This window comes from Parasteatoda tepidariorum, chromosome 5, assembly GCF_043381705.1.
Source record: "Parasteatoda tepidariorum isolate YZ-2023 chromosome 5, CAS_Ptep_4.0, whole genome shotgun sequence".
Taxonomy (NCBI): domain Eukaryota; kingdom Metazoa; phylum Arthropoda; class Arachnida; order Araneae; family Theridiidae; genus Parasteatoda; species Parasteatoda tepidariorum.
In genome coordinates, this window is record NC_092208.1 from 37,981,164 (window position 1) to 38,053,252 (window position 72,089).

The 72,089-nt window shown below is 29.8% G+C and overlaps 2 protein-coding genes across 3 annotated transcripts; both read right to left on the bottom strand.

Moving 5' to 3' along the window:
- Positions 1–2,716: 2,716 nt before the first annotated feature.
- On the bottom strand, positions 2,717–18,477 carry LOC107445432 (Septin 1). 2 transcript variants are annotated; one of them, XM_043043447.2, is made up of 9 exons: positions 18,319–18,477; positions 18,041–18,146; positions 16,678–16,764; positions 14,855–14,978; positions 7,715–7,967; positions 7,523–7,624; positions 5,858–6,003; positions 5,051–5,149; positions 2,717–3,254 (listed from the first exon to the last, which is right to left on the bottom strand). In XM_043043447.2, exons 1-9 carry the CDS (start codon positions 18,337–18,339, stop codon positions 3,086–3,088), a joined length of 1,107 nt encoding a protein of 368 aa, XP_042899381.1. In that variant the 5' UTR covers positions 18,340–18,477; the 3' UTR covers positions 2,717–3,085. The 2 variants fall into 2 exon arrangements, with proteins under 2 accessions (XP_042899381.1, XP_042899380.1); XM_043043446.2 differs by lacking the exons at positions 14,855–14,978; positions 16,678–16,764 and adding exons at positions 10,561–10,684; positions 11,816–11,902 and having other exon boundaries at positions 18,319–18,476.
- A 15,741-nt stretch (positions 18,478–34,218) lies between these two features.
- LOC107439702 (histone H1C-like) lies at positions 34,219–45,083 on the bottom strand. Its single transcript, XM_043043451.2, has 11 exons — positions 44,918–45,083; positions 42,065–42,145; positions 40,530–40,610; positions 39,214–39,312; positions 38,670–38,768; positions 38,153–38,251; positions 37,000–37,098; positions 36,202–36,282; positions 36,003–36,104; positions 35,739–35,837; positions 34,219–34,319 (listed from the first exon to the last, which is right to left on the bottom strand). Exons 1-11 carry the CDS (start codon positions 44,976–44,978, stop codon positions 34,219–34,221), a joined length of 1,002 nt encoding a protein of 333 aa, XP_042899385.2. The 5' UTR covers positions 44,979–45,083.
- Positions 45,084–72,089: the final 27,006 nt, after the last annotated feature.

Here is a 72,089-nt window from a genome sequence, read left to right on the forward strand (position 1 = left end):
TAATAGAATGTAGCTTCAATTGAAACTAAAATCATTTATCAAAACCAAAGCAAAACTAAGAAAATCTTTGATTGTCTCACTCGTAAATCAGCATTGCTTATTCTCACACATTGTAGATTTTATTATCTATTATTATATTTCTTATTAGACTCATGCACAAAAATAAACTGACTTATTACTAAGTCTCACTAGTGTGTAAACAATGTATATTTCAATACAATGCAACATAGTTTTTATTGATCAATATTATATTTGTTAACATACTCGTGAACAAAAGTATATAAAAGTATGCATACAACCTAACCTTGAATGGTTCAATAATGTATCCAGCAATGTTTATTCTTTTCTAATGTAGTTCATGCTACAACAGTTAAAATGTTTGATACTAAGCTCATGAACAATATCTTTGAACAAAGCTTGTTTTTATTTTGTTAATCAATATTCTGTCATACACTTTTTGTAGTGAACATCATACTTTAACCAGGCACTTAATTATTCCAGTTATCTATATATATAATTGCAATAAAAACTAACTTAAACAGTCAATGCTATTGATTAATGTGATCAAGTGGTATATTGCCATCAATCATTAAAAAATTAATGTTATGATGATATTTCTTCAGTTTATACTCAATAGTTTGTCTTACAAAAAAGTTACTCCGAGTATCATACATAAATTATTATCAATAAAAGCTTAATTCATTAGACCCCACCCACCTCCTAAAAAAAGGGAAGAACTGTGCACCTCATTGTACTTCCTACATACATACAGAAACATTGCGGGTACAATAAATAAAATTTCGAAAATTACAGATTTTTTTCAATGACTCATAACTCTAGCTAAGATATAAAAATAACAAACATTTTTATAATTTTGAACACACATTTTAATTATAGAGTAAAACAAATCTGTTATTTAAAAATTAATGCTTAAAGAAAAATAAATGCAATCTGAAAACAAACTAGAAACATTGTTTTACAATTTACACAGTTAAAATGCATACTTTTCAGAAAAATGTTAAATTTTTCCCAAGTGAGAACATACACAAAATATCTTTGAAATTAAATAGCCAAAAAACAATTTTAGAGACTGCAGCATATAATTTTAATTGATAGGTGATGTTGTTAAAAGACAAATTGTAACATCAGCAATATAAAAAAATATTATGGCTTATCCTAAGTAGTTTGATTATAAAATAGACAAAAACACTTTGAAAATTTTAAAGTTACGCAATCTCTTACAGGCACTTTCCATAGCAATCTACTGCAGACAAAGGAAGACATAATAAATAAAATGTTTATAGAAGTTCAAGATATTATGAAATAAGATCTTAATCTTCTGATTAAGAACTACAATATTAAATAACTAAATTTGATAATAATTTTAATAAAATGGTAAAAAAGAAAAACATAAAAGGCAACAATAGGACTTTTTATTTAGCACGTTTAGAATAACTATATAAAAATAACTAAAACTATGAATTTTTTAATATTAAATTCATTTTTAAAATTATTGTATAAAAATAACAAAAAAAACATTATTTTTTTTATTACTTCAAAAGAAATGATTTTTATATATTTATCTCAATCATCATAATGATGCTCTTTCATAAATAAAAACATGAACATAATATATCGCTATTAACATTTCATTTCAATTCAATAGCTGAATTATTTTCGGCTTTTCACAACTGAAAGGAAGTAGTTGAAATTTATTGCATTTTGTGAGAAAAAAACTTTAGTTGTTGTTTTGCATTTAAAAATTTCAATGAAGTTTTAAAACTACACAACACACAGAGAAATAAATAAACATATCAGGTTGAAAAATGAGGAAAAAAATATCTAGGAGTATAAAAATATACAAATAAAAAGAAATGCACAGATGGGGAGAAAATTAAGAGCACAACAATTCAGACAAAGTTTTCAATCTGGTTTCTGGCACTGCATATACTTTTTTTTTTAAAAAATGTCAATATTTTAAGAGAAATGTTTCTAATGAAAGAAAATGAAAATAAAAGTTGGATAATATTTCAGCTTAACTGATTTAAGGAAAATAGATTCCTTAACACATTTAAATCCAAGAATCCAATGTTAAATTTTTTTTTCTATTGTAAAAAGAAACTATTTTTTAACAGAAGCAATTATAACAATAAAATTTAATACAAAAAGTTACAAAAGAGTAATATGATAGAGAATTGACTCTCCATTAACTAGGATAAAACTATCCAACACAGCAAAAGAAAAGAAAAGGCAAATGCTGAAATGTGAAATCTTATTTGTGTAAAAGTTGATGCAAAATTAGTCCAATATAAGAGTTAAAAATGTAAAGAAAAATCCCATGATATCATTTTACACACAACTGTTTAAGTAAACAACTCTATTTTTTTCTTTATTTTTCTACAAAAATAGTAATTGTAAATCTAAAAACATTAAAATATCTGTTCACTCACTTTCTATTCTTTTGATATAATTATAAAGGACTTATTGTACAATAATTTAAAATTTCACTGATATTTTTTTAAAAACTGTTCATCAAAATTAGCATAAATTCCATTATCTGGAATTGGGTCTTTCCCGACCATTTTGGTTGAGGTTGATCGAGAATCAACTACATATTTAAATCTATGAAGAACAATTTTTTTTCTTTACAATCTAATCATGTAATATAATCTATATAAAAAACTTATTTATTACTAACACAAGAAAATGGCAAGGTAAACATATCCACAAAACAAAAACTTGTTTATGCGAAAAATAAAAATGAAGGACAAAAGTTTTTAAATCTCTTTTAAAGAGCATTTTAAAGGAAAGTAAATATAAACATTATAGCGAGGGAAAAAAAATTACATTAAAATTGAAACTGCTTCTTTTTCACAGTTTAACGAGATTTTGTTAAGTTTTTTTAAATTTTTCACAAAAAGAAATTTTTTTTGATTACAAACACAAAAAAATGGCAAGATAAACAAATCAATAAAAAAGTTGACTAGCCACAGAATTTACAAAAGCTAAAATGATAAACAAGAAGAACTCAGAATTGTGGCAATTCATTTACAAAGAAATGCAAAGCTGATAATGAAGGAACTTGTTATTTATGGGAAAGCTGAGGGGATTGATTTGTTGGAGATGGTGTGGAGTTTCGTTGCTCCTCTTCTTTGATCTTCTGCTGCATCTGTTGGAGCATTTCTTGCATCCGTTTTAATTCAGCTTCTTTTTCTTGCAAGATTCTATCTTTATCAGATATCTCTTGAGAAACACTGCACATGAAAATAAGACTTAGTTTTAAATGAGTATAAAAATAAAATTGATAAGTATATGCACAGAATTAAAATCATCTATCTATTGAAAACTAATTTTATTTAACTACATTTTCTAACCTGTCTTTGTTTAAAATAATGATTTAGGACAAAGTAATCTCTACAATACAGATAAACTGGTAAACACCCAACTGCTGAAGTTGGTTCCCAAACTTTTCGAAATCACGGTAGTCTCACATAATTTAAACTACTTAAATTCAGAAAAAAAAAAAAAATTCTGTGACGTTTTAGGTATTTCAAGAGAATTTTTTATTAAAATTGCTAAGAGTCTTCAAATCAATTACTTCATTTGTCGAAGTGCTTTGTTTGTATTACAATTAATTGGTTAGAAATAAAAGTTGTGAGAAAGCAGCACACAATATAATATAGGGCTATTGCATTAATAAATGTTAAAATATTTGTTAAATTATTACTAATATTGTTAAATTTATTTAAAGGGATTCTTCATTAATAAAGCAATAAGAAGTATTATAAATACGTGGGAAAAATAGATTGCAATAACAGACTATTAAAATATTCTCACATTGCGCCATATCATTTCGTAACCAATATAGTACGGATCAGGGCTAAAGAGAATAGAAGGGCTGGTTCACTCCTTTGAAGTATCTCTTGCCGCGCCGATCCTCCGACGTCACTCTAGTGACGTCACTTTGGCGCAAAGCTCGCACTTTTACTTCAAGAACGGAGCGTTTGGCCTTACTAGCTCTAACTAATATTGGATCATTTCTTTTTGCGAGATATTCTAAGACATTTGTNTCGTGCCAGGGTGCATAGTCAAATATTCAACAAAAAATAAGCACCTTTTAAGCACTCAAAAGATAATTTTAAGAACTTTAAAAAAGTATTATAATTGGGCAGGGTGGGAAAGTTTTTGACAATTGTTAAAAATCATGAAGTTTTGAATCATATAAAACGAATGGCGTTTTCATATGCTATGGATTGACAATACGGTGAAATAGATTGGGGTTGAATGAATTGTGAAAACGTTGAATAGAAAAATGTGAACTGCGTCTTTTTGCATAATTCGCAGCTAAAATCAACATGGTAAAGGAAAAATCTCATTCAGAAAAAGGGAAAATTAAGCACTTTTTAAAAACACCCAATGAAAAAAGCACCTTTAAGGGCTTTTAAAAAACAAAAATAAGCACCTTTAAGCACTTTTTAAAAGCGCTAAGCACCCAGAGAAGTCTCACAGAATTTAAACTACTTAAATTCATAAATTTTTTTTTCTGCGACTTTTTAGGTATTTCAAGAAAATTTCTTATTAATATTGCTTAGTCTTCAAATCAATTACTTCATTTGTCAAAGTGCTTTGTTTGTATTACAATTAATTGGTTAGAAATAAAAATCGTCATTAATCACAGCTGTGAGAAAGCAGCACACAATATAATATAGGGCTATTGCATTAATAAATGTTAAAATATTTGTTAAATTATTACTAAGATTGTTATATTTATTTAAAGGGATTCTTCATTAACAAAGCAATAGAAGTATCATAAATGGCAATAACAGACCATTAAAATACTCTCACATTGCGCCATATCATTTCGCAACCAATATTGTACGGATAGTATTGTAACCAAACATGCTAAAATTAAAACCTGAGTTTCATAATTTCAGTACATCAGAATTTTAGCACATAATAGAAGAGAAGAACAAAAAAGTTTTTTTTTTTTAAAATGTAAAACCTTAGAATGAAATTATTTATTGAATCAAATTTAAAATTAAAAACTTACGCAGGTTTTTTAGCAGTTGTTTTTCCAGCTAGCCTTTCAGATCGGTAGTTTTCATAATGGAGATCTTGAGTGACTTCTTGTAAATCTTGCATATGAGTTCTAAAAAGGGGAAAAAAATATCCCAAACATAAAAAGGCAAATAGAACTAAAAATTTTAAAAGACAGCCACAGCACCATTCAATTGCCATCATAAAGCAAAACATTAAACACAATACTAAGATTAGAGATCAACCCAGATTTTTTGTAAAATGTCCTGTTGCCATGAAATTCAAAAAAATCCACTATTATTTTTGTGAATCTAAAATTAGCATAGAGTCCAGGTTCTTTCAGCCATAGTTCTGAATCATCAATTTGTGAAATCAATTTGTGAAATCAAAAATCAATTTGTGAATCATCAATCTTATTAATAATAAGTTCACTGAGAAGTTGCAGGGCTTTAGCTCTCTTGATAACATTAATTAATGTTGAAACCATTTCATCAATTTTTTAAAAACATTTTTTATTTAAAAAAAAAAAAATTACATGCTTCAAATCTACATTGTAAATAAATTACAGTCAATTCGTTATAATTAGAAGTATAACTCACATACACTATAATTCTATTTTTTATGCTGTTTAGATCATCAAATCTTAAACGTAATGTTAATTATTTTTTGCTACTCAATATTTAAGCTTTCAAACTTGATTTTATTAAAAAAACCAATACATCTTTTTAGTTCAAAAAAGTAAAATAAACCAGATATGTCAAGCAATCAAAATAATGATTGAGCCCTGATACAGAGCTTTTAGAAAATGTCATATACTCACACAAGCATTGTGCGTAACTTGATGAAATCACAGTGGTCAGGATTTTCAATTTCAACCACACCCCAAGGATAAAGGCGGCCACGAACTTTACGACCTTTAACTTCAATGGTAGATAAAGCTGCAGACACTGCAAATGGTACAGCTTCCTACAGAAAAAAAAAACTTCATTAGATAATCTGGCAGTTTTACAATATTTATTACAGTTTGTACACAAACACAACCAGTATTTATAAATAGTGCAATACTTTTTCATCTTAATTGAGTGGAATAAAGAAAAATAGATTTCTCAATATAAAGATAAATCGAAATAAATTTATAAGAAACTAACTGATAATTATGGTTAATTTCATACAACAATATATTACTTTCAATAAAATTTTATATGATCTCCTGTCTAAAAAATAAATGGATACAAAAATACACAAAGGGTAAATAAATATAATTCGTCATAATCTGGAAACAAATATTAAAATAAAAAAAAATTGCCGAAAAAACGTAAGAAAACACCTGCAAATTAAACCAAAATGTTGAGCTTTTTATACAATTACAAGAATCACAGATCATTTTTAGTACTAGATAATAACTAACTTATAACAGACAAACTTACAATCAAATAAATAAACCAATAATATTCTTTAAAACAGAAGCCACAACAGGAACTTGGATTTTAGGTATATTTTAGAGATCAGAATGGATTCTTTTTTATTGAAGAAATGTTTTATTTCTTTAAAATTTTGCTTCTCATAATTTGCCTATGCGTGAGACACCTGCTGTCAGAGCCATGAGGTCAAATGCCTGTTACTGGATTCTAAAAGAAGTGTAAAATGACAAAAGTAGGAAAAAATTTAGTAAAAATGGTGGGGTTTCTTATGAAAACTTTTGTTTCAGTACTGATTCAGCAATAATTTGTTTTTCAGAGGAAAAGTGGAATATATAAAAAAAAGGCACGATTTTTCATTTGAAATACATTTTGGATTTCCCTTTTTGAATCTAGTTTTTCATATTTTTTAGTAAAAGAAATCTTTAAAAAACCAAAGTGATTCTCTTAAAATCACACGCTTGTCAAAATTCAAACAAATTCATAAAAATAAATAAATCATTAAAAAAATCAGGAATATCAGAACAACTACGAACCCTGTAAACCTCACCGAAAATTCCAATTGCCAACGCCTACTTTTAATCTATGGAATTAGTTGGATTAGTTTTTAAACATTTTTAAAAGCGTAAAAGAGGGCATTTGTCAAAAGTTGGGTTATGTTGTAATACCATCCAATATTTATATGTAATATATAGATATATCTATTTACATACAAACATATAGATACATATAATCAAAAAAGCTAACTTGAGAAAGAATTTCAAGAACCCAGATTTATCTAAAACTATAGACATCATTAGGTATACAGTGGGTTTGGAGTCTCTAAAGAATTCCTAAATCTTAAAATGCTTTTTCTTCATACTAGCACCAATTGAAATTTAAAAATAAAATAGTACATATATTCTTATTGCACAATTGTTACTTCACATAAGTTCTTCAAATTATGTTTCTTGTAAGAATATGTCTATGCATTCTCCTAAACTAATAACCCCAGTTCCCGATGTTTCAAAAATTAACATAATTTTTTCTTTCCTATAATAAAAATACTTTCCGAAAAAAATGTTTACCTTCAGCTGCTTTACTTGTTCCTTATAATCTTCATCTTCATCAGAATCACAATCTGGAAGAGGATAAATGCGGATTCCATTTTCATCAATTTCTTGCATTATCTTTAAAAGAACAAATACATAAGCAAAAAATATGCAAATGCAATTTAAATATACACGAATTCTATCCCTGACTATAATGCTCTAACTTACTCTTTTTTTCAACTGCATAACTTCTTTCTTCGTCAAAGCATCAGCCTTTGCAATGACTGGCACTATGTTTACTTTCCCATGAAGCTGTTTCATGAATTCAATATCTAGGGGCTTCAGACCATGACCATAAGGAGAGATGAAGTAGAAGCAGCAATGAACACGGCTATCATTGATATTTCGTCTGTTTAAACCACTTTCATCTCGAAGAAACCGCTCAAATTGATCATCAATATACTGAATTATAGATTTAAAACTAGAAAAATGCAAGACAATATACATTAAAAAAATAATATTAATCACAAAAAAAATACGAAAATAAAATTCTAATATGCAAATAACTAATGAGTAAAATTTATATAATAAACAGTACACTTTTAAAACTGTGAAAATTTACATTCCTTTAACTCTTTTCAAATTTATTAAAAATATTATTTAAGTTAAAATAACTGAATTCATTAACATTCAAACATTTTTGATCAACTCTTTAAACTCTAATTATCTGCTTACTTGCTTCTAAATATTTGCCTTATACACCAATTGTTATTCAGAACATTTAGTTTAGCAAGCAGTCTTAAAAATTTAATATTTTTTAAAACTGAAACATTTTACAGTCTTTCTATGAGAATATCATTTCAAGCAAGGGCAGCCGATTTGGAATTGCTGACTTGGCATACATTCTTTTTTTGAATACCAAGTAAATACTTTAAGTTTTCAAGTTTATTTATTTTATTACTTATTCTGAATTATTCAGCTGAATTAAAAAAAAATAGTCATAGATTTAAAATTTTAGTACACCGATAGAATAAAATGTAGAACATCTTTGCTACACTAGCATTTAAAGCTCAAATTATTTCCTGAGGAAGTTAATTCTTATGCAGATAATTCAGGATCGGTTTAAACAGAGTTGGATGGCACAAGCTAGAATTAAACATTCATAAAATGAAAACAAAACTATGTACTCAAAATATGCAACGTATTTGTTGCATTAGGCTTATAGAATAAAATTATTTTCCCTGGAAGAATTGAACTAGAGATTAGTGACATGAGCCAGTGTTGACTGAACTTCATAAAACTGAAACAATATTTTAAAAATTATATAGTGTTATAAACTAAGTTTGATGGAAAAAAAATGGTGCATCAAGGATCAATGGAACTACAGGAAGTTAAACCCTCTGAGGGATGTAGTTGGTCCAGTTTTTGAAAGAAAAAAAAATTGGCTTAGCAAGTTAGCTTAAAACACAAAACTTTAATTATTGATTTTCTTTATACATATTTAGAGAATGAAAAATAGAGTAAAAAAAAATTCCTCAACAAAAAGCTGATTTTATGGATACAGATAGCTTTGATTGTTTCTGGAAATTAAAATGAGACATTTCCATTTTCAATTAATATTATCTGATAAATAAATTTTATAGAAAACAAATATGTTACACTTATTACAACTTAAAATATTTTTTAAGAAATACAAAGCTTTCTGTTTCAATGAAGATAAAAATATGAAATTAGACATTATAAAAACCAAAATTTAATAATCTTCATTTCAACAAAATACAACTCAAATGTGCAATGTTATGCAAGCAAAATTCCCAAATAAAATAAAATTGATACATTTTTTCATTTTTTTAACAAATTAAATTTTGTATAGGTATAACAATTAAAGGTGTGGTAAGACGTAGATATTGTCATTTGCTAAGTCAGTCAAGGGGGGGGGGGATACGGCACTAACAGAATTTTCTTTCCGGAATAGAATGTTAAACCCCAAGCAGTGTATGAGCAATATATTTTGAAATATGATAAGAATTCAGCAGGGTCTCCACTGAAGTTGGCACTTAAAAAACATTTGCTTTACTGGCGAGAGTGAAGCCTTGTTTCAGTTTTAAAGATCTAATTCTTTTCTTCACAATTCTAACTTAATTCAAATTAGTATGAATAAATCATAAATAGGTAATAAATTATAATAAGAATGGTCTAATAATGACCTAATTTACTGAAAATCAAATAATTTTCTTTAAAGCATACTTTTGTCAATGTCTATGGTCTTGAAATCATGAATGATTGTCTTTGAAAAGTAGTGATATAAACCACATGACTGATTTAATTGTAATGTAGCAAAAGTTTTAGAACCCAATAAAAAATTTTAATTAAAAATTGATGTTTTGTCTGTTTGTTTTTTCAACACTTGGTTACATTATGTTTTTCAGTGATCATCCTTTTTTTTATACAATTTAACTCTTTATGAAAATTTTACTCGCTTATGCTAGCTAGGGTATATAGTATTCTATTTATGTAAACAGCATATTTGCTCAACTCTTGGTAACAGCATTAATATCCCATTCTATTGACATGCGTAATTCTTCTTTATATATTATCTGCGAATCCTGCAATTTGAGGCATGTAGTACGAAAACATTTGGAACTGATGTTTGAAATTTACTGCAAGGCTGTGATACAAAATTTACCAAGAGGATTTACTTTACTTATTATTATCACTCAAAAACATCATTTCGAAAGGGTATCATTTCAATTAATCAAATAACTCAACACAAATAACATTTTAAACTCTAAACACTATAACAAAATTCAATTTTGTAAGTTAAATTAGATCAACTTAATATATTATTAAGTTTAAAATTTGATACAAGACAGTTTGAATGCTAATTTAATTATTTTTACTATTTTCCAACTATCATTAAGCACAGATACATGAGCATTTAGCTATTATAAATCTTAATTTTAAAATTTTGAAGGAAAGATTATAACTTCAAACAACTGAAAAATCAAACAATACAAATTTAAATAATGATAAAAAACCAAGTTATACATCAATATAAATAAAGGAATACTAACCTATCATTATTATTAATGGCATCTCCAAAACCTGGTGTGTCAACAACAGTAAGTCGCAATTTTACACCCCGTTCTTCAATTTCAACAGTTGATGCTTCAAGTTTCACAGTTTGTTTGATTTTTTCTACATTGAAGGAAAAAAGAAATATTAAAATAATTAGCATAAATAGAAAACATTGTTTTCAAGAAAAAATATGCAGCTTTGGCGAAATTTCCAATGTACGAAGAACTTTCATGATTCATCAGTGGCCATTTAAAAAGCTTCACTATCGAATTTGGGGACAAAGTCTTCACAACATGTGGTCAGTGGAAATTGAAACCTGCTCGCCCTGAACACATTTGTGATAGTCTGGAATTTTTCTTGAATGACATTCTCTTGCGATCAATTTCGGTTCGCGACTTTGCCAGACTTTTCATGGTGCGTAGCCAAAACTTTCAACAAAAAATAAGCACCTTTTAAGCACTGAAAAATATTTTTAAGTACTATAGATATTAACAAAATAATTTTCAAAGACTTTACATGATCATGATAAAATAACTAGTTTTTGATTATATTAGGCATTATAAAATGATCAAGAGATTTTTTGGTCCAATATTAGAGGGTGAAAATGAAGTCAAAATTGAGAATATCTCGCAAAATGCAAAAGAGGACTACATGAGAGTGCAATAATCTCACCGAACTCAGCTTAGTAGATGCACGTGCGGACTTTTAGGTATTTCATCTAACATGTAAAATGATCGGTGCTTTCACACGCTAACGATCAACTGTACACCGAAATAGATTGTGGTTAAATGAATTGTGAAAATGTTGAATAGAACAATGTGAAAAGCACAATTTTACATAATGCACGGAGAAAATCAACATTCCCTTTTCGAAAAGGGAAAATTAAGCACTTTTTAAAAACACCCCATGAAAAAAGCACCTTTAAGGGCTTTTAAAAACCGAAAATAAGCACCTTAAAGCACTTTTTAAAGATGCTATGCACCATGGTTTTGGACTCATGTATTTGATATAGCTAAGGCGATATTATGTGGATGATTAGGAACAACACAAATGTTAGTAACATACACGTGAATTAAAAAGGAAAAGAATGCAAATAGGGGGAAAAAACAAACAATCAAAGAATAAAAATATAAACAATCACCTAAAACAAAATTGTAAAATACACAGACAACATTAATAAACTAAATTAATTATAAAAATAAATCTAGCTACACTGCATGTATAAAATTATTATCATATGCATATAATAACCTGATGCATCAGGAATATGTCTTTCAGGATACAAGTCAGTCAGGAATAGACTATTAATCAATGTTGATTTGCCAAGGCCAGACTCTCCTGTAAACAATATGCATGGATTAGACTAAATTTATAAGTAAAAGCATTTATATTATGAAAGTATTAGTAAATACATAGAAAACAAAATAAAATTATATAAAAGAATAAAGCTCAAGATATGAAAATTTTTACTGCTGCTTGTAAATACAGCAATCATTAGGAAAAATTTAATTGTTTGCCCTTAAGATATGCTATTTTTATACTGTCCAAGCTAGACAGTACAAATTGAAATTTAATCTTTTCTTTATTTGCTAGAAAAATGACCTAGATTTAACAATCCTTGATCCAATATCCTTGTTTTATCATTGACTTGACAAAAACATTTTTTAGAGACCAATAAGAATTATTTTGTTTTATTTGTCTGCAGAGTCTACAAAATTTGAAAATTAATTTCAGCCAGCTTATAATGAAATGGAAAGTAAATTATTTTTTGCAGTGTTATTTTATGAAGAGAATAATTTGATAGCAAAATATTTTAGGGACAATTATTATTTTGTCTCATTTTATTCTAGAGACTACAAAATTTAAAAAATGAAGCTACCCAAGTTTTATTTTTTAGAAATCAGCATATAATAAATGACAAAGAAGCATAATTTTTGTATTTATGAAATAAAGTAAAAACAATTAAGATTCTTAATTTAATATTATCTAATATATAAATAAAGTGTGGAGAAGTATAGTATAGCTGCGCAGAGTGATTACTAAGTTTTATAAGTAGGTATATACTGTTTATTTTTAGATACACCAGAATATGATGAGCAATGATTCTGCTAGGCTTTAGAATCTACAGATCCTTAAAAGCTAAGAACATACTACATATTTTTGGGCACATTTTTACACAAAGCGTATCTCGAATTCATAATTGATCTATTGATGGACAAAACAAATATTGTTAAAACAAGAAGAATTATATTTGAACAATCAAGGTGATCAATTAGGATTTTGGAGATATTTGGCACCTTGGAGATTTTAGTTGGCGTGACAGATCATAATACGGAAATATTCCCAATTTAGCTGTGAGAGTTGTTATTTATTACATATGTGATTAAAAAGTCTATTTACAAAACAGTAGATAGGTATAATCTGCTTCTGGACAATTAAATAAGATAAATGTCATCGGAATATAAACAAAATTTTTATTTTATATAATTTGAACTCTCAACTGCATTATAAGATTATTTTTCCATTACCAAAAAAGTAATATATAAAAATTGGCATTTGATATTTGACCTATAACACAAGATGACATGTACAATTAGAAGTACAGTAGGGAACCGATCATCCGGAACGACTGGGACCATCGCTATTCCGGATAACTGATTTGTCCGGTTTTCTGAATCGCTACAAAAAGCCGTTTTTTTATTGTTAAACCTAACTAAAAAATAATATTTGGAAATAANTGTTATTCAGAACATTTCGTGTAGCAAGCAGTCTTAAAAATTTAATATTTTTTTAAACTGTAACATTTTAGTCTCTCTACGAGAATATCATTTCAAGCAAGGGCAGCCGATTTGGAATTGCTGACTTGGTATACATTCTTTCGCCTAATCCTAAGAAAATACTTTAAGTTTTAAAGTTTATTTAATTTATTACTTACGCTGAATTATTCTGTTGAATTAAAAAAAATAGTTTTAGTACACTGATAGAATAAAATATAGAACAACTTAGCTACTCTGGAATTTAAGGCTCAAATTATTTCCAGAGGAAGTTAATTCTTATGCAGATAATTCAGGATTGGTTTAAACAGAGTTGGATGGCACATGCTAGAATTAAACATTCATAAAATGAAAACAAAACTACGTACTCAAAATATGCAATGTATTTGTTGCATTAGGCTTATAAAATAAAATTATTTTCCGCAGAAGAATTGAACAAGAGTTTCGTGACATGAGCCAGTGTTGGCTAAACATCATAAAACTACAACAATATTTTCAACATTATTTAGTGTTATAAACTAAGTTTGATGGGGAAAAAAATGGTACATCAAGGATCAAGGGAACTAAAGCAAGTTAAACCCTCTGAGGGATGTAGTTAGTACAGTTTTTGAAATAAAAAAAAAAAAATTTGCTCAGCAAGTTAGCTTAAAACACAAAACTATAATTATTGATTTTCTCTTTATATATATATTTAGAGAATGAAAAATAGAATAAAAACAAATTTTCTCTATAAAAAGCTGATTTAATGGATACAGATAGCTTTTAAAATGAGACATTTCTATTTTCAATTAATATTGTTTGATAAATAAATTTTACAGAAAACAAACATGTTACACTTATCACAACTTTAAATACTTTTTAAGAAAAACAAAGCCTTTCTGTTTCAATGAAGATAAGAATATGAAATTAGACATTATGAAAATTTTATTTGCTTATACTAGCTATCTATTCATGTAAACAGCACATTTGTTCAACTCTTGGTATCAGCATTAATAGCCCATTCTATTGATATGTGTAATTCTTGTTTATATATTATTTGCAAATCCTGCAATTTGAGGCACATAGTAAAAAAAAATTTGGAAATCATGTTTGAAATTTACTGCAAGGTTGTGACACAAAATTTACCAAGAGAATTTATTAGTTTATTATCACTCAAAAACTTTAGCAAGGGCATCATTTCGATTAATCAAATAACTCAACACAAATAACATTTTAAACTCTTAACATTAAAACAAAATTCAATTTTGTAAGTTAAATTAGATCAACTTTATTATTAAATTGAAAAAAAAAAATACTATTAATATTTGATACAACACAGTTTAAATGCAAATCTAATTATTTTTACTGTTTTCCAACTATCATTAAGCACATATACATGAGCATTCAACTATTATAAATCTTAATTTTAAAATTTTGAAGGAAGGATTAAACTTCAAACTGAAAAATCAAACAATACAAATTTAAATAATGATAAAAAAACAAAGTTATACATCAATACAAATAAAGGAATACTAACCTATCATTATTATTAATGGCATCTCCAAAACCTGGTGTGTCAACAACAGTAAGTCGCAATTTTACACCCCGTTCTTCAATTTCAACAGTTGATGCCTCAAGTTTCACAGTTTGTTTGATTTTTTCTACATTGAAGGAAAAAAGAAATATCAAAATTAGCATACATAGAAAACACATAATATTGCAATTATTGGCATCAAAAATAACTTGTTATTTTTTCCCTATCTCCATTAGGAGAGTAGTCCCAAAATGGATATCGAAAAACATTAACACCCAAAAACATTTTTAGTGACAAGCAATTGAGTAGAGCAGATTATGAAGTTTTAGTCACTAAGATAGCAAAAAAGAAAATTAAAACAACTTACAGGTTTGATGAGTATCAGATTTACCAATTAACCATATTCTTTAGACATAATTTTTAAAAATGTCTCATATTTGATATACTTATAGCTAGTTACTTATTACCTCCTCTGTGACAGTTTCGAGCTTACCCAGCTTTAGATTAATGGATAAAAGCTTTTCTTAGAGTAAAGGTGGCCAAAGCATATAACTATACTGCCATTAAAATTGTAGAGCAGTGGTTACCAACTGGCGGCCTGCAAACTAAAATGTATTTGTTGTCCTTTTTTTGCAGACAATTTTCGTAAAAAATCTATATGGGTTTAAAATACTTTTCTTTCGTTAAAAAACCCCAATTTATTCGTTTCTGTGAAATTTAACATACCAACAGAGCAAAAAAATTTATTTCTCAGCTAAAAATCTACTTCTTATTTTAATTTGTAATTCAATACTTTTGTTTTGTACAACTTGATAAAAGTCTGAAAGCAATATTTAATGCTTCTTCAAGCATAAAATAGTCCTAAATAAAATTTTGATAAAGTTGCAGCCCATCATTTGACTAGAGTTTTTAGTTGCGGCCCCCGGCCTCATGTAAGTTGGAAACCCCTGTTGTAGAGTCTAAGCCTTATGACTGTACAGCCCCCAAATTGGCTGTTACAGAACTGCTATATTTATTATACATTTTAGTTTTAACATTTCACTTTACTCACATTTTTAAGATCTTGAAAATTTCACATTTTTGAAATCTTTTACAAATGTTAGTCCCCTTAAGTTCTGCATGATACCTCACCGTGACAAAGGGGTTTCACTAGGTGGAATGGGGGATGCACGTTGGAAGGTTAGTTTTCTGGTAGGGCAACCCAAGGTGTGAAGGTCATTCCCTTATACCCAGCAAAATCTTGCAGGCAAAGGAGCCAGGTCAGACCTTTTGTTTCAGGTGCTCTGGGTCTTCTAGACTAAAGAAGATGCTTCTCACCTTCTCCATGAGTTTTAAGCCTACAGTGCTTTGGTAGAAAATACCCTGGAGGTGTTTTACAGTTCAAGGGAGATAAATCGGATCAAACGATAGTTTTAGGATTCATAACGGTCCATTTAAAAAGCTTCATTATCGTCCCTAACATGCGGTAAGTGCAAATTGAAACCCGCGTAAGTGCAATTTGAACACTTCCGTGATAGTCTGGAATTTTTCTTGACGGACATTCTTTTGCAACCAATTTTGGTGTGCAACTTTGCCAGAGCATTTTGGACTCATGTTTTTGATATAGCTGAGGTGGTATTATGTGAATGATTAGGAACAACACAAATGTTAGTAACATACATGTGAATTAAAAAGGAAAAAATTGCAAATCAGAAAAAATAATGGATAAAAATATAACAATCACATAAAACAAAATTGTAAAATACATAAACATAAGTAAACTCAATTATAAAAATAAATCTAGCTACAATGCATGAATAAAATTATTATTATATGCATATAATAACCTGATGCATCAGGAATATGTCTTTCAGGATACAAGTCAGTCAGGAATAGACTATTAATCAATGTGGATTTCCCAAGGCCAGACTCTCCTACAAACATTATGTAGAATTATTACATTAAATTAGACTAAATTTATAAGTAAAAACAATTATATAATAAAAGTAATAATAAATGCATAGAAAACAAGATAAAATAAAAAAAAGAAAGAATAAAGCTTAAGATATGAAACTTTTTACTGCGGCTGGTATTTTCCGTTAACGCAACATCATTAGGAAAAATTTCATTGTTTACAATAAAGATACAATGTTTTTAGAATGTCCAAGCTAGACAGTGCAAATTAAAATTTAATATTTTCTTTATTTACTAAAAAATGACCTTGATTTGACAATCCTTGATCCAATATCCTTGTTTTATCATTGACATGACATAAAAATATTTTAGAGACCAATAAGAATTATTTTGTTTTATTCGTCTGCAGAGTCTACAAAATTTTAAAAATGAAGCTACCCAGGACTAATTTTTTTAGAAATAAGCACATAATAGACAAAGAAGTATAATTTTGCATTTATGAAATAAAGTAAAGACAGTTAAGATTTTTAATTTAATTTTATTAAATATATAAATAAAGTGAGGAGAAGTATAGTACCTAGCTACACAGAGTGATTACTAAGTTTTAAAAGTAGGTACATACTGTTTATTTTTAGATACCACAGAATATGATGAGCAGTGATTCTGCTAGGCTTTAGAATCTACAGATCCTTAAAAACTAAGAACACACATATTTTTGGGTACATTTTTGCAAAAAGCATATCTCTAATTTATAAATGATCTACTGGTGGACAAAACAAATATTGTTAAAACAAGAAGAATTATATTTAAATAATCAAGGTGATCGATTAGGATTTTGGATCTATTTGGCACCTTGGAGATTTTAGTTGGCGAGAGAGATCACAATACGGAAATATTCCCAAGTTAGCTAGTGAGAGTTGTTATTTATTACGTATGTGATTAAAAAGTCTTGCTACAAAACAGTAGAGAGGTATAATCTGCTTCTGGATAAATACAAAAGATAAATGTCATCGGAATATAAACAAAATTTATTTTTATAGAATTTGAACTTTCAACTGTATTATAAGATTATTTTTCCATTCCCAAAAAAGCAATATATAAAAATTGGTATTTGACCTATAACACAATATGACATGTACTATTAAAATATCAATAATAATGCTTAAACCAATCATTAAAAGCAATTTTTCGGATTTTTGAAATGACAGTTTGATTATTGGTATTGGATTGAATCTGTAAAACTGACAGTTAATAAAAAATTACCTAGCTAGGTTAATAAGTTATATGAAAACATACCAACAACCATGAGAGTGAATTCGAATCCTTTCTTCACGGATTTCCTATGAACTTGATTAGGCAAATTGGCGAATCCAACATATCCAGGAGTTTCAGGGTTATTAAACTATAATAGAATATAAATATGTAAAAGTGTTGAACACACAAAAAAAGAAAAATTACGTCAAATGAAATATTTTATTGAGAAGACTTTTTTTTTTATCTTTATCAATATTTTAAAACTTCGCATTTTAAATTATTAAGAATATAGAATGAAGTGAGTAAAACACAATTTTTACCAGTTTTCCTTCAGTACTCATCGTTAATGCTAGGTGAAAACAGAATATAAGTACTTCAAAATTATTTGTAAATAAATTCTATTCGGCAAAAATATGACAACACCCAAAACATAATACAGTTGCAGTTAAAGATTGAACGCAACAAAACATAAACAAGACGTTGAAGAGAGGGAAAAGTAGTCAGGCAAACTTCGAAAAGGGAATTTCATTGACAGAGAAATCCCCATGAATTTCAGAATTCACGGTTACATCATTTGTGGATGGCTCTATATGTGGTTCTACTTTGTACCGTTTCAAAGTTGCAACCCTTTTGATCGATAGAAAGGATTAACACGTTTTAATACTTTAAATAGTATATAGGTATTATTATGCGTATAGGTATTATATGATAAAAACGGAGATATAATCTAGTAGCTGTTATTGTTGCTGGTTTCGTCCCGCAGTGGACTGATCGTTAAGACACGGTTCCCGGCAGATCATCGAAGTCAAGCATCACTGGCTGTGGTCAGTGTGCGGGTGGGTGACCACTTGGATCAGTCAGCGTAGGGACAGAGGGTGTGCGGTATTGGTCCTCGTTAAACTGTTCTACCGTAAAATGCTCGACTTCACGTGCAGGTCATCAGGCTGCTGAAGCAGGGCTGCCATCCCCTCTGCAGAGGATCAGAATTGTGATGGCATGTCTTCGGATCATCCTCAAGGATGCTTCCCCGACCGTCGCCAATAGCCCATTGTTCAGCTCTAGTGCGACGTAAATGAACAACAACAACAACAGCGATATTCTGGGAAACATCCCTGAAGATGATCCGAAAACATGCCATTAGAATTTTGGTCCATCGCTTTGGTAGCCGGACGATCTACGAGTGAAGTCAAACACTTTGAACAGTTTAACGAGTACCCCTATACTACACACCTTCAGTGCCTTCGCAGCTGACAAAGTGGTCACATGAAGGGTAAGCCATGCACTGGCACTCACTTCTTTTGATTAATTTGACTATTAAAAAACAATATATATATATATATATATATATATACATATATATTGGCTATTTATCTAAACTTCGAATTAGTTTTGATGTTATTAAATTTAAAAGTTTTTTTGTCAGCTATTTTCGAGAAAAATAATTTATTANGTGTGTGTGTGTGTGTGTGTGCGTGCGCGCGTGTGTGTGTCTGTAGATCGAAGATTAGTTGCTTGTAAGAAAAAATTAGTTGTCTTAAGTAATAATTTAATTAGTGTTCAATTGTGAGTTATACGTTGAGTTAGTATTTAAAATAATTTAGAATTTTTACAGAAATAAAAACTTAGTTTCAAAATAATTATTTAGAATTATTCTTGAATTTTTTTCTGAAATGGATGTATAAATTTTAATTCTGAAAACTCGTAACTGAAGATTCTCGTTATTGTTAAAAAATATTTATTTAAGTTAATTAGTGAAAAAAGGGTACATAAGCTCAAGTTAATTACAGACTTAATTATAAGTGCAAGTTAATTATAGAATTAGTTATAAGAGTGAATAAATTATAAGTACATTAACTGAAAATATATTAGTTATAAATACACAGCTATTGAAATGTGAAGTTGTTTGCATTATAATTAGTTTAAAATTAGTATCCTTTAAATAATATACTTATTGTACTTACAATTCTTTAACTTGTTACTGCGCAATTCTTAACTCAAATCTCTCTTCCATATTAGTGATGTCTCATATTTAAATATTCCAAAATTATTGATTTCATTAGTAACTTGTTTCATTAACATGCTCGGATATACAATTCTACTTTTGTTTAACTTCTAATATTAATATTATTCTTAATTTATAATTTTTTGTTAAAAACAAAATGTTTTATTTTATTTTAAGACAAATATTAACATTGCTACATGCCCTTAAGTCAATTCGGGGGTCCTTGTGCACCTGCCAAATTTTTAGTGAGTTAAAATAAATTAATAAAAATATTTAAACTAAAATAACAAATTTTAGTTTCGTTATTTGGCTCTTCATTTTAAAGAAGTATTACAAAATTTCATTTAAGAATATACTTATACACCTATTGCTTGACCTATTAATAGTTTTCGGCTTAATTAATATTTAATATTAAATAAATTATTGATAATCAGAGAGAGAAATATTTCCTTTTTATTTTCTATAATTAAAATAAAATATTTATAATATAGATAAATAGCCCCACTTTTTTACGGATGCAGTCATATAACTTTAGTTTCACTCAGTTAGTTTTAGTCACTCTTCTAAGATTTGAAGTAATTTTTCTTTCTTTTTGATTCATATCTAATTTCATCCCTTAATTTTAATTCGTGGGGTCAAATGTCATTAATTTTTTTTGATACGGCAAAAATTTTCTATAAGTAGCCTCTTTAAATTTAGAATAGAATAAAACTAAAATACGCTCATGATAAAAAACGGAACACTGTAGTCCCTTTTTTTTAATTTTATTAACTGATTTTCCTGTACTAAGATACAATTTGAGAGGTCAACAATCTGCTAACAAACCAGCTACAAAATTATAAATAAAAACGGATTTTCTCTGAACTAACATACCTTTTTTCCGACGGATTTAGATTTTTGATCTTTATATGGGGAGTAGCCACAAATTTGAAAGCTGTGGTCCCAATATTTAAGGCAGAAAAGATGTAAAAAGTGTGGACCCTTAAGTTTATTTCACTCTGCGTATTTCACCACATCTTTGGGACTATTATGCGAAACATAATTTAAAAAAAAACACTTTACTAATTTTTAATTATTTTACTTAATAACAGTAAAATTTTTTTTTGAATATTTAGGTATAAAAATTTTTATTTCATTTTAAAAGCCTTTAAATCGCGAAGAATTAAATTTGAGCGAAATCGGCCGAACAGTTTCTGAGTAATAAAATTTATAGTAAGTCGTATTTTTAAATTTGCGATTCGAAATACCTATTCAAACGATTCTCTTACAATTTTGGATTTTGCAAGTATTTTGTGTACCTTATTAAAATTTTTTCCTACCATTACCAACGGAATAACGAAAAATTATAAATAAATATAAATATTATTTTTTACATTGCAATTTCTTTAGATAAATAATTTTTATAGTAGTTTTCAAAAATGCTGAAATCTTAGGAGCATTTCCAGAATTTTTTTGTAGAGCTCTGGAACGAAACAAGTAAAATTTTCTGCGAAAACATCTGAAATTATGACAAAAACGTTAACCAAAAGATGACGGCAAAATCTTAGGATCACGATTAGTGGGTATCACAGCAAAATAGTTCAAAAATTATCTAGTAAAATAGCACTTATAAAGGGTATAATATTGGGTATGATAATCAGACGGCAATATGTGTTTCACAATGAACACTGTTGCTGAAACTCGTGCTGTTTACGAAGTTGAAGAAATTTATAAGATAGTAAATCAAAGTCTACGGACAATCAATCGCTGCCCTCCAATTAAGCAGTTTTTAGTCCTAGAAGGTTTATGATAAGAGGCTAGTGAGCTGCAGTTTCTCGACCAAGAACATTCCAGATATGCTCAATGGGCTTCAAATCCGGGGCCTTGATTGGTCACTCTATAATAATTTAAAAATTTTTTTGCGGAAGTAAATCAAAGGTTTATGCACAATCTATCCCTGCCTTCCATTTAGTTCATTTTTAACCCGAGGAGGCTTATGCGAAGAGGCTAATGAGCTGCTATTGTTTGACCAAGAACATCTCAGATATGCTCAAATGGATTCCGATCAGGAGCTCTGACTGGTCACTCCATCCCTTAAATAGCTTCGGTTTCAAGGTTTACGACGGAGATCCCTTTAAAGTGTAGCGACATAGGGTTTTGAGACTACAGCCCTATACCCTTAAAAATTTAGAGAGCTTTCCTCAAAGATATGCAGATTTGTGAGTGTGTTAAACATTACTCCGGACCAGACCATTACGTACCGATCTCTGATATGTTAGAGGTTGAAAGGATGGTCTCTGGTTCTGAAAAACGTCAGATATTATAGTTCAGACAGCATCGGGATTTATCTGTATAGAATGGACAAAGAAGGAATCGCAAGAATAGAACAAATTCACGCAGACAAGTAAAGAACAAATTCATGTGCAACAAGAACAACAACATATTTATTTTAATTGTTTATTATGGTTATTATTATTTTTTTGTAAATTGCCTACCAAAAAAGTAATCGTATAATCGATATTGTAGGTAGTGTTTTTACTTTCCTCGGTTTGCCTGTATGATCGAATGACACTTTCTTACAATGGTGTCTTAGGCCTATTTGTGATTCAAAATGGATGTACTTTTAATGAATTGTGGTTTCTGAGCCAGAAAAATCTGCTCATGGTTGGGTGGTTGGGGAGAGTCATGTGGATGCTAGCGTCTCACATTGCGATGTAAATTTAGTTGTGCAATATGCACCAGTATTGTGCTTTGATCATCATTGAGCACGAAGCCCAGTCCATTTCCAATTGCACATTATTGTTCTTGAACGACTTTAATAATAAAATTAACTTAAAAAAGTATAAGAAGAAAGAACTTTAACGAGCAGTAAATAAACTAATGAGCCCTTATAGCTTAGTGGTTAAGACACTAAGTGAAAGACTGTCTTTCTCAGACCCAGTCTTTCGCACATTGTGAAAGACTAGGGTTCGATAGGCGATATTTTAAAGCCCACCCAACTTCAGATCAATGGGTATGAACATATCTGGAAATAAAGGCGGTCGATGTGCTATGCTTACCTCATTGCCCCCTTTATGCCTTCGATGGTGAAATTGTAAAGCCTTAACCTGTACAAACCATTGATCTAGAGTTCCTAATATCTAACTTTTAGTTAATGAGTTACGACAATGGCTTCAAAATTGTCGGAAACAGCGGGATTGTGAAAGAGAAAGATAGTGGAATGGTTACTACTCTTGGCCAATCTTACTTTCTTTCTCCGAGTTGGGAACTTTTAGCTTGTATAGTAGTATTTTTAATTTTTTTTTGTGTCTTGAGATGTTTGAGCTGTAGATGCGTTAAAAATAAAACTGAAATAAATAGCATTTTAATTAAAGGAGTAAATTGAATGATAATTTTACAACAAATTATATTTGTAAAGGTATTTTTTATTATTATTTTGATTAACATAATTTTTTCATCAGTTATATAAATGAGCTATACACTTGATTACTATCTAATAATGTTAGATAGCAGGAACTCTATATCGATTCACAATAGAATGTTGTGGGAATGCATAATTTTAAATTAATTAATAAAAAAATTTAAAATGATTAAGCGTAATCGGAAAGTACTTTTTTCTTTTTTTAAAAAAATTGGTTACTAATTAAACGAATTGCAAGGAAAAAGTAGATTGAGCTGAAACCGTGAATCTAAATTTTTTGCTATGGTAGTTTCATATTTGGAGTTTTATACTTATCAAAATAAAGTGCAATTGCTATAAAGCATTTTAGAATCAAAAACTTCTACTTTATTAAAATGTTTTGGTAACAAAAACAACCATGATACTTTACATCAAAACTTTTTGGTAACAAAAATGAAACTTGCAAGTGATGTTATTTTTTCCTTGAAAAGAGTTCGTTCGAAAATTACTAAACCACTCAACCTTGGAATTTTGAAAACATTCGTTTGTCAATGTTTCCAAAAGAATCCTATCATTCTTTACTTTTTTCCTCGATTTATATTTAAGGTTGTGAGAGGAAGTCCCTAAAAGGTATCACGTTCAGAAAAGATACACGTATTCTTGAGCAGCAAAATATCGAAACTTCTTACTTTTCTTTCTACATTTATGAAAAGCAAAGAAATATCGAAAGTGACAAAGGAACTTGGAGCATCAAATATGAAGAATCTTTGCCAAATAGGTTCGAAAAAAATGTTGATCGATTTGTGTCTTGAAAATATGTCACTGGTAAATATTATCATTTTCTTAAAGAAAATATATACTAGAAAAGGATGCCGATTTTAGTTTTGAAGTAGAACTTCAGTATTCATTTTTTTAAAAATTAAAATCAAAAAGTAGGTTCATCAGAAGACGCAAATTAATATTTAAAAAAGGAAAAAAAAAACAATAAAAAAAGAGCAATCGAAATCAAATGAATCACAACTGAGGCAGGCGAGCTTAAGTACTTCAGAACCTACTTGATTGCTGAAGAACCTAATTAATACTTATTTGATTAATAAAACCTATTTGAGCAGTGAGGAGCTCATAGGCAATCGTTGGAGAAACCTCCATTAAAACTGTTTTTACCAGATGACATAAATTTGAACCAGACAATAAAATTACTTTAATTTTTTTTCACCTCGTTTTCCTTATTAGTAGTTTCGGTAGTGGCTTATTTATTTCTAATTTAAATATGTACATGCTATGCATGCTACAAGCATATACATTAATATAATTTTTACAAATATTCTACTTGGGCGAAGACTCCCCGTTTAGTAAATGGTGACTGATGCACGTTAAATTTGTCGAGTCGCAAAGTCTTCCATGTTCCCATAGCAAATCAATACCTCTGGGGGTACTGATTCAGGAGTTTCCTTGTCTTCTGGATCGGTTCAAAATTACAAGGCTACGGACATAAGTAGTCGTAAACCAAAAATTGGGTCTGCTGTTCAACGATATATATATATATATATATATAAAATATTCTACTTAGAGTCGTGATGGCTGAAGGGATAGAGCGTTCGCCTTCCGACGAGGTGAACCGGGTTCGATCCCAGCGATGGCTGGTTGATTCGAATTCCGCATCCGGCTTGTACCTACAGCGGTGCTGACGTGAAATATTCTCATTGGTAGACGAATTATGGGTTCGAGTCCCCTTGCCGTCAGGCTAACCGTGGGAGGTTCTCGTGGTCTTCCTATATCCATGTAACGCAAATGTGGGTTAGTTCCATCAAAAAGTCCTTTACGAAGGCAAAATTTCTTCCAATACTTGATCCTGGAGTTCTCTTGTCTTCTGGATTGGGTTCAAAATTACAAGGCTTCGGAATTAAGCATTAGTTATTGTAAACCCGAAAATTGGGTCGGCTGTTCGACGACGATTATAAAATGAAAAAAAAAAAATTCTACTTAAAGCCGGGATAGCATGATCGGTTGGGCACTGGGCCTATGTCCAAGAGATCGTGGGTTTTTTCCCCTGCGGCCGATGACTCCCCGTGTAGTAAATGGTGAATGATGCAAGTTAAATCTGTGGAGTCACGAAGTCCTCCATGTTCCTTTAACAAATCGTACTTCTGGGGGTGCTAATGCAGGAGTTTCCTTGTCTTCTGGATTGGTTAAAAATTACAAGTCTCCGGAGTAGAATATTAGTAGTCGTAAACCCAAAATTGGGTTGGCTGTTCAACGACGGATATAAAATATAAAAAAATATTCCACTTGCATAGTTCAATATTTTTTTTCTCAAATAACTTAAAAACGATTTAAATGTGACCTACGTAACTAAAATATACTAGATGGATTTTATTCTGAGTTTGAAAGATTAGGTTTGAGAATAAATAATTTCTTTTTACGTCCAATTTTGGAGGAAAATTCAGCATAATAAATTAAAACGATAAAAGTCGACGTAGAAGTTATGTTTCTGAAAAATTCAATCTTAAGTGAAAAATCTTTTGCTACACTAAACCTAANCGAATTCTACATCCGGCTTGCACCGACCACAGTGCTGACGTGAAACATCCTCAGTGATAGACGGATCATGGGGTAGAGTCCCCTTGCCGTCAGTCTAACCGTGGGAGGTTCTCGTGGACTTCCTCTCCCTGTAACGCAAATGCGGGTTAGCTCCATCAAAAAGTCCTCCACGAAGGCAAATTTCTCCCAATACTCGATCCAGGAGTTCCCTTGTCTTCTGAATTGGGTTCAAAATTACAAGGCTACGGAGTTGAGCATTAGTAGTCGTAAACCCATAAAAATTGAGTCGGCTGCTCAACGACTGTTATAAAATAAAATAAAATATTCTACTTAAGGCCGGGATAGCCTGATTGGTAGGGTACTGGGCCCATGTCCAAGAGGTCGTGGGTTCTATCCCCTCAGGCCGAAGACTCTTCGTGTAGTAAATGGTGACTGATGCACGTTAAATCTGTCGAGTCACAAAGTCTTTCATGTTCCCTTAACAAATCGTACTTCTGGGGGTGCTGATGCAGGAGTTTCCTTGTCTTCTGGATTGGTTAAAAATTACAAGTCTCCGGAGTAGAACATTAGTAGCCATAAACCAGAAATTGGGTCGGCTGTTCAACGACGGATATAAAATATAAAAAAATATTCCACTTGCATAGTTCAATATTTTTTTTCTCAAATAACTTAAAAACGATTTAAATGTGACCTACGTAACTAAAATATACTAGATGGATTTTATTCTGAGTTTGAAAGATTAGGTTTGAGAATAAATAATTTCTTTTTACGTCCAATTTTGGAGGAAAATTCAGCATAATAAATTAAAACGATAAAAGTCGACGTAGAAGTTATGTTTCTGAAAAATTCAATCTTAAGTGAAAAATCTTTTGCTACACTAAACCTAAGGAAAAATGTATTCCTGCATTTAATTTAATAGAAAACCAAGACTGATATAATCTGAAGGACAAGTCAAAACAGAATATGGCTACATATTTTTAAATAAAATTATATTTCGAAAGCATCTATTTGAAATAAATTACTTTTCTTTCTATATTTTATTCTACCATGAGATGATGGAAAATTGGCTTATATAGGTATTTTCAAAATAGATAAGTTTTCTTGCAAAGTTTAATGAAATTCCATCTCTTATTATTGAATACAAAATAAATTTTTTCTGTGAAAGAAGATTACGTTCTCGTTCTTAAATAAGGATTAGAGATATTGTGTTTTGAGGGAGATTATAGAGGTTGAATCAAAATATGCTTGCAGCAGCTTTTTTTTTCTTTCTCCAATGTGGTCGAAAAAAATGGTTTATGTCTCTAACTTTGTACCTTGTAATAACTAAATTATAAATAATTGGATCATAAAATTAAAAATATAGTAAAGACAGTATTCTGTTCTTTTAAATTATAAACGCCAAGTGTCTATTATACCGATTGTTGTTGCTGTCTTGTCTGTATCACTGCGAAATATTTCTAAAAGTTTGAAGAATGAGATTAGACCGATTAGTTGGGTCAAAAAATTCATTTTGCTTTTGTGCGGAAATAAATTTTGACCAATACCAGAGTGGGTTCTGCTCATATGGCTTTTTCCTAATTACTTCCTAGTCTTGATGTCCCGCAGTGGACTAATCGTTAAGACACGGTTCCCATCAGATCACCGAAGTCAAGCATCAGTGGCTGCGGTCAGTGTGCGGGTGGGTGACCACTTGGATCAGTCTGCCTAAGGACAGAGGGTGTGCGGTATTGGTCCTCGTTAAACTGTTCTACCGTAAAGTGCTCGACTTCGCGTGCAGGTCGTCGGGCTACCGAAGCAGAGTGCCATCCCCTCTGCGGAGGATCAAAATTGTGATGGCATGTCTTCGGATCATCCTCAGGGATGTTTCCCAGACCGTCGCCAATAGCCCATTGTGCAGCTCTAGTGCGACGTAAATGAACAAATCAATCAATCAATCTAACTTAGTCTTGATAAACACGGAGGCCACGATTGCCGCGGGATCACGCTTTTCTTCTTATGAGGAATTCGAAAGAACTCTCTCTATTGTTATTGTTAATTTACGTCGCACTAGAGCTGCACAATGGGCTATTGGCGACGGTCTGGGAAACATCCCGGAGGATGATCCGAAGACATACCATCACAATTTTGATCCTCTGCGGAGGGGATGGCACCCCCGCTTCGGTAGCCCGACAACCTGCTCGCGAAGAGAACTTTCTCTAAATTGAGTTACCATGAACTGATGTTTTTTTAAGGTTTATCACTGTCTGGAGCACTTTTGCGCGGTATAACATATTTTTATCTTTTAAAAAGTAAATACCACTACTCGGTATACATTTGCCCGGCGAATCTTACATTATTGTTTTTATAAGGTTAAGGGCCAATGCCTGGTATACATTTGCTTGTTATACTATACACTTATTTTTTTGGAGGTAAAGTGCTACTGCCCGGTATACCATACACTCATGTTTTTAAGGCTAATTGATACTGTCTTGTATACTCTACATTGATGTTTTTTAGGATTAAGTACCACTGCTCGGTTTACATTCGGCCGGTATGCTATACACTGATGTTTTTTAAGGGCTAGTGACACTGCCTGGTATACAAAACATTGATATTTTTAATGGTTTTATACACTGCTCAGTATGCATTTGCCCGTTCTACCTTATAATTTTTTTTTTATTTCATGACCGTCGTTGAACAACCGACCCAATTTTTTTGGGTTTACTCCTACTAATGTTCAACTCCGTAGCATTGTAATTTTGAACCCAATCTAGAAGGCAAGGGAACTCCTGGATCAAGTACTGGGTGAAATTTGCCTTCGTGGAGGATGAAGTTATGATGAAACTAACCCGCATTTACATTACATGGAGAGGAAAACCACGACAACCTCCAACGGTTAGAATGACGGCAAGGGGACTCTGACCCCTTGCTACCTTGTCTACCACTGAGGACATTTTGCGTCAGCACTGTGGTGAGTACGGAATTCGAATCAACCAGTCATCGCTAGGATTCGAACCCGGATCACCTCATTGGATGGTGAGCGCTCGATTTCCTGAGCCACTTCGGCCTATTCTAAACACTGATGTTTTTAGGGTTAAGTGCCACTCTCTGGTATACACCCGATATACCCTGCTTTGATGTTTTTAGGATTAAGTACCTCTGCCCGGTATACTAATACTCTGATGTTTTTAAGGTTTAAATAAAGTTGATATATTTTATACAACATATACTTTATAGAATATATTTTAATCTTTAACACAAATTTTATTTCTATCAAAGTAAGTACTAGGCATGGTTTAATAAGGCTAAATCAAACAGTCGTTTTAAATACATAAGTGAACACTACTACTACCGTGATAAAAAAAGTTACCAAAAATGTACACCAATTTCATGGAAAAGGACGTTTTCTGGTTTTTATTGACATAGAGATTTATTTTTGTTCATAGTATTCTACAGAAACTCATATTGAAAAATGGTCAGATTTTGTACATTGATCATTGAAAATTCAGAATTTTATAAAAATGACATATTCTTCTAAATAAATTCTTAAACTTATTATTATACTGTTTTTCCTTATACAATATATAAGTTTCGATGATTACGACTTCCAATTAATAATTTTTCTTTATTTAGCACTATGTCAAATAATTTTAGGATTGTTGACTTTTAAGTATTTTGTATTTGATAAATGAAAAAAATGAAATAGAAAATAGCGATTAAAAAATTATGAATTTTAACAAAATCTATCATGTTATTTACCACAGGATTCACTTGACTTTTTTGTTGCAAAATAACTTACGATTTCCTTGCATTAAAGATTAATTTATTTTAGATTCCCTTAAAAACGTAATCGAGGTTCAATATAGATAATTACTCCAAACGTGTTTTTAGTACATTTTTGAATTCAGTATTTCTATGAATTGCTGTGATTATATCTTCTTCTTCTATTGCTGTATGTTTCCTTTCTTGCGCAATTTTGTCGGCTGCCTCAATAAGTTGGAAGGCTAAATATTCTTCGGCAGCTGCCAAAAACACTGGAACTTCCCGAGATACTGCCGATTCCTCTTCGCCTGCCTGTAGCATTTGAGATATTTCAGTTATAGGGAAAACTAGATCATGGTCCACAGGCTTAGAATCACTACGTGAAGATGGAAATCGATTTATTAGTTTAGGAACATTTTTAGAAACTGTTTCGTTATTGCGAATCTCTTTGCTGTATATATTTTCCTTATCTGAAATGGAAGGCAATTACAAAAGTTAATTTCCTTAGATAAAATGAAGGAGATCTTGCTGATTATTTTAATACTATTAATAAAGACATCAACACGTTAATACTCTCGCAAAGAATACTTAGAGGGGATTGAATAAAAATTAAGTTTAAGGAAAGTAAATTTATAGTATAAATTATTTACTATTGTGCAACCGAGAAAAATCGTTTGCTATTTTTGAAAATCCAGACGATATCTAATCAGAACACATAAATCACAGAAATAAAAAAGTTCACACATTTCTTACCATAGCATAAAATATGTAATCTATAGAGTAGAATTAAACATGGAATCTAACATAAACGTCTGTCTAATCAAATTTTCGACTTAATAATTTTTACAAGAAAAAAAGAGGGAACACCTATTATGCAGTTGACAAAGAATGCTCCAAATACTTATTAATGTCAAAAATATTTTAACTAGATATCATAGTCAGTTACTTTTGTTTACTATGGTATATCACGAAAGAGTAAATCACATGATCTGTAACTAAAAAAAAAACAAAACAAAGATGAAGGTATTCGAAACTGTCATTAATAGAAAATAAATAAAAACTATAGCATTATTCACCTGAGAACTATTAGTTATTTTTACCTGCTGTAATTTTCAACTACTTATACACTGCCGAACTCATTTAAAGAGTAAAATCTCAAGATTAAAATAGATTTTTGTATAAATTAGTTTATTATTTTTAGAAACAAAGAAGTTATTACGACTAATGTTCCAAAACCAGAACTGCTAAAATAAGAGGAGAAAGTCAAAAACTTATCAACGTTGTTGCTGATATTTGGGCAAAAAATGCAATTGATTTTCATTTATAAGTAATCAAATAATTGGGATATTTATATAAGTTATGATACTTACGATTGTAATTTTTGTCGAGATTACAAATAATCATGGTAAATAGTAATCATTATGAGCGAATTTAAGATATCATAATATAACTACAAATAATTATATGATTCAGATCTCCAAAAATCTCAAAATATTTTGCGCTTTGCTGGGCATGTCAGTCTATAAGTTATATGTTCGACTGAAACTTTTACATGCCTAAAATATAGCTTTTGAATGCATGCCAAAATATGAATGTAATATTACTAATTTGTAGTAAGAATGACATTAACAACAGTATGTCTGTAACAACACTTTTATTTTAAGTATTAATTCAGAAGTATTATGTTAACAAGGAAGTATTAAGCACGAATAATCATTGATGTAGTTGTTTTGCATTGGCCTCCGCTCGTTTTGTTTGATTACGCATTGATTGAGTAAACGCAGAGCATTATTACTAACAGAGATGCATTATCGGTTAGTGCTAATCTGCACGCCTACTTCCTTTCGTGCAAAACTACTAATGTTCACTTGTGACTGATGGATCAAAAGTTTGACGGTTCTACTCAGTGCTCATTCGTCAATGCCGTCAATGCTCACACTCCTTGAATGATTGCTTATCTTAGTGGACAATCTGTATGGCAACGAGGTTTTAATTCGATTCTTCACATTGAATCCTTACTTACAGACATATGTATTGGGAGAAATGGAGATTATTATCTTTGATAGAAAATTATTTAAAAATCTAACTAATCTAATATGAGAATGCTGCTGGTTTTTGAATAATGCTGATTTTATTATTATAGAGGAGTAAGGATCCATAAGTAATAATTAAGAACATCCCAAACTTATGAAAATATTAACAGTTAGCTCCTGGATTCTAGTAAATAATTATTGAATAATCATAATCTTTATCTTTTTTTTTTAAATAATTCATAATCTTTATCTTTTTTTAAATAATAAATCTTAATCATTAATAACTAATTTTCAGAAGTGATAAATCCTACTTCATAATTTCAAGAAAGCATATTATTTAAGAAAATTGGCATTAACCATATGTAACCAGAAGTTGTGATTAAGTGTAGCAGACAGTTTGAAAAATTGTACACTTGGGAATTACCAACGTAACAGAAACAACATAGTTTTTTGCTTTTGCTTTTATTATCCAAAAACTGGGCTGCTGGGCCGCGCAGCGGCCCATATCCAATACATCATGAAAATTGATTTAAAAATATTGTATAAAAACTCTTTGTGATGAGCAACATTATGGTTACATAGTTTTTATGAAAGCTCTTTTGAGTATAATGGGACAGTTGATACGTAACAGAGATGTTAATGAGCTAGTTCAGCCTTGATTACAGATACAGAAATATTTTAATGGTAAACCATACTTTCAACACTTACATTAATTTAATGCTGATGACAACCAAAGAAATCTTGAATTTTATTGGAGAAAACTGCATCTTAACACGTTATTTATCTATCCAAAGAGAATGCTCGGAACAATTATTTTATTCATCTGATTTTTATGTACATTGATTTCATTCTCCACCGAATTTGTGTTCTCAGTGGCAGGGTACAGCATTTCGAAGGATGTTTTAGCATCCAGTAGATGATTTGCGTATATTAATATCTATTTTTTCACATCAGCTTTCGTCTTATTTTTTAATACAGTCATGTGTTTTTGATGTCGAAAAATTAGTTTTCAAGTAGCGGAAGTTGCTCTGTGTTTGGTTACACTTTGCGAGGAAGCTCTAATTAGTTACCTGGAATTAAGAGGGTAAAATTCCCTAACGACCCATTACGCCGAATTCAGTGCAGTAATGCCTGCGAATTCAGTGGAGTATATAGGAAATGCTGGGAATAAAATAGTTACGTTCTGCTATGACGTGAGAGGAGGACAGCAGTCTTCCTGCAGGGTAATTTGTTATTTTTAGAAGAGATGGTGCACAGAATTTGGTTTTGGTTTTGTATATAAGGGGAATATTTTTTTCCAATGCCCACCTGGAGAATGACCTTTCGTCATACAGGCATCTGAAGGGCAGATTTGTTGGTTACTCTTTGAGGGGCACCATATTAGGTGGGCCAACGTTGCCCCCACAATAAGGACAGATAGTACAGAGAATGAAAGAACATCCATGCCTTACCCGGGATTCGAACCCAGAACCTTTCTGATGATCTAGTTCCCTGACCCTACACAGGCCGGTCGGAACCAATAGTAAATAAATTTTAATATTTAGGAAAATGTCTACTGTTGTTGTTGCTTATTCTCATCTGGCTTGACGAAGTCAGACCAGATCTATGAACCCATTGACCTGAATGAAATCGAAGACCAAAGGAGGAGTAGAGTAGATGTCTTCCCAGAGACAAGACAGTCCAGGATATAATCGGCAGAAGCCCGGTGTAGATGGCATTTAGGGCAGAGGGGTAGGTTTTAGTTCCTTCAGAAAATTGTAAGCCCTTTAGATGGCCGGTAGCTGCGAGGGAGAGCGTGGAAAATCCCTACTAAATTGATACAATACTTAAAGTGTGATACTCAAAAATGTCTGCAAAAAAGTATAATTTACTTTGAGTTTTAGTTGATCTAAAAATTTTTACGATTTCAGACTTCACTAATTTTTATTTTGTTTATTTTTTTTGTTTCAAGCTGAAAAAACAGTTAGCATTATTATGTAATTAGAAATAATATATAATTAGAAATAATATATAATTAGAAATAATATATAATTAGAAATAATATATAATTAGGAATAATACATAAGCAGTAATTATATAATTAGGAATAATATATTCTGCTATTTTTGTAATTAGCTGAAACATAACCATTTATTCCAGTTTTGGCATCTTATATAAGAATTGAAATCAAACAAAAATTGTAATTATTTGTAAAAACCCTTAAAAAGCGAAAAAATTCTTAGAAGTGTGGTAATAAAAGTATTTCGAGTTTTTCCCAATGAAGTATAATTACTTTTAGTCGCAACTAATCCAAAATTCTTCAGGATTTTGTTTTTTACAACTCTTTCCTTTTGGCTTAACTTAGGTAAAGTTGAAAGATACTTCTTTTTACCTGAAAAAAATATTTTCACAATTACTTTATGATTTTTTTTTTTATAATTACAATTTTCATATTGGCTAAGAATCAATAGAAAATAAGTTTTAATTGTTATTGTAAATCGCAATAAAATGGATAAAACCATAAAACTGTGGTACACCATTGTTTTCAACAAAATTTATAATTACCTTGAGCTAAAGTTGGCTTAAAGTTTTGTACGACTTGAGATTTTATAAGTTTTTTCTTCGCTGAAATTTTCTTCTTTGTAGCTAGAAAAAGGAATCAGATTTTAATTTTTTCTTTATTGCAATTTTAGCATCGTGTGTGAGAATTATAAGCAACTAAATTTTAATTATTCCAGAAAACCCCTGAATAGCGGATAGAACCCTAGAAGTCTGTGATTAAATGTATACAGTGCGCAAAATAAAAAAAAGAAAACGAACAACCTTTAGTACTTTTGATCTAATGATCAGATTTTTAAGTTCTAGGACTCCATCTTAAAGGTTCAAAGAGGTGACCAAGAAAAAGTTAGTCAATAAGTGCAGGAGATATTTTAGTTTCAAAATCAGTCCCCAAAACGTATTCTCTCTAAATAAACAAACCTTTCTGTTCGACGGAATCAGATTTCTTAGTTCAAAAATAAAGGGGGTGGTCATAATCTGAGAAATATGGTCCGCATATTTAGGTCAGGAGAGCGGTTCGAAGTTTAAACCTCTTAATGTTTGTTTCATTTTTTGCTTATTTTACTACATCTCGAAAATATTTTAAGCGAATTAATTTTTTTGCACACAATTATTAAATTCGTTTATCCAAAGTTAGTTCCATGAAAAATATAACTTTTCAATAAACACTTATTATTTTTTATTATTTTACTTATTATTAGTCGGAAAATTTTGATATGTAAGGCATACATTTTTTTACATCCTTTTAAAGAGCGTAATTTTAAATGGCGAAATTCAAAATTACAGCGAAATCGGTCGAATAGTTCCTGAGAAATCGAAATTTGAAAAAGTCATATTTTTGAAATTTGATTTTTCAGTAAATATTCGACCGATTTCACTCAAACTTTGAACTTAAATACAATATTTAATACTGCATTCTTTAAAATTATGCAAGATATTGTATCCTTTTCAATTCAAAATTTTTCCGACTATTATTGAATAAAATAATAAAAAATATTTTGAGGGTCAGAAATTTGAAACTATCGAAAAAAAGATATTTTATTCAGAAAAAGTACGTTTTTGTGTCTAATTTTGTAAATCAAATTATCAACTGCACTGATTAATTGGCATATTTGAGGTCCCGCCCTACCAATCATTACGATTGAGCCTTAGAACGTGAAGATCCGATCATTAAGCCAAAAGTTATTTAGGGTGGTCGGTTTATTTTTTTGCACACTGTACTTCAATTTAGTTAAAATGTATAGTTTCCTTTAGTTATAATTGATTCAAAATTTTTTACAGCTCAATGTTTCACCATTTTTTCCTTTTGGTTTAAATTAGGTAAAGTAAAAATTTTATTTCTTTTTAGCTAAAAATAAATTTGCTCAGATTTAATTTTTTTCCATTAATTTATTGTATAGGAGAATCAATCGAAAACAAATTTTTCATGTTTATGTAGATTCATATGAAATAGTTATAACCCTAAAATCTTGAAAGAATGAGGTTTTTGCCAAAAATTATAAATACCTTGTCCTAAAGTTGTCCCAACATTTCTTGCGACATGGTCTTTTAAGCATTTCTCACGACTTAGCGTTTTATTCTTTGTTGAATTTTGCCTCTTTGTAGCTGAAAAACATGACACCTATTTTTATTATTTCTTTATATCAAGTTTGGTATGTATATGTGAATCACAAGTAATTAAGTTTTAGTTGTTTATGATAAACCCTACGAAGGGCCCTAGAAATGTGGGGATAAATATATTTCAACATTTTAGTTAAAAAGCATAATTACCTTTAACAGCAATTAATCCGAGATTTTTTATGACTTTAGGTTTCAATACTGTTTTCTTACTGTGATTTATCTTAGTTAAATTTGAAAACGTTCCTTTTTTTGCTGAAAAAAAAGTTGTGTATGAATTTTTATGATTTTAGCTTTAGTATTGCAATAGAGAACCAATTAAAAAGTTATTTTTGTCAGTAAGCATAATTACCTTGAGCTAAGGTTGTTTCAAAATTTTTGACGCCTTTATGTTTTACAACATTTTGCTTTGCTGGAATTTTCTTGTCTGTAGCTGAAAAAATGGAGCATATTTCATTTTTGTTTTCAGTTTCGGCATTGCATTGAACAATTGCAGGAAAATAAGTTTCGATCGTTAGCGAAAACCTCAGCAATATGAATACAATTTTAAAAGTGTGATAAAAAATGTACTTTAATTTAGTTAAAAGGAATAATCACCTTTAGCCGCAATTGATTCAAGTCTTTTTACAACTTTAGGTCATTATCAAAAACTGTAAAAAGACTTTTCAATGTCTTTTACTACTTTTTTCTAATGGTTTAACTTTGGAAAAGTTGAAAAATTTCTTTTTAGCTGAAAAAAGAAACGATTTGAACAAATTTTAATTTTTATTTATTATTGTTTTAGTACTGTGTGAGAGAATTAACATAAAGTAAATTTTTAATTTTCAAGTAAATTGCAATTAAATGCAAAAGATATTAAAAGTATGATGCTCCAATATTTTTGTCAAAAAATGTAATTATCGTGAACGTTGTCCTAATTTCTTTCAAACTTTAAGGTTTTACCACTAAATAGTTTTGGTGTAATTTTCATTTTTTACCAGAAAAATAATTAGTGCATATTCTATTATTTATTTATTTCAGTTTAGGCCTCCTACTTAGAGTTACAGGCAAATAAATTTGAAATGTTCTTGAAAACCCCTAAGTAGAGGATAAAACCCTAGAAGTGTTTGCATAAAAGAATTTCAACTTTTCAGTTAAAAAGTATAATTACCATTAGCTGGTATTGTTATAAGTCTTTTTACTACTTCAGGTTTCATCACTTTTTTCTTCTGGTTTAACTTAGTTAAGGTGGAAATTTTCCTCTTTTTAGCTGAAAAAGAGATTTGTACACATTTTTACTTTTTTTTCAATCTTACACTTTTAATAATGTGTGAGAGAATCAGCAGAAAGTAAATTTTTTATGTTTATGCAAATTGCAATCAACTGCATAGAGCATTAAAATTATAATATTGCAATGTTTTTGCCAATAAAGTAAAATTACCATGTGCAAAAGTTGTTTCAATTTGTTTCAATCTTTTGGGTTTTATGATTTTATCGTTTGTTGAAGTTTTCTTGATTTTAGAAGAAAATATATCAGTGCATATTTTATTATTCCTTTATTTCAGTTTTACCTTGTATGTGGGAGTTGCAGACAAATATATTTTAACTAGTGGGATGCACCCCTTGCTCGCTAACGCTCGCCAACCCCAGAAAATTGCTACGCAATCTTATATGGTTTGCGTCGCAAACCAAGCTTGCTTAGCTCGCTACTACTTAGGTACATTGCAAATGCACAAAATTCAAAGAATTCAAAACAATCATTCAAATCCATAAAACAACTTTAAAAAAAATTGCATCTTTTTAGTAAATACTAAGTCATTAAAATAAATTTGAATTCAAATAAATGACATGTAAGTCGTTAAACCTATTAGAAATGTGCTATAGTATAAAATCTTAAAGCGTAGCAGCCCGACTGAGACTCATTTTTCAATAAAAACTAATAATAATAATAAAACAAATAAATTCGTGATATAAATCAAAAATAGTCAAATAAATTCTTAATTTATAAATTCGTAAAAAAAAGCGACATATCTATCTAAAGAGACCTATCGACAAAAACTACTCACTTCCACCTCTCTCTCTGGTTATTTCAGTTTCCGTTTTTAAAAGCGCTATATGTTGAGCCACCTCAGCTAGATTTGGCATTTGACATTTTTAGCGGCAATCATTTGTCGATTTTCTAGCGTTACCATTCGGGGAGCTGCAATGAGGTTTTTTTTTGTCGCCGTGTAAGAGAAATATATATATATATATAGATTATTCGTGAGAACTCCTACGTTTGCGGATACTAACCTAGTATTAATAAATGTAAAAAGTTTAATCACCTTTAGCTGTAATTGATCCAAGTCTTTTTACAGCTTTCGGTTTCACCACTTTTTTCTTCTGGTTTAAATTAGGTAAAGATGCAATTTTCCTCGTTTTAGCTGAAAGAGAGATTTGTACAAATTTTTACTTTTTTTCATTCTTACACTTTTAATAATGTCAACAGAATGTAAAGAGAATCAACAGAAAGTATAGTTTTCATGTTTATGCAAATTGCAATCAACTGCATAGAACATTAAAATTATAATATTGCAATATTTTTGCCGATAAAGTGAAATTACCATGCCCAAAAGTTGTTCTAATTTGTTTTAATCTTTTGAGTTCTACCATTATATCGTTTGATGACGTTTTCTTGATTTTAGAAGAAAATATATCAGTGCATATTTTATTATTTCTTTATTTCAGTTTTATCTTGTATTTGGGAGTTGCAGACAAAAATATTTTAATTATTCGTGATAACTCCTGCCTTTGCGGATACTGACCTAGAAGTGTATTAATAAATGTAAAAAGTTTAATCACCTTTAGCAGTAATTGATCCAAGTCTTCTCACAGCTTCGGGTTTCACCACTTTTTTCTTCTGGTTTAACTTAGGTAAAGCTACAATTTTCCTCTTTTTAGCTGAAAAAAGATTTTACAAATTTTAATGTTCTTCATTCTTACAGTTTTAATAATGTGTGAGAGAATGACAGAAAGTAAATTTTTAATGTTTATGCAAATTGCAATCAACATATGTATAGAAAACAATGTATAGACAGCAGCAAACAACAATGTATAGAAAATTAAAATTACAATATTGCAATGTTTTTGCCAATAAAGGGAAATTACCAGGCGCAAAAGTTGTTCCGATTTGTTTCAATCTTTTGGGTTTTTCCATTTTATAGTTTGCTCAAGCTTTCTTGATTTTAGAAGAAAATATATCAGTTCATATTTTATTATTTCTTTATTTCAGTTTTACCTTGTATGTAGGAGTTTCAGACAAATATATTTGAATTATTTGAGAGAACTCCTACGTTTGCGGATACTAACCTAGAAGTGTATTAATAAATGTAAAAAGTTTAATCACCTCTATCCGTAATTGATCCAAGTCTTTTTACAGCTTTCGGTTTCACCAATTTTTTCTTCTGGTTTAACTTAGGTAAAGTTGCAATTTTTCTCTTTTTAGCTAAAAAAAAGATTACACAAATTTTCATTTTCTTCATTCGTACAATTTTAAAAATGCGTGAGAAAATCAATAGAAAGTAAATTTTTCATAATTATGTAAATCGCAACCAATTGCATAGGGAAATATGATATTCCAATACTTTTGTCACAAAGTATAATTGCTGTGAATAAATGTGCTTCAATTTTAGTTACAAACTATAATCAACTTGAGCTGCAAATGGTTCAAGTCTTTTTACAAATTTAGGCGTCACCTCTTTTTTCTTCTGATTTAACATAGGTAAATTTGATATTTTCCTCTTTTTAGCTGAAAAAAAAATTTACAAAAACTTTTTTTTATTATTACAGTTTAAGTTTTGAATGAGAGAATCAATAGAAAATGAATTTTTCATGTTTAAGTAAATCGCAACTGAGTGCATAAAACTCCATCGTTTTTATCAAAAAGTATAATTACTATAAACAAAAGTTGCATCAACTTGTTTTAATCTTTTAGGTTTTACCACTTTATCGTTTACGAAATTTTTTTTTTTAAGCAAAACAAATTATTAGTACATAAATTCTTTATTCGAGTTTTTTAGCATATGTGGTAATTACAGTCTAATAAATTTTAATTGTTCGTAAATATATATACCACTANGTATTTATATATATATATATATATATATGAGGTAAAAAGGTATGTTTATTAAAAAAAGTACGTTTTTGTGTCTGATTTTGTAACTTAAACCATCATCTGCACTTATTAATTAGCATATTTGAGGTCGAGCCATTAATAACCGATCATTAGATGAAAAGTTATTCAGAATGGTCCACTGTACACTGCTTGACGATTGCTAAGGAGCAACTGATTTATGCAAAGTAGCGTTCTGACAGCTGAGGAATAACAGCCTAATGAATTTTCGCAGACTAATGAATTTTAATTGTTTATGAAAACTTTTGTGAAGTGTGGTAAAAAACTGTATTTACTAGAAAATATGTTGATCTTTAGCCTTAATTGAGCAAAGACATTTTGCGTTTCTAGTTTTTAATACTTTTTCCTTTTGATTTCATTTAGCTAAAGTCAAAAGTTTTCTCTTTTTAGCTTAAAAAAATGATTTGTACATATATTTATGATTTAAATTTCAGTATCGTATAACAGAAGCAATGGAAAGAAGCTTGTGCATGCTTCAGTTTATCCCAATAAAATGGTTAAGACCCTAATATCAGGAAAAGTATAATTACCTTGAGCTGATGCTGTCCCAAAAGTTTTCACACCTCTAGGTTTTACCACTTTTCGCTTTCCTGAAATTTTCTGGTTTGTTGCTGTAAAAATATTGGAGTATATTTTTATTTTCTCTTTATTTTCTTTATTTCAATTTTCACTTCATATGTGAGAATAGCAAGCAAATAAATTTTAATTGTTTACTAAAACCTCCGCGAAACCTTTGCGAAATCTTTCGTGTAATGATCTTTTCATTGAAATTATGAGATATAATCTCGGAAACTAATTCTTCTGGAAAGCATTCTCACAACAGCTCGTTGTTGGCTAAGGAGTCGTTGAGGTTACAACTCCATAATTTCATGACAAACGACGTGAATATGATAGTGTGGTTAGCACTGTGCACAGAGTGCATTTACTGTGCACAAAGTCCTCCAAGTTCCCATAACAAATCAATACCTCTGGGAAATAGGAGCCTATTTACATTTTTTCTTGATATATCTATTTTGATAACGTATATGCGAATTGCTGGCAGTAATTTTTTAAGTGTTTATGAAAAACCCGACAAAAAGGTAAGTACGAGTTCTTTTAGTTAAGTACAAGTTCATAAAGCCGCAATTTAACAATAAACTTTTCATGGATTAAAGTTTTACCACATTTTAGCTTGGTTGAGTTCAGAATAAGTTTTCTTTTCTTTAGCGAAAAAAAAAAAAAAAATGGTTTCTGCATATATATCTTGCTTTTTTCATTATTTAATTTTTGGTGTAGCATTACAGAATCAAAAAAAAAAAAAAAAAAAAAAAAAAAAAAAAAAAAAAAAAAAAAAAAAAAAAAAANTTTCAAAAAAAAAAAAAGAAAAAAAAAATCTAAAGCGATAATTTCTTAGAAATACAAATTTTTCGTGTAATGACGTTTTCATTTAAATTATGAGATATAATCTCTGAAACAAACTCTTCAGGAAAGCATTCCCGGAACAGCTCTTTGTGGGCCAAGAAGTCGAGGAGATTAAAACTTCATAAATTTAGGAAAAACGACATGATTGCGACAGTGAGGTCAGCACAGAGTGCAGGCCGCATTTACTGCCCACACAAGCTGATATCATCAGTCAGAAGCTAGAATGGCTTCAAGCCACCTCTGAGGATCGAAGCCTAGTTCTTCACATTGACAGTTCAGTGCCTTAACCACTGAGTCATCACTTCAGGAAAGACACCTGACGACAGTAATTAGGTCCGGGATAACCTGTTTGGTAAGACGTTTGACTCTGGGGGAGATTGATCGTTCTCTGATTCATGTCAAAATCACGATCTGTGGATGAATGAATTGATGTATGAATGGTCAGCTCTGTAAAGGGGGCTGAGGAGTGTGTATGTGACTGAAGACGTATTCTAGATCATAGATGGCGACACTGAAAAGCAGGAAGCTCACCCTCTGTCTTAAATGCGCTTGGTATCCCAGGCATTCTTGCTGTCATTGGCAAGTGGCAATCGAAACAACAATAACACGACAGTAATTATACAGGACTGCAAATTCCAACATTTTTGTTAAAAAGTATGATTACCTTGAATTGAAATTGATCCACAACTTCTTTCAACTTTAGGTTTTGCCACTTTTTCTTCTGAGGATTTTTTCTTGTTTGTTTCTGAAAAAATTAATACATATTTTCATTATTTCTTAGAGCATCGTTATTAATTACATATAAATTATAACATAGTTACAAATATATATATATATATAAGTTTATAGTTGCAAATATTACAACAAAGTTTTTTAAGTAGGTAAATATTTTGTTTGAATATTTAATAACTGAGAGTACTTCTCTTTTTGAGGATTCATAAAGGATTCGTTTTAATTTGGAAAAAAAATCCCCTTTCATTATTATTTTGTTCCGTGTCTCTCTATGAACAAAAGAAAAGCGATTTTAATGACGCGTGAGTTGCATAAAAAGTCAATTTTATTTACGATTCTCTTTAATGGAAAAAAGGAGAAACTTTTATATCTCATAACTGTTACTAGATGGCAAAATTATTAGAAATAGTAGTTCTCATTTCTGACTAACATTCGTTTTGTAACTCGAATTGGTGCTCCTTCCTTTTTTGAGCAAAACCATTCGTTCTCGTTTAACCTGGNTAACTATATATATATATATATATATATATATATATATATTGCATAAATCTCCACAAAATGAGATCAGCTCTAGTGTTGTGGTTATAAAACTAACTTAAAATTTGAGTTGAAAAATTTAAAAGAAGATTTTTTTTGTTTAGTATAAAGGTTAATGACTCAAGAGATGAAATTACTTACTTTTGGGTCATATTATGCAGGATTTAAAAATACGTTCGGTAATTTGAACTGCAATGAAAGAAACTAAGGAAAATTCTGCAAGTTTCGATCTTTCATGCGTTTTTTAACTTGTTTATCATGTCTGCGCTTGGGTGGGGTCTTAAAAATGGAAATTCCAACAACTTATCTTGAGTACTTGATTATCAAGAAGAGCTCTTATTCTTATAATAATAAAATATTAAATTATCCCAACTGCGGGTGTGGGGATTTCAGATCTGAAATTATTTTTGCTCCTAAAACTACAGATTTTCATTTCAAATGACATTTTTAGGCTATTTTCTGTCGAAATGTACAAGTTAAAAGCGTCATCGATAACAGAGGGTCGTATAAATTATGTGACAAACTTCTGACGAAGTTCGGACAAATAATTAACATTAGAAATGCATAGAAACCCTTGACCAAAATGGCTGTCATACATGGCCTTCCAATACGACTTGCTCAGAAGTACAAGTACAGCTCATTGTAGAAGGCGCCTCTAGCGGTATAAGACATTTCCAGACATGGTTTTTTATGCAGTTTTAATCCTGATTATGTGCTCTAACTTTCCTCACAATTTCTCCAAACTTTTATGCGATCCCCTGTTATATTTAACGCTCTAAAACTTGCACATTTCGCCAAAAAATAGACTAAACGTCATATAAAATGAAAACTGTAGTTTGTAGAGAGAAACAGATGGAATTTGAAATCGGCAATGTGAATGTACCTAAGATCCGTTCAAAAATATCATACAACTGAAAACAAAAATTGTTCCCCAGTGTTATTCATGCTAGTAATGCTTAGTTAATTGCGGTAATAAGTACTACTGATATTGTAGTAACGTATGAGTGAATCGATGTAATAATCGCTGAATAGATGTAGTAATAAATAATTGTAGAAATAGATATATAGATTTAGTAATAAACAGGTAATATAATAGATGCTGTGGTAATAGATACCTAATATAGGTATTGGATTACAGGTTTTATAGTCAAGTACACTCAGTTGGCTATGGTGAGAAACAATCACAAGCATTAGAAAAATATTTTGACTTATTGATTTGAAGATAGTGAGTATAATAATATACATTGTTCTAATCAACTTTATATACTATCAACATTATGCTAAGCACTTTAGTAAGTAAGTGAAAAGATATTAATATTTTGCATTCTCTTTCATTGTATAAAGCTGAGGTCTACAGAAAATATACTTCCTTGCAAATAGTGAAAAATATATGTATAACACAATAATATGTCGTATATTATAATTCCAATCAGTTTAAACATTTGGTAAGCTAGAAAAATAGCAAATCGTAGGAGAGTTTTCAAATCTGGACATAACTCGAAATTCTAGTTTCCGAAAATGGACACAGCTAAAAATGCGCTTTTATGAAAATGGACAAAGCTGGCAATGCGTGCTTAGGAAAATGGACCAGCAAAAGATGCACCTTTTCAGTTTTCAATACAAATGTAGCAGTTAAATGAGGAATTATTTGATTACTTTTCATTACTTATCTATACACTTAGCATAAACGTTAACTCTTTGACATATAGAGATCAATACTGGTATCCCTTTCATGTATTTTTTTCTAAAGTTCTAATTAGAAGTAAAAATATGCTCTGAAATTTTTTAATTATAAAAAAATCTAATAGTTGCTGTTAGATTATCTAAAAATAAAATATATTAGATCATCAGACTTATGAAATTAATTGATTTTGTAAATTTTAGAAATTTCAATTATTAACCGTTTCTCTAATATCTAAATAACTGCAAATAAGTGCAAATTTGAAAAATTATTGTATGGAAGTGAGCCATGTTTGGAAGATTTTAACTTTAACACAGAGAAAGGTATCGATGTTTTATGCTGTTTCTCATGACCATAAATTATTAAAATTCTAAATATGTTTTATTCTTATTTTAACCTAAAGTAATACAAAATAATGAAAAATGTACGAAAAATATGCTTAATAAAAATTCTGCGTCAAAAGGTTAAGGAAAATAATATTGAGGACGAGGTTGGAATTATAATTGCAATCATATAGTTAAATTATAGTAAATATTATAGGTAAAAATGATTTCATAAAAGCTTAACCTGGAGAAGGAAAAGGAGGGTCAACCAAAACTTTTAAAACGGTATCTAATACCGACAGCATTCCAATTTTAGATTCATAAACATTTATTTTCAATACATTATTAATTTCGTGGGAATTTTAACAGTTGAGTTTTAAACCCTGTTTTGTTTTGAATTTGAAATTTAAGAGCTATGAAAATTATTTCTAACTTTTTATAATTATCTCTTACTGTGCTTCAAGCTTTCATTGACCAAAAAATTAAAAATTTAAATCATTGAACCTGTAGCTTAGCATCGAGCTTATAATATTTTTGGATGTTATTACAATATAATTGATTATAATATAATGTAATTTTAATGATTATATTACAATAATTAATTTAACGTAATCGATATATTGCAATATATTTTCAGGACAGGAATAATCGATTTTTCTGTGTAGTTTAACTACTCCAATAAAACTAAATAATTTACATTATTTTCGACATTTCAATATTTTTGCTACTCAAATAAAATTATCGGTGATTAGTGTAATATCGCATTCGATAGTTATAGTTAAAAATAATATTCGTAATTTTATCGTATTCATTACTGTTATCGATTGTTATAACTATTGATAATAATCACAAAATTATGGCATTCGCTATTTATCTATGTCAATAATAAACTTTTTATTACATTACATGAAAATTTAATTTGGTTACCTTAAAGGATAAATATTTTATTGGTCATTATCAAAATAATTAATTACTAGAAATGTTTATTTTTTGTATGGAGTTATCTTTGCATAAAAATATTTTGCAATTGTACTTAATAGTCCTGAATTTTTACTTCAATTTCGTTTGGTAAACATATTTAATCCAAACATTTTCATTAATTAGCATTCTCATAAGATTTAATGAGTTATTACTTGAAAAAATTATGAAATTATTTCTTATTTGCATCATTACGTCTTATATTCTATTTTATTGCAAGCAATTTGACAAGCAATCTGAACTAATCTGATTCAGTAATAATTACATTTTAGAAACTGTTCAGTCAGCGTATTTTAAGTTTAATTTCATATACCCAATGATGCAAAACTCAAAAACATAAAATAAATTAAAATCATTTTAAATGAAGTAACGGAAAAATAATTTAATGACCAAATATCTCATTATCTTGTATGATCAGCTTTCCCAATCTTGTGAATAAGTTAATAAATTACTTCTCTTCCAATGAATATTTCAGTTTTTTCTGTAAATACATCAGCAAATTGAGACGATTTAAAACGAAAAAAAATTACTCCAGTTCAGTTGTACATCGAAAATACAAATTAAAATTGAAGTTAACTTAAATTGCATTTTAGATTTATTTTATTAAATTGCTTTCTATTTGAAGACAGGCTAGAGTGTTCTAAGCAGCATATTTTCAATAAAAAAAATAAGTAGAAAGTTTTAACGATAAAACTTAATTTCAAAAGAATCACTTTGTGATGTTTATATAAAGTTTCGGATTAGTCTTATCATGATTTTGATGGCTTTAAACGTCAAAGTTCGTGGAGATATTTTCAGATTTTATAAGGTATTGAATGATTTAAAGGAAATTTGAAAAATAAACTTACGAAAAAGATGTATTTAAATACACTGATAAAACATTACACTTCATTGTTACTGATATTAAGACTTTGAGCAGTGTAATCTGATTTAGTAATAATTACCGTCATTCGGGGCTACTTTGAGCAGGATTTCGCAGTTTTTGAACTTTGACATGTAAAAAAACTATATTAATTCAAACTTTAGTAACATTTATCGATATTATATTCATAAGTGGACTCAGACGAGTGAATTTGATCAATATTGTCATTATTTGTATGTAATATTTACGAATAATAAGTCAAAACATACCTTGCAAAAAGTAGCCCCCAGATGGAGCTACTTTGTGCAGCGATAGGAATTCAGTTTAATAATCATGTTTTTAGTAAAATATTGATATAAAATTGTTAAAAAAGTAAATTGTTGACATTTTTAACGACAAAAACATCAAGATATGTAAAGATATTAGTTTGAAAATAATTTTCAGCTTTAAAAAACCATTTTTTTTGAAGAATTGTTTCTTAAAAAGAATGTTTATTTCAAAACATTTGAGTTTAAACAAAAGGAAACCATATACATTTTTAAACATTGAAATGGATGAAATTTTAAAAATAATAATTATTACATATTCATTAACATTTATAATATTGTTAAATTTGAACATAACATCCTTGAATGAACATGACAGAACTTGCTCTTCAGTTTCTGTCAAAATCACCTGATGTCCTATAAAATATATTTTTATGTGTTAAATCGTTTGATTAATTCATTAGAAAAATCTTTATAGAAGAAATATAATAGTTTACCAGGAAGTTTCACGTGTTTCTTGTGAATTTTATTAGAGATAGTATTTCTGTGGATTTTGTACTTCCAAGAAGCTTCTGCAATCGACATAACACCAGCAACTGCTTGCAAACATTGTTCCAGCTTTTCTAAAGTGTAATCACGGTAGTTTCTCGTTCCATGTATTTTTTATAACATCTGACCATTTTTCTGTCGAAAAAAAAACGATTGAAACTTTGCACAAAGTAGCCCCAAAGTGCAATTTTTTTTTATTTTCCGTTTATTTGTTATTCATTTTCAAATTTTTTTAGCGCTAACATGATATAATTGTTTATTAATACATAAATAAAAAATTTTGCACTTACGACAATTGTTTTATCAGCGTCTTTGCATTTCACCGCTAAAGTTTCCACGCACACTTTTCGACATCCGACGTCCTCGGAAAATTGTTGACATTGGATGAACGAAACACACTCTGAGATTGTTTTAAAATTCGAAAAAATGTTTGTAGTAATAGAAGAGACTTCTATCTTCAAATTCCACACATTTTTAACGTGAAATAAACATAATACTGAATAACAGCACTTGAAAAATGCCAAATTCGAATTTGCACAAAGTAGCCCCCGCTGCACAAAGGTACATGACGGTACATAAATTTCAGTTATAACAGAATAACTTAAGTTCATAAATTAATATCAGACATAAATTTTCCTGCAGATATACTCAGATTAATAGGTATTGAATAATTTAATGATGAAATAAAGAGAAATTATGACTTGAATGATACTGAAGTAATATGCTTAAATTGTCTATAACGTAAAAAATATTGTGATTTTGTCATATTTTGAAACAATAAATGTTTAAAAAGTAAGGTTTAAAAACATAAATAAATAACAAGATTTAAAAAAAATATTTTTAGAACGTTTATATATAATCTAACCAGTGTTGATTAACATAGCTCTAAAATAAGTAGACGCACAGGTAATTACAGATTTTAAGGTATTAAATGATTTAATGGAGATGTAAAGAATAATTATAACATGTACTCCTATGTTAAAAATAATGTAAATACTCTTAGAAATTCTAGTGAAATTCGGAGAGTGAAGGAGCAAATTTTGATACTAGTTGGAAAATGTACTGCAAATTTCAGTACTTCCTATTTCGTAATTATTTAATAAATTTGAAGCATTGAAAACTTTTATGCCAAAATTTTACATATTTTACCTATTTTATATTCTGATTAAAATTATATAGGTAAATAAGTTTGTATTTGCGTAATATTCAAAGTAAATGAAAAATAATAATATATTTACTTCCAATTCGTACTAAACTAATACTAATTCAGAATCTAAATTGAAATTAACCTTCTGTCGAATCGAAATAAATTACTTTTATTATTAATCGGATTGCGGAAACCTGTCGTGGAACAAATTATATAAAGCATGATGGTTACAGCGTTCGATTGGTCACAGAAAGATTTGGGCTTCAATTCCAGAGCTAAATAACATCTCTCTCTCTCTCGCATTCTCTTAATATTGGTGATCATGAACAACAAACACGGAACTCTCTTACTCCTTAACAGATAGCACCACTACACTACTTCACCTCCTTCCAGGTTGCGTTTTTTCACACAATTTGTTTTTTAATCACACTATTCGAAGAAGAAAATAATCTACTAATTGGAATACTAAAATACAAATCTGATGAAAAATTATTAAAAGAATTTTTTTTTTTGGTCATGCAAATGTAATAATTTTCAATGACGCGATAAATAAGTTTAAAAATGACTTTAAAACTATTGATGTATCCCACCTAGTAAGGAAAGTTAAATTTTCTCAGAAAAATATTAATACATTTTCTAAACATTTGCTTCAGTTGATGGTATGGAAATCACTAATATGGTCATTATTATGGTAAAGATGGAAGATATATGGATCGTTTCTTTACGAACTTCTTATATCTGTCATGCAAATATAATAATTTTCAATGAAGCGATAAGTAAGTTTAAAAATTACTTTTAGACTATTGATGTATCCCACCTAGTAAGGAAAGTTAGATTTTCTCAGAAAAATATTAATACATTTTCTAAACATTTGCTTCATTGATGGTATGGAAGTCACTAATATGGTCACTATTAAGGCAAAGATAGAAGATATATGGATCAATTTTTTACGAACTTCCTGATATTCTAGTACTCTAAAAGCTTACAAGTTATTCAGTGATTTTTCAGTGTTTTTTTTAAATTTTCATAGTAAATGCAATACTATTATAGATCCAAAATAAGAATTACTTTCAGAGCAACGAAGCATCTTTTAACAAAAGTGATTATTTACTGAGTAAATACAATTGTGTATCAGATACAAAATAACACTAAAGGGAAAATATCAATTGCTGAAAAATGAAGTAGCTGACTTATTTCAATACTTAGTTTCTGAAACTGCGTATTAAAAATGAAAAAAACAATAAGGACGTTTTTTCCTTCCTTTAGAAAAATGCATCATAAATGTGAAAGGAAAAAAAAAAATCGTACATCATTGTAAGTAAACGTTTTATGAAATATTAAAAGAAATTATGCGTCTACCATGTATGTTCTCGAAAAAGTAATTTCAAATGAGTACATTCTTGGTATACTTTTAGAGATAACGAACATTGTGCCTTGACATTCTTGGCGAAATGTAACAATTATTCTTGACAAGTTAATTAACGATACATAGTTTCTTTTTTTTCTGCTCGTTTTGGTGAAGAGAACTTGAAACCGCAAATTCCTTTTAAACAATCCAAAATATACTTTTTCCTGGAAAGGAAAAGGAATTTAGAACATGAAGTTCTCTTATATGATTGATTACAAACATTTATCTTACATTTTTTGTTCTTAGCCGTTCTGAAGAAAAAAGGGAGACAAAGAAACAAAAACGCTTTTATTCTTTTTTAATTGAAAAGAAGGTAAATGCTTTTTAAAAGTACTGGTTTGTGGATTTGTTGTTATAATCATTATTTCATTGATATTTCTTAGATTTTTCTAGAAGGAAAATGGACAGAAAATGTTTACAGATAAACATAATTGGATACCTGTTGGTTGAGAAGAAAAAGTTCTCTGAAGTCAGCTGGTTATTATCAATGCATTAATTTTCAGATCAGATTTAATTGGGTACCTGCAAGTGATGTCACGCGCGTGTATTTAACCTGATAGGCTTCTGAAGCAGAGCATAAGCAAATGTCACGATTCAACAGCTAATCCAGTTCGATCTCCACACGTGACGTCACTTACAGGCATCTAAGGTACAGTACTTAACAGTACTTACTACAGGCACTTAAGGAAAAAGATTTAAAGCTACAGCCAGAACTCAAAAGATAAAATTCATTTCCAAATCCAATCCGATATCTCGAATTAAATATAATTAATTAATTTATGCTATTTAACCAACATCAAGTTGTGATTAAGTAGTATACCATTTTCAGTTCTTAATGTTTTTGTTAACTTCAGATTCTTTCTTTTATTAACGTTAAGGCACGATCACTTTTTCTTGACGCAAATTTAATGCACATTTAATGATAATTTTAATTCTTATATATCCAATTTTTAAATTTTTTTCTTTAAAGAATTATCTTAAGGTATGGTAATACGATTAAAAGTTTTTAATTTTTATATAATTCTTCTCTATAGACACATTTACTGACGTTGCAATACAGCTGATAAAATCTAATTTTCATAAAACTTTATTTTTCAGATTTGACTTACTGTATTTTGAAATAACAGCACTTTTCAAACTTAAAAATAATTCTTTTCTTCATATTTAGTTTAAGTCATTTTAGAATAATTAAAATTTCCCAATTTTAAACTGATTCTTACCTGTCGAATTAGATTGCACCGAATTAGATCTTACTTACGAATTAGATCTAAGAATGTCAGGCCATTTTTTGCATTTTTTATTTTAAATTTAATAAATAGTTAATATAATTTAATAGCACTTGTTATCTGCAAGCTGTGCAAATAATTTAAATAATGTTGCGTTTTAACACTAATACCAACAGACCAACAATTATAGTTTTGTTTTAGCTTAAATAATAAGCACCTTACAATGATTTTTTTCCCATTTGGTATTTAATTTAATTTAACTATGTACGGTGTTCCGTAATTCCATTCTTCAAGTTGTGTTTCTTATATTATTTGCTGAAACTGAAATAAAAAGGGGTCTCTTACTTACCAAACTTACAAGGTGGGATGGAAAACATTATTAGAAGTTCAATTGCTTGATATAGTGATCTATAATTAGTTGCCTAGTGTAGATGTAGTTTCCTAGTAGCAATTGAATTCTCTGTCCAGCTGTCAACTTCTTAATAAACCATATACAGTCGGACCTCTATTTAACGAAGTCGCTAAAATTCGTTATATGGAAAATTCGTTAAATAGAAAATCACCTTTTGAAATACTTAAACGACGCAAAACAGTTTTTAAATTCATAAACACTGGACATAATTACAAAAGCAATTGCTACACAATTATTTTGTAAACTAGTATCTACTATTTATTTTATTAATCTTAGCGTATCTAAGAGAAATCTGTATGGAAACAAGAATAGAGCAAAACATTATCCATTGTTATACTAAAATCATAGCTGCATTTTTTATAAAAGTAATTTTAAACATATATTGCCACATGCGTTCTTAAGTTCAATTGTTACTGGTGAAATCCGTCTGATGAAATGCAAAGAAAAAGGGAATGAAATTTTACCACTTTCTCTAAAAGTTAAGTGACTTCGAAAATCAATTCAAGGTCATTTCACCCATAAAATACGTTAACAAGTTTGAAATGTTTTGGAAAAATAGGGAAAGTGAATCTCAAAGTTCGTTAAATAGAAAATTCACTTCGCTATTTGGAAGTTATTTTACGAAGAAATTTCCAAAATGTTCCTGGTTCCTCGAAAAAAAAAAATCGCAAAATAGAGAAATTCGCAAAATGGAAGTTCGTCAAATAGAAGTCCGACTGTAGTTCTCTGAAAAATAACAAAGTTTTCTGAGACGACTTTTCTTTAATGCTAAGTATCATGCTTTAAAACAATATTAAAAAATATTATTTTTTGTAATTAAAAAAGAAAATAATAAGAAATGCAAAAAATGGAAACTTAAAAATTTTTGGTTTTTAATTCCTATCCAAGAAATTCTAATTAATTCACAGACTTACATCTAGCCAACAGTATATAAGCAACCAGTGTATTTGTACTAAGAAACGGCACAATAAGGAAAACAGCAAATATAAGGGAGATTGAGCGTTCGCCTCCCAATGAGGTTAAATTTAAACTTTAAAGTTCTCAGATCTTAAAGTTTCGATTTATGTTATGCTCCAACATTTTGAGAGCAGTCCAAAAACTATAAACTTTAACACTGATAGAAAGAGTTCATTTTTAAGGAAATTGTCGTGCCAGAGTTTTGGTCAAAAATTGCCACAAATCACTCCTTAAGAATGAAAATTAATTATTTAAAACCGTTTTCTTAAAGTGCAAACGATCTATTGTTAATAATCTATGAGAAAAGGCTTTATTGAGAACAAAAGCCCTAAACTAGTGGTTCCTCCTTTATTATCAAGATTGACTTTTCTCTCCATATTTTTGTTATCAAAGTCTTTCAACACTAAATCTTTGCAACCGATGTTTCTTTAAGCCTCTTGTGATACGGTTGAGGAAAAAGTTAATTACTTTTGGCCCTACAGTAATTTTTCGCTAGCAAAAGTTTTTCTCGCGAACATAATTTTAACAAAGGGTCTTGTTTATTTTCTAAATATGAAAGATCAGTTTTGTTTTCAATTAAAGAGTATGGAATTTTTACTGAATGAGATGCATAGTTCAGAGTAAACATTCTTGTCATTAAAATTTTATGAGTTGATTTTTTTACTTAGCAAAAGACTAGATTTAAATTAATGGTTTTAAATGTCACATGAGTTTAAATTCTTAAGAATGTAGAGCCAAGAGATTTCGAAAGCACTAAAGGAAGGATAATCGATTATATTTTAGAAGATTTTATTAGGAATAAATTGTTTAACATTAAATAATAAATTAAAAAAAAGCTTTAAAATTAAAGTTTTGTCAAAAACTTTAATTAAGATAAATTTAAACTTTTGAATTGAAATCAAATTTTCTACTACTAATCAGGATCACCAAATTTTTTTAACACATGTGAAACAATCAATCAACTCCTCAGATAAATTTAAACTTTTGAATTGAAATCAAATTTTATACTACTAATCAGAATCACCAAATTTTTTTAACACCTGTGAAACAGTCAATCAACTCCTCAGATAAATTTAAACTTTTGAATTGAAATCAAATTTTCTACTACTATTCAGAATCACCAAATTTTTTTAACACCTGTGAAACAATCAATCAACTCCTAACAGTTTGATGAGAATGTTAATTTTCCACTCCTCAGCTTTTAATTTGGAATAAAACTGAAAAACCTAAAGAATTTAGGAGCCAAGTAATGATGCAAACTAGCCGTTCGGATTATTTTTAAGTGAAACAACTCGTATTTGTGTTGCTTCCTCCCATGTAGGAGGTAATAAGTAAACCTAGGTGTTGCTAAAAAAAATTCAATGTTATGAAAAGTTCTTTACAATGTGCAACATTCAATACTTTAAAAAAAAGACGATATTTTCCTCGTGTCAATAAGTAAATATAATGTCACAAAATAATGTCAATAAGTAATAATGATAATGTAATTTCAAGTTTGTTCACAACAATTTGCCTCTCTTCTGAGATACGCTAAGTAGGACACAACGAGAGTTGAAAAAGCGGTGTAAATAATATGCGATTTTCATAACTACTGTTAGTTTGTGGTTGTCTTTCATAGCTTCTAGGTTAAGTTTTTTTCCTTTTATCTGCAATCAGTGACTTCATTGTCTCGTAATAACTAGGGGCAAAGTCCTAGCCAACCCCGATGATTAATTCGCAATAATTATTGTTTCTTGCCATAAATCAGTTTTTTTTCCAACGAAAGTAGAAATTATTCATTTAAAATATAAGCGCTAAAAAATTCTGCTTGTTTATGTTTTCTTTCAATGGCAGGAAATTGACTAGATCGTTGTTTTAAGCCGTCAAAAAATGATTTACACGTACACTGTTAGAAATTTCTCGGAAAAAATGGTTAAATAACGATTTACTTTATTGATATTTTACCAAATTCAAACAAAACTGTCAAATAACCTTAAGTATGATAGTAATCGGATTGTTAACAATGAGAAAAACCGTTTATTAACTTTTTTTCATCTGATACGGCTAAACAAAAAAAAATTTTATCGCTCCAATTAAGTCCACCTAATGAAGCCACTTAGTTCCTTGAACCAATGTACATATTATAGCTGAGAGGGCCAATCTGTTATTCTTACGATCGACAGAACGGGGGTTCGAGACCCTGGGTTAACACCACAATATTTCCCCCATTCCTTTCAAAACGTGAACACTTTCAGTGTCTTGCACTCCTCAATTGGAGCGATACTATGTCCAGTTAAGTTTTTTTAAACGGATTTTTAACCATGCTTGTTGTAAATGGTTCAAAAACCGTATAGTTTTGTATTCACGAATTTGTAACTATATTAGTAGTAAACGGTTTAAATATAGTAAAGGTAAAAAATGTTCTTTTTCTGTAAATTTTATGGTTAATTAGATGGACAGACTGTTGCCGGTTGTATTACCATAATCTAATATATATATAATTCTCTTACGTGGCTCCCAAATTTTGACTGTATTTATTTTCCGCCGGTGGCAGCGTTTGCTTTGTTTTGTTTGCGTTACTACTTCTCTTACACGGCGAATCGACCAATGATTGCCGCTAAAAATGTCACATGCCAAATCTAGTTGAGGTGGCTCAACATATAGCGCTTTTAAAAACGGAAACTGAAATAACCAGGGAGCATCAGTTGCAATCTTATACTATTAAGCTAGGCAGAAGTGAGTAGTCTTTGTCGATAGATCTCTATTTTAGTATTTTGTCGAAAGCGCTTTTTTTCACGAATTTTATTACGAATTTATTTGACGATTTTTGATTTATATCACGAATTATACCAAAGCACATTTCTAATAGGTTTAACGAATTACATGTCATTTATTTGAATTCAAATTTATTTTAATAATTTAGTATTCACTAAAAAGATGTAATTTTTTTTTTAAAAAAAGTTTTTATATGGATTTGAATGATTGTTTTGAATTCTAAGAATTTTGTGCATTTGCAATGTACCAAAGTTAGTAGCGAGCGAAGCGAGCTTGGTTTGCGAAGCAAACCATATAAGATTGCGCAGCAATTTTCGGGGGTTGTCGAGCGTGAGCGAGCAGGGGGCGCAGCCCACTAGTTTTATAAAGGTAATTCTTACAAAGTAGAATTTTTCTAACACTATAGATTTTTTTCTAATAACGTAGAATAATTTTTATGTAATTATTTACGCCTGTAATAGTGTCAATAAAACTTGATTTGTTTCTTTATTTAGTGTAAGTTTCCCTTTTGCTATATTCATTCCAGTTTTTACACTGTAGTCTTTTAAAAGTTGGTAGGGATTAGGAGTAGCCCTATTGTGCCACAATTAAATTGAATTCGTATAACCGCTCGTAATGCTGGTTGAGACCTTTAAAATTCACTAATATAAGGCTTAATGACTTAAAGTGAAACTCGGAAATAGAATGTAACAACTGTAGTCAAACGCCTTTGTGAAATCCACTTCGAAAAGTTTTCTCCGAAATAGAAAATTCTTTAAAGAAATGGAGGTGGGTTCAAAACTTTATCATACCGAGATAAACTGAAAAAAAGAAAACTTTTCATCTTTTGAAATTTGGGAACACCACTTTCTCGAAAAGCTTTTATTCTTTTTGATTCTTTGGGATAAAAATTCTATATCTTTGCGAACAGCAAGCTTTGAATGAAAGTGTTCATACGGTAAAAGATATATTTTCAGCAACCGAGAAATTTTTAGAATACTTTTGAGGCAAGAATAATTAAAATGATAAAGGCTTTTCTGTTATTTAAATTGAAAACGAAACGGAAAGGATTAGGGATTTTAAAAATTGCTTTTTGGTCAAGGCCTGTCACGAAAATGTGTCTTTGTCATATGCAGTTTTTCCATACCGTGTTTTAAATTCTAAAATGTATTTTGCTAGAATGTGGTTTAGAAAGTAAATTTCTTTCACTTTCAACTGATTTCTATTTTAATAAAAGCGTGAAAACAATGAAGAAGGTATACTGACCTAAAAATTAAAGCATAAACCACCAGAAATATCCTTTATTCTAATGATTGGAGTTTCACGTACCTATTCCTAATTCTTAATTTCAACATTAAACACGCTAATTAAATAGTTCTAACTTTTAATTAAAGAACGAAATCATTTATGAAAGCGTTCTTTTTCTGAGTAAACACGTATTTTGTTTGACAAATTTGGATGCTTAGCTCTCAAAATATGGTGGGTAACTTTTTTTCCCTTTCCTCCAAGTCCTGGGCATGTACCTAGGCTATGCTTGCACCTAGGTGGGTAACTGCAATCTGTAAAGTATGATCTCAATAATTAAGTCGAAAAGGCAGTTGAAAGCTTAGACCCCCTAATGTTAATTTCTCGTTCTGCACCAAATATTTTATATTTTTTGAACCACTTTCTCGCCAAATATCTGGAAATAATTGAGCGATTAAAAATTTTTTTGAACGAAATTGCAAGAAACAAGCATAAAAAAAAAAATTCATGTAATAGTAGTAGTTCCCTATTTACGTTGCCCTACAGCTGTACAATGGGCAATTGACGACAATTAGAAGGGACGTCATCACAATGGGATACCAGAAAGTGACCAAGTGTGGGTATCTCGATCTTGATTGGTTGTATAAACATGGCATTTGTTTACGTTAGCAATAGTTCTTTCCATTCTATTTCATTTCGAGTAAACCAATCCCGACAAGCATCAATTCTCTTAAGGGACGCATTTTATATTCTTACACAAAGATTCTTTCACAAAAGTTTAAATTCTTTCACTATATATTTTTTTGCTTAACACAGACAGGCATGAAGTCATGTAGAACAAAAGCAATCTAATTATGCACAAAAGTAGCCAGGTACACAAAACAAATATATATCATGGTTGCAGTGAAGTTCATAAACAAATAATAAATCTAAGTTAAGTAAAAAATGCAGACGAGAAAGAATTTTATTTCAACAAATTAGATGTGCTATATGGCGCTGTATTTAATTAGTTTTACACTAATTAAGATTCTAACTTGAGTGGTGAAACTTAGCTCAACTTTAACACGCCATTTTGCCCATAAACGATCAGCTGGCGTTAGCGTCATAGATCACATGTGTAGGTATCCGTGATCTTCTTCGTCTTACAGTGCAACTACCCAATTGAGGATGTCCCGCAGTGGACTGATCGTTAAGACACGGTTTCCAGCAGATCACCGAAGTCAAGCATCACGGGCTGCGGTCAGAGTGCGGATGGGTGACCATTTGGATCAGTCTACGTAGGGACCGAGGGTGTGTGGTATTGGTCCTGGTTAAGCTGTTCTACCGTAAAGTGTTCGACTTCGCGTGCAGGTCATCGGGCTACTGAAGCGGGGGTGCCATCCCCTTCTGCAGAGGATCAAAATCGCGATGGCATGTCTTCGGATCATCCTCAGGGATATTTCCCAAACCGTCGCCAATAGCCCATAGTGCTGCTCTAGTGCGACGTTAATGTACTACTACTACTACCCAATTGAGGATATTAAGATGACTCATCATCACAATTTTGATCCTCTGCAAAGAGGGAGCTATTCTGTTTTGGTAACCCGACGACCTGCGTGCGAAATCAAACATTTTTCTGAAATTACTTTTATTATTTTATTGCTTACATGTAGTGCTTTGTTTCCTCTTTCTATTTGTTTATTAATTCAAACATTTATTTCACATTTATTGGTAATTAATTGATTTAATCTAATATTGCTAGGGGGAAAACTTAATCTTGTGACAAGTTTAATCCTTTATTAAGTATTTGAACACATTATTTTGCTTATTTTGAATGCCTATTATTCAAGGGGATTAAGTTGTAAGTAAGATGATAAAAATAAAAATAAAAGAAGTCTAGACTTCATATTTAGCATTTATTGATAATTTCTTGATTCAAACTATTATTACTATGAAGAAATCTTAAGCCTCTGTCAAGTTCAATAATCTTTTATTAAGCGTTTAAACATTAGTTTTTTTTAATTGCCAATTATTTAAGAGAATTAAGTTATTAATATGATAAAACAGAAAATAAACAAGTTTTGACTTTCGTTATTTTTTTATAAACTAGTTCAAGATTGTATTGAAGCATTTAAGCTAAAATAAATATTAAAATCGAAAATAGCGCTGCAGTCAACGATTATATCAATTAAACAAAATAATACCAATAAATGAGTTGTTTACTCTTTAGTAAATTCACATTCAAATTAATAAAAAGGAACGAAGAATTAAGAGCAAATGTTTACATTTAAAATAAGCTGTATTTAAAAGAAAGTAAACGAACAACTACCATAACGACGGAAAACTAATTATCAGTTTCACATGAAAGGATAATTAAACGAATAATTAGAGAATGTTTTTGCTAATTATCGTGGAAGTAAAGAAATATTTTACATTTCTTTTGAAGTGTGCTCAAAGCTTATAATTCGAAAAAAAATTGCTATATTATGATGCTTAGCAAAAATAATGAACTGAAATATTCCTTTTATAAAAGTCTACATTTAATTGCTTTGAAAGGCTGTTTTTATTTTCTCAAAACTGTATTTGAGAATTAATTTAATTTTTTTTAATAGAAATGTGATGAAAACTAAGGAATTCAACTGTAAAATTGAATTTAGAAAATAATGCTTTTAGATGAATGGTTTTCTACCATAGTTTACGTTGCTCGAATTAATTTATTTGTGTATTGAAGTAGTATTTAGTTTTCTTTATAAGTTTCGTTAAAATTTCTTTAATTTCAATTCATAGGAATTATCTTTTTCTTGATAAAACTTATTAAAATTTATTACATTCAGAGAAATGTTCTATGAGTAAATACTCTGATAATTTTCTTAATTTATCGGAGTACGTAAATAAAGGTATGAGTAAATAGTTAAGTTTAATTAAAAAATTCTAGGTTTTTGAAAATTCTTTTACTCATTTATGAACTATTCTGCTATTCAAAATAATTCCCTATTAGCTTGAAACAAGAACTTTTGTTTTGCAAATTCAGAGAAATTTTCTATGAGTAAACACTCAGAGCATTTTGTTAATTTAGGTTCATATTTTTAGCAGAGAATCAGAGTATGTAAATAAGAGTAAGAGTAAATAGTTAAAGTTTAATTAAAGAGTTCCAGGCTTATAAAAATTCTTTGACTCATTTATGAACTATTTTGCACGTGAATTAATTCCCACGATCTGTATTCATCTGCTTCCTGATTATAGCTAATTTAAATTTATTTATTAAAATAATTCCTTTTTAGCTTGAAGCAAATAATTTTGCTTAGCAAATTCAGTGAAATTTCTATGAGTAAATACTCAGAGCATTTAGTTAATTTAGATTCTCACTTTAAGCAAAGAATCAGAGCATGCAAATAATAGTATGAATAAATAGTTACGCTTTAATCAAAAAATTCCAGGTTTGTAATTTTGTTTACTTGTTTATAAACTATTTTGCCTGTGCACTGATTCTCTAGATCCGTATTCACCTGTGCACGGATTAAAACTTAAATTCATTAACTAAGATAATTCTTCTTTATCTTGAAACTAATAATTTTGGTTAATATATTCTATGATTAAATATTTAGAGTATTTTCTTAATTTACCTTTTTATTTAACAAAGAATCAGAGTATGTAAATAAAGGTGTGAGTAAAAAGTTACGATTTAATCAACAAATTCCAAGCATATAAATTTTTTTTATTGCACTGATTGCTTCTATTGTATTAATCTGTTCACTTATTAAAACTAGTTTAAATTTATTAATTAAAATAATTCTTTATTGGCTTGAAATTAATAATATTGTTTAGCGCATTCATCAAAATTTTCTATTCAGAGCATTTTGCTAATTCGATTTATTTTTAACAAAGAATCGATCAGACTATGTAAATAAAGCAATCCGTAAATAAATACGTTACAATTTTATCAACAAATTCTAGGTTCATAATATTTGTTTATTTAGTTTTAACGTGTTTTTCGCCGGGACAGTGTTTCTCCTGATCCATATTTACCTGTTCACCGATTGAAACTAATTTAAATGTATGAATTAAAATGATTTTTTATTGACTTAAAACTAATAATTTTGTTCAGCACAATCAGAGTTATTTTTTTATGGTACGTAGGCACTTTATTTACGTAAAATTAGAGCTGCACAGGGGGGTTATTGGCGACGGTCTGGGAAATATCCTTGAGTATGATGCGAAAACATGCCGACGCAATTTTGATCCTCTGCAGAGGGGATGGTTACCCTATTTTTGTAGCCTGACGACTTGCAAGTGAAGTCGAAAGCCTTACGGTGGGACAGTTTAATGAGGACCGATGCGTAGGGACCGTGCATCCTCGGTCCCTACGCAGGCTGATCAAAATGGTCACCCACCTGCTTTCTAACTGCAGCCACTGATACTTGACTTTGGTGTTCTATTGGAAACAGTGTCTTACGATAAGTCCACTGTAGACCTTAAACCTTTATCTCTCATCTCTTAAGTTAACGTAAATTTATAAACCTTAAAAATAGTTTTTTTAAAAAACAAACAAACAAACAAGCAAATTCTCTTTGTTGCAATGTTTTTTATTTTTGTACACAAGCACATTAATAGACTAATTATTAATGGCTTAATTACTGTGGTAAGAGATCTTTTTTCGTCAAATATGTCATAAAAAAAGAAATTGAAATAGTTTTTTTTTATCACTTCAAATATCAAGGATCACACCAATTGTATATTTCACTTTGAATATGACAAATACATGTTCTAAAAATATATTGTGAATGATGATATTACTTCAAATAAAGAATCTACCATATTTTTCCATGTCTATATAAATACATGTTATCAATGTTACAATTGAAAGAAACGAATAAGTTTAAAAAGAAAAATGGTTTCTGGGAAATATATATTCTAGAGTAAAAAATGTTCATTTGTTGGGAAAATTGTATAATAAAATTTCTTGAAAGGTCAAGATATAAAGTCATACACTTGCAATAAGTTATCTGAAATATTTCATTCGTTTCAACGGAATATCCAGTGTTGTCTATTGTTAGAAATAAATTTTTAGATGCTTGGAAAATAGAGATGCAAGTCGCATTTCTGGACATATGTGGTTTTGATTCGTTTTGTACTGAGAACTCATTTTTCTTACGGAATCCGAACAATTCTTTAACCGGACATTTCGTCTAAACTATTTCCTTTAATCTTATTTTCATTTAAATTTTAGTATTTCGGTTATTTTCTGGGAATGATTAGTTTTTGTTAAATTTTTCTCATTTAGGCTTGATTAATTTTTTATATTATATTTAAATAATTTTATAAATTCTTGTTTTTTGTTTTTTTATTTTTATTTTATTTTATAACCGGCGTTGTGACCCAATTTTGAGTTTATGACTGCCAGTGTTGAACTTCGTAGCTTTGTAATTTTGAGCCCAATCTGGGAAACTTCTTGGAAGACGAGGAAACTTCTGGATCAAGTATTGGGACAAATTTGTTTTAGTGAAGGAAATTTTTGACTGAACACACATTCGTGTTACATAAAGAGGAAAACCACGAAAACCTCCCAAGGCTAGCCTCTAACCTACGATCCATTTACCACTGAGAAATTTTACGTCAACACTGTGATCGATGAGAGCTGGGTTCGGAGTTCGTCTCGACGAGCCATCTCTGGGATTCAAACCCAGGTAATTTCATTGGGGGGCGAGTGCTCTATTCCCTAAGCCACCACGGCATTTTTGTTGTTTTTAATTTAGCTGTTTTTATATTCGTAAGCACAAAAATAAGAGCAGTTTTTTGATGGCAGAAAGACAGGGTTTTTTGCTAAATTCACAACGTCGATGTAGTAATCTCTCGAAAAATGGGGAAAAGAAATCATGTGTTAAGTCTCTTATCGTAAATAAAGATTAGAATATCTTTTCAACAATCGCTTCGCTGCCAATAGAGCAATAAAGTAACCCAGGTTCAGATCCCTGCTATGGCTGTTTGATTCATACTACTATCAGCTCGCATCAATCAACGCTGACGTAAAATATTTCCTGCTCTAGACAGACCATGGGTTTCAGTTCCCTTGCCGTTCGGCAAGCTGTGGAAGGTTTTCATGGTTTTTTCTCCATATAACACATATATGCTGATTTGTTTTACTCCAGTCTCTCTACAAAAGTGAGGTTGTCTCAGTTCTTAAACCAGGAAGAATACTTTGACTTCTAATTTGGATTCAAAATTACAGGCCTTACATTTATTACTTGGTATAGATCGAATTTACAACACCGGTAACAATACAAAAGTAAAATTATTTCTGCTTTATAACACATATTTATAACTTTTTTTATAGATTATTTAGTAATCAAGCGTTACAAACTGAATCAGATTCTTTTTATATAAAGCAAATACGGTGACACTCAAGGAATTGTCTTTCATTTTATGTAATATTTTATTAAATACATGCATACAAAAAAAGATTAAGATTTAGACAAAAATTAATAGTTAAGGCATAAAATATTCTTTATTGTATGTTTAAAATATTATTAATAATATATAATTATAAATAATCTATACTTATAAATAATATCCATTATTCAAAGGATTTTTAAGGATAAAAACTATTATATGTTCGTATATAAAAAACTTGTGTTTGAAATATTAGAGTCATTTTCAAAATCCAGTTTCATTTGGAAATTGAAAAAAAAAATGTTGTTTGAGAGTATCTAATTTTTAAAAATAGCTAAATACATTTATTTCTTTTATACTAAATGAATCTCTTTTTAAAAATAGTTTTTAGCTCAGAAGCTATTGACCAGATACGATGGAAATTCTCATGTCTGTTATCCTAATTCCTATAACTTTTTCACATTTCAGACAAAGATATATTAGAAATATATTTAATATTACTGATAGCAGGCAAATTTAAATTTTTAAAAGGGAAATTTGTATATAATGCCATGTCTGCTACCAGATGGGGTAACGGATATAAGATTTTATGAAAACAAAATTATGAAACTAAATAATTATAATTATTAATTCCATTTGATTTAGAAAAAAAAACTAATAAGTTGAATTAAACAGCTGAATTAATAAATAAATAAATATTTCAAAAAACTAATTGCGGTAACAGACGTGACATAGTAGAAAAACAATTACCCTCGAAAAGGTTCTGCACCATAAGCCTACAAACATGACAACCAATAGAGGTCAGAGGCATTTAGTTATGAAAAAGCTGGTATTTTTTATAATTTGTTTTTATATAACAGTTCTTGAATGTAATTTTGAGTATTTAATGTAAGTATGAAACATGATAGAGTAAAGCTTTATATTTTAAATACTTCAAAAAAAATTATATTTTTATGTTACAGATAGCAATATTTCCTCTCCACCCTTTCATTTCCTTTATATAAAAAGTTTTGTTTTTGTTATATAATTTCATATTTATTTTGTCTATTAATGCCTATATTATAAATAAAAATGGTTTCAAGTCTTTAAAGACATCGAGAAAAATTGTTTTTAAGGTGAACATAGATGGCATTGAATTATGACAATGCCTCCTTCATTTATTTGCTTTTGTTGTTGAAAATAGCTTGTTAGTTACATTGCCTAAATGAAGCATGATACTAAAATGGCCCACAATAGCACAAATGAAGCCATATTTACCGCAACTCGTGAAAAAGTCAGAAATTTAAGTAGTATTATTGTCCTCATAAAAGAAAAATATAACTCTTTCATCGTGATGGACGAGATATCTCGTCTTTCCTAAATATTCTTTGAATGCTATTGTTTTATAATATAAGTGACGTTATTAATTGCAATTGATTAGTATTTTTTAGAAAAATGAATAAGATTTAACGGAATTTGTGTTTTGTTTCAATTTCAGCGCTTCGAGTGAGCGTTCAGGGCTGATGGTGCTACAAAGACGCATTATTGCAAAGATAAAAGCCTTAAGGCAGTTCGTTGAAAAGTTTTTCGTAATATAAAATTAAGTTTCTGAACGAATAATTTTCTATTTTTATAACTGTTGCGAGGTTGTAGCAGTTATTTATTAGTGTAACGCTATGTTTTGAACAAATTTTTACTAGAGAGAAGAAATTCAAACTAAACTCAGTGGTGCGACAGCTCATAGAGGGCCAAGGCCTACTGTGCCCATCTCAGTTTTCTTGACCATGGGCTCTGGGGTGCAGGAGCAGATGTTCCGATTAGGTGGTCAGCCGAAAGCAGAACCCCCAGTGTTTAGCTCCCAAGCATGCTTGGTACTCATTTACTGACCCACTGAAGGGATGAAAGGCTGAGTCAACCTGGTCAACCAGGCTGCCTGACCTGAGGATCGAACCCAGAGAACCGAGTTATAATAAACGGGAAAACTGATCCTTTAATAGTTCGATCCTTGCGACCTTTTCCAAATGTAATCCACAGTGCGCAGTTAAGTAGTTCAAAGATTGTGACATATTTCTTATTTTCTTTAACTGCGAAGTTTAAAAGTCCAAATGCTATGACATCCTTCGTATTAAACCCCCACCGAGCAGTTTATGTTCGTTCCTTCAGAATACTAAAATGATCCGTGCGAATGCCTTCTTTCTTCTAGATGATGTTGCCTCTAGCCATCGCCTTCTATTCTAATTGTGAAAGTGATTCTGATATGAAGAAAAGATTTTTCATTACTCAATGTTTAGAAAATGCAAAGCGGCCTATGGCCTAATTTTTTAATAATTAAAAAGTAACTCCAACGCTGCATTGTTTGGAAAAAGTAAAAATTGAGTACTAGTCATTGGTTTTAATGGTTTTCATGTAAATCGAAAAATCTCGCCAATTTTTTAAAAAAGTTTTAATAATTTTTATTGCCCAGTCAATTCTTTTGTAGCAATATAATATAGCTACTTTAAATCTAAAGCTTAGATCCGAGTTTAACCTTTTGACACAGATGGATCCACTGTACGACTTATATCTTATAAAATATATCTTATAAAAAATATTTTACAGTTGCTAAAATTAAGTTAGATTATCGCAATTATAATTGTATTGAAATATAGAATCCAAAAAAAAAAATATATTTAAAAAATTATAAATGAGTGATTTAATAAATTAAAGAAATTTCAGAATGAATAACCCGTTCTTCTAATAAGTGCATAAGTCTTTGGAAGATTATGCCTTTAATTTAGAAAAACAACTCTGGTGTTGCATGAGAATAACAAATTATTAAAATGTTACATATAATATAATTCACTTATTTCGGCCTATATTAACATAAAAGCAATGGAAAAAGTATTAAAAATTTATTGAATAAAAGAGTTTGCGTCAAAGAGTTTTAAGGTGCTTAAAATCTGGCACTTTAAATTTAACTTGGCGAAAAAACTTCTAATAACCCTTTAAAGATGGATTTTAAAGATGACTTTTCATGAAATTAGGTTGTTCAGAAAATTACTGACTTGTAAGAATAATGAACAATTGAATTGCTTGGACATTTTTGCAGTATAAATTGAGGAGTCAATGGTATAACATATTATTGACACAACCAACTGCAAAAAGAAAGTGTGAGGATTTCTAAGAAACATCAAAAACTTTATCTTTCTTTGATAAACTAAAAAAAAGAAGAAAAAACTCGTCTCTGGGATATTGAAGACGCCGGTTTTTATGAGTAAAGACTTTCTCCTTATGGTTGATGAAACAACGGATGTTGGAGATGTAAAGTTTCGAAAAAAGGATTTTTAGGGTAAAAAGATTTCTTCCACAGACTGGAAATCATAAGAATTTTTCGGAGGAAAATATTGAAAGCGACAAAACCGTTTTTATATTCATAAGGAGAATGAGATAAAGTTTTTGTTCTTTGAAAGTGTTCTTGGGACAAATTCTAACAATAAATACTAATATCATTATTATAAAACCAAAATGGTGACCCTAGACTTACTAAAACGAAACATGATCTAAAAAGTAACATTAAGGGCAATTTTATTTGTGTTGGGAGTGGTTTTGAAGGAATAAATTCAGAATTGTGTAAAACTCTTAACTACTTCAATGCAGTCATAGTTTAATTGAAATGTTATATAACACCTGTAAATCAATGAATATTTGCGATTAAGAAAAAACCACTAAATCCTTTATTATTAAGTGTTCTTTGTGGAAAATGATACAATTCATTCCATGAATCGTTTTAGATTTTTTTTTATCACATCGTTTTAGATTTTTGTTTTATTAGATCAGAATATTTAAACATTTTGCCCAATAGAAAAAAACAATGAAAATTTTTTTTTGGGTGATATTCTGCGTTTTTGCAGATATATATTATTTAGTTTAAACACCCCTTTCTCTCAAATATGGTAATAAATTTGTCTCAAAATATTGTAAAGTAAAAATAGAACTGTGTGAGGTTGTGAAAGATTTTAATTTTAATACATATGGTTATATATTTTCAAATATAAATAGCAATAGTATGAAATTCGTCTTTTTATTAAGCAGATGGATTCCAACTTTTTGTGATACATTGTGATAAAGTACTGTTGTTGTTGCTGTAGTCGTCTATTAAGACAGAGGTGGTGCGATTGTTCTTCTTTTCCAGTGGCGCCATCTATGACCAAGAATTCAATTTATGCCACACCCATACGTCACGCCCGTTTATAGGGTGGGCCCATTTATACATCCATTCGTTCTCCCAGAGATCTTATTTTTTACCTCAACCAGGGAACGATTAACTACAATTCAGTACCCCTAGAGGTATTGATTTGTTGTGAGAAAATGGAGGACTTTGTCATCCGACAGATTCAACGTGCACCAGGCACCGTTCTCACAAGCGTGAGATAAAGTGCTACTTTACTTTTTTTAGTTTTTCTCGATACTGTTAATGATCCTGTGATTTATGCTTCTAAAAAAGGAAGGCCGTACACACTCAAAGTTGCAGAACACTCAACACATTATAAAATTTAAAAACTATTTCCCACTCACTGTATTTGGGATCTTACTTTGAAAATTACAGTGGCTATAAGTTTCCTCTATGCCTTTGAGATGTATTAGAAAAACAGCATAGTGGATTGCTTCTGAAAAAGACAGGTATTTAACATTTGAGTAAATGTATCTACACCACTGTATTCTTTACTAAAATAGAAGACTTTAAACAAAGTTATAAAACACTCCATTCTTCTGATCGTAAAATTTGAAATTAATTTGCTTGTGACCTAAATTTTCGACACCAGTTTAGCTATTCATTTCGCACACGCCTTTCTGGAGTGTTAGTAAGGTATTACACTGTCTCAGGTAAAGAAAATGGTAAAATGTTTAATTGCCGGTTTAGCTTGCTCAGGTAAAGAATGTTTAATTGCCGGTTGAATTTGGAAAGTGTTTCTAACAATCGTCGTTCAACAACTGTCTATTTACTTCAACAATCGAACAGGGCATTTAGATGCTCCTTACCGAACACTGAATTATCTAATTTCGATAGCGTTTTGGGACTTTCCTTGATTAAATGCAACCACAAATTTCATGATGAACCTTGTCTGATGACATAATAAAGTTTTTTTTTATCTTTAAAAAGGATTCTTCCAAAAATGTATATTAAAGACGGCCATTTCATAACTCTCTGTACATTTGTACTTATCATCAACAACTCATTTTATCCACTATTTACTTATGGTTCTAATATGGTACGCGTTTTTTTATATGGCAAATATGGTTCTTGATTTGCTTTTTCCCTATGGTACAGAGGTGAGTGATAAAAATGATAAGCTTGAAGCGTGTCCAATGGTACATTTTGTGAAAAAATATACTCCTGTCACACCCCTTTGTTTTAAGTAATACAAATACGATACGACTAATACGATTATATAACCATACCAATACGACTGAAATTTTAATAGCTCTAAGCTTTGGTGTCATATTGAAATCTATTTATACTTCGACGGTTTTTGATTAATGTTGAGCACTCAATGCCTATCAGATTCGATGTTGAACTTCGCAGCTTTATAATTGAAGAGCTAAGTGAATGAAGCAGGTAAGTGATATTTTCAGGGATATTTATTTATCAGGGAAAATAACTCAGAATGGTCGCACCGATATGCGTATGTTTAATGGAACAGAATTTTTTTTTTACTTTCACTTTATTTTTAACATAACTAATGTATATATCGGTATTTAATATGCCTGCGGGATTTTTATTACACATTAAGTAGTTGCAAATAAAGTAAGGCAAAGAATTATTAGCTCTGCTTTCTAATAAAGCCCTAGTAAAATGATTCAGATAACACTTTTTTTCTTCTTACCCTGATTATGGCTACTCAGAAAATCTCAATACCCAATTCATGAGCCACTATGGCTCAGGGGTTAGAGCCTTCCAATGAGGCGAACCGGGTTCGAATCCCAGTTGATACGAAATCTTCAGTGGTTATCTCTTTGCCATCAGGCCAAAAATGGGAGGTTCTCGCGATCTTCCTTTCCATCTAACGCAAATGCAGGTTAGCTCCATCAATTAATCCTCCACGAAGGCAACTTTCTCCCAATACTCGATCCAGGAGTTCCCTTGTCTTCTGGATTGAGTTCAAAATTACAAGGTTTTTTAGTTGAACGTAAGTAGTTGTAAACCCATAAAATTGGGGGGGGGGCTGTTTAACGACGTTTATGAAATATAAAAATACTCAGTCCATCCCCTCATCTATTTAATTTTGAGCTTAACTAAGAAAAAGGAAAATTTCAGGACCAAGACACGGAACAATCTCACCTGCGTGGATTTTATAAATGCTGAAACTAATTCGTTGTTAAGTTACACGAAGAAAAGATCCCCACGAAAATTTACTAGGCTATCTATTATACGAATACTACACAGTTTGAAATATTTGGGCAAAAACGTTATTTTACCTTATTTAGCCATAACAGTCATATAATCATAAAAAAAGATGGTATTAGAACTGTTTACAGTGAGAAATATCGCTTATTGACTGTTTCCACATAATACGGTTAAGCAACCAGACTCTTATCTGCCCTAACTAGGCCCACAGTCAATGAGAATTGATCACACGTTCATTGAAAGCTGGAAGTTAAGCCATGTCATAATAATTACGAATTCACATTTTTATTTTCCATCATCGAGCCTAACATAACAGCGGATGGCTTATAATCTTATAGTAATAAATGTATGGTGAATACTAACGAACCAATTTAGTTCCCTGCTGCTGGGTACATACTTTAGCCGAGAAGACTAGTCTGTCATTCTCACGACCTGCTGAACGGGCGTTTGAATCCCAGCGTTGGCACCACAATATCTCCTCGATTTTTCCGATGAGGCACTGTTACTCAGTTATTAATACCAACTGCTGTTTATCTTTAAAAAACTTAGTGAGTGTATAAACTGGTTTTCTAAGAATGCAGCAAAACGTGGAGATCGATCTCCTTTTGTTTGTCTTAAACTCAATTTTCAAATCGTCGATCATTTGGTTGTAGTACATCATTTATGTATTAAAATTCAAAGCACTTAGTAATACATTTATGGATTAGTCAATCACTACAGAATGGATAGAAATTTCAACACTGAGAATCATTTCAGAGGAACACGAGTTTGTTATTTAAGAAATAATATTTTAGTACCTTGTAAACTATTTTCCAATGAAATATTCTGAAATACATTTATAGTTTGAATGCATTTTGACACTAAAAATCTCTTTACGCGATATTTTTGCAGAATAAGCAGAAAAATGTTTTTCTTCTACACATAAATATTTCTTTTCTTTTTTGGACTACCATACTTTTGAACACGTACGTTTTGAAAATACAAAGTTTCTGGGTATAAGCATATTTCTTTTATCACGCAAGGTGAGAAAAACGGAGGTGACAAAAGCTTTTCATCACTTCATGTCAATGCTTTTCAGATTCGAAAAGTTTTGATAATATAGTAAAATATTTTCATACTGTGTGTTATGGTTAGAAATTTTTTTTTTCAAATCTGTTTTAAATCAAAATTTTTTGATGTTACCAATCAAATATAACAAAATATTTTCAGTAGTGAAATAGAGAATTTAAGAAAAAGAATATTATAGAGGAATAAGATAGAGCTTTATATTTCTATTATTGAATCATTTAGAATAATATATAGATCTTTATATTTGAAGCTTTGCATATGGGTCATTTGACAAAATACCTGACTTTACAAGACATGTAATAATAAATTGAAAATTATTGAAATATTCCTTTTTTGTTTATTACATTAGAAAACAATTGTTTCTCTTTTGTTCATTTTCTTGAAGCCAAAATAAGTTATTAAAAATAAATGACATAATACGATAGATGATACATCACACAATATGGGGATAGATAATTTCTGTGGAAAATATTCTGAAATGTTATTTAACCTTTATTATAAGTTATTTACCAAAAATTTATTAAACATTTAGTTCAATTAAAATCTTTGTTATACTAAATTTACACAGAGGAAATATTCAGGTAACATTATCGTATTGTATGGTAATGTCGTTTCTGGTAAAGAAAACTCCATAATTTTGATTAATAAAATCAAAATATACGATATTTAAACCACCATTTAGTAATTTTCCCTTCCATATGGTAACGGTTCACCAAAAATCCTAGTTTTTCAAAATTATAACCCTTATTACTACACAATTTGTAAAAAAGACAAAAGTGAAAAGCACGTTTTAACCGAATAATTAGTTTTTACGCCATTCTATAAGATATCATGATAAAATTATCAAATTTTACCACCTTTTTCATATTTTAGTACACATTATAAAATTATATTTTATTGTTAAGTTTACCAAAAGTAATTATCAAAGCTCTTCTGTAAAATTTAATGTAATTCTTGGAGTTTCCATTGAGCCAATACAGCAAATTTTACCATATCCGGAAACATTTTAACCTAATAATTAGTTTTTATGCTATTCTCTAAGATATGATAAAATTACCAAATTTTACCACCTTTATCAAATTTTATTACACATTATAAAACTATATTTTATTGTTAATTTTAACAAAAGTAATTATCAAAGCACTTCTGTAAAAATTAATGTTCGTTTTGGTGTTTCCATTGAGTCATAAACACGGTAAATTTTACCATATTCTCATAGTTTTGACCTTACTTTTCCTCATTGTATCAATATGTTGATCTATCTATTAGTTTAAAGTTTTTTTAAAAATTTTTAAAGGTAAAAAATTTTTTTTTCCTTCAAAATTTATAAAATAATCTATTTTAATCCCTAAACTTGCGCGCTCGAGTTAATTCGAGCGCTCTCAACAGGCCACACTGTGTATGTACACTCGAGATAATTCGAGCGGCGTTGTATTTTATGCTGCTATAATTTTTCACACTCGAATATAATCGAGAATTGAAAATAACAATGTGTTCTTTAATATAAAGTGTGTTTTTTTAAATAAAAAAAATTATTTTTTCGGCCGGTTTTTTTCAAAAAATCTGTGCTTTAAGGGTGACATAATCGATATTTTAGTTTATCAAAAAAAATTTTTTTTTAAAAAATATTTTAAGGTTAAGGGACAGAAGTGGTAAAGTAATTTCGTCAATCAAGTAAAAACTTCAGATTTTTTCGCTGAAAATAGTTTTAGTTTTTAAAGTTAACAATCGGTATGAGTTAGATTATGTAGTTTCATCGGGTAAATTTCGTCGATATTCCTAATAAATGGTATTGAAATATTATGACAAAATATGTAAAATTTATTAATTTCAGT

Coding starts and splice junctions, on each gene's coding strand:
- LOC107445432 (XM_043043447.2), bottom strand. CDS start 18,339: ATGAGTACTGAAGGAAAACTG. Junction 6,004..7,522: donor AACAAGTAAAGCAGCTGAAG/GTAAACATTTTT, acceptor TTTTTTCTGTAG/GAAGCTGTACCATTTGCAGT. Junction 5,150..5,857: donor AAGTTACGCACAATGCTTGT/GTGAGTATATGA, acceptor TCCCCTTTTTAG/AACTCATATGCAAGATTTAC.
- LOC107439702 (XM_043043451.2), bottom strand. CDS start 44,978: ATGCTGTCGGTATTAGATACCGTTTTAAAAGTTTTGGTTGACCCTCCT. Junction 37,099..38,152: donor TGGATCAATTACAGCTAAAG/GTGATTAAACTT, acceptor TCTCTTTTTCAG/CTAAAAAGAGGAAAATTTCC. Junction 35,838..36,002: donor CGGATTAATTGCTGTTAAAG/GTAATTATGCTT, acceptor CATGTTTTTCAG/CTACAAAGAGGCAAAATTCA.